The sequence below is a fragment of the Staurois parvus genome, unplaced genomic scaffold (assembly GCF_062004578.1).
Source record: "Staurois parvus isolate SC_StPar_1 unplaced genomic scaffold, SC_StPar_1.0 ptg001658l, whole genome shotgun sequence".
NCBI lineage: Eukaryota > Metazoa > Chordata > Amphibia > Anura > Ranidae > Staurois > Staurois parvus.
In genome coordinates, this window is record NW_028319454.1 from 10,894 (window position 1) to 82,982 (window position 72,089).

At 48.2% G+C, this 72,089-nt stretch overlaps 2 protein-coding genes across 2 annotated transcripts in view; one reads left to right on the forward strand and one right to left on the reverse strand.

Annotated features, from left to right (window-relative positions):
- The first annotated feature begins 6,520 nt into the window (after positions 1-6,520).
- On the forward strand, positions 6,521-35,567 carry LOC149434842 (von Willebrand factor C domain-containing protein 2-like). Its single transcript, XM_089663314.1, has 3 exons — positions 6,521-8,546; positions 30,546-30,675; positions 31,797-35,567. Exons 1-3 carry the CDS (start codon positions 8,202-8,204, stop codon positions 31,982-31,984), a joined length of 663 nt encoding a protein of 220 aa, XP_089519440.1. The 5' UTR covers positions 6,521-8,201; the 3' UTR covers positions 31,985-35,567.
- A 9,374-nt stretch (positions 35,568-44,941) lies between these two features.
- The window catches only part of LOC149434843 (beta-1,4-galactosyltransferase 2-like), a 73,091-nt gene continuing 45,943 nt past the window's right edge, over positions 44,942-72,089 (reverse strand). The window contains exons 3-5 of the mRNA XM_089663315.1: positions 61,895-62,017; positions 56,730-56,834; positions 44,942-49,199 (exon numbers count right to left, since the gene is read on the reverse strand). Coding sequence (XP_089519441.1) covers positions 49,049-49,199; positions 56,730-56,834; positions 61,895-62,017 — 379 coding nt within the window. The 3' untranslated portion in view covers positions 44,942-49,048. The remainder of the gene's footprint in view (positions 49,200-56,729; positions 56,835-61,894; positions 62,018-72,089) is intronic.

A 72,089-nucleotide genomic window follows, 5' to 3' on the forward strand; every position in this document is an offset into this window, starting at 1 on the left:
CACGTGTATAAATCTACTTTAAGTGTGTCAAATAAAAGTCTCTTCAGACCAAATCCATCAAAAGTGAATTGTAACTGCGGGGGGATTTACTAAAAAAACCCGGAGAGTGCAAAATCTGGTGCGGCTGCACGGCGGCCAATCAGCTTCTCACTTCAGTTTGTTCAATTAAACTTGGACAATAAAACCTGGAAGCTGATTGGTTTGTCTGCAGAGCTGCACCTGATTTTGTACTCTCCAGTTTTAAAAAAAATCATCCCTGTGTGTCGTCATATCTTCCGAAACATGACACTATAAGAATGCAAAACTCACTTGAAGCAGGTCAGAAGAAGGATAGACATGGGAGAAGCAGGTCAGAAGAAGGATAGACATGGGAGAAGCAGGTCAGAAGAAGGATAGACATGGGAGAAGCAGGTCAGAAGAAGGATAGACATGGGAGAAGCAGGTCAGAAGAAGGATAGACATGGGAGAAGCAGGTCTGAAGAAGGATAGACGTGGGAGAAGCAGGTCAGAAGAAGGATAGACGTGGGAGAAGCAGGTCAGAAGAAGGATAGACATGGGAGAAGCAGGTCAGAAGAAGGATAGACATGGGAGAAGCAGGTCTGAAGAAGGATAGACATGGGAGAAGCAGGTCAGAAGAAGGATAGACATGGGAGAAGCAGGTCTGAAGAAGGATAGACATGGGAGAAGCAGGTCTGAAGAAGGATAGACATGGGAGAAGCAGGTCTGAAGAAGGATAGACATGGGAGAAGCAGGTCTGAAGAAGGATAGACATGGGAGAAGCAGGTCAGAAGAAGGATAGACATGGGAGAAGCAGGTCAGAGGAAGGATAGACATGGGAGAAGCAGGTCAGAAGAAGGATAGACATGGGAGAAGCAGGTCAGAAGAAGGATAGACATGGGAGAAGCAGGTCTGAAGAAGGATAGACATGGGAGAAGCAGGTCTGAAGAAGGATAGACATGGGAGAAGCAGGTCTGAAGAAGGATAGACATGGGAGAAGCAGGTCTGAAGAAGGATAGACATGGGAGAAGCAGGTCTGAAGAAGGATAGACATGGGAGAAGCAGGTCAGAAGAAGGATAGACATGGGAGAAGCAGGTCAGAAGAAGGATAGACATGGAAGAAGCAGGTCAGAAGAAGGATAGACATGGGAGAAGCAGGTCTGAAGAAGGATAGACTTTGTAGAAGCAGGTCAGAAGAAGGATAGAAGTAGGACAAAAGAAGGATAGACATGGGAGAAGCAGGTCAGAAGAAGGATAGACATGGGAGAAGCAGGTCAGAAGAAGGATAGACATGGGAGAAGCAGGTCAGAAGAAGGATAGAAGTAGGATAGACTGGATAAAAGAAGGCCAGAAGAACAGAAGAAGCAGGTCAGATGTTGGATAGAAGTAGGACAAAAGCAGATCAGAAGAAGGATAGAAATAGGAGAGTAGCAAGTCAGCAAGAAGGATAGAAGCAAGTCCAAAGAAGGACAGAAATAGGAGAAAAGCATGTCAGAAAAAAAGGACAGAAGCAGGTCAGAAGTCAAAGTCAAAAGAAGGATAGAAATAGGACAGAAGCAAGTCAGCAAGAAGGACAGAAGCAAGTCAAAAGAAGATATAAATATTAGATAAGCAATTTATAAAGAACAGAAGCAATTTGGAAGAAGGACAGAAGCAGGTCTGGAAAAGGACAGAAACAGGAGAGAAGTAAGTCAAAAAGAAGGACAGAAGCAAGTTGGAAGCAGGTCAGAAGAAGGATAGACGTAGGACAGAAGCAGGTCTGGAGAGGGATAGAAGCAGGTCAGAAGGATAGAAATAGGAGAGAAGCAGGTCAGAAGGACAGATGCGGGTCAGAAGGACAGATGCAGGTCAGAAGGACAGATGCAGGTCAGAAGGACAGATGCGGGTCAGAAGGACAGATGCGGGTCAGAAGGACAGATGCGGGTCAGAAGGACAGATGCGGGTCAGAAGGACAGATGCAGGTCAGAAGGACAGCAGTAGGATAGAAGCAGGTTGGAAGAAGAAGAGAAGTAAGCCAGAAGCAGGTCTGAAGTCATCAATGAATTCTGATGGCTTGTTAACACCAAGAGGCGTGTCCAAGCACGTGGGTTTTTTGCTCCTCTCTGCCTGTGGCATTTGGGGGCAGCCCATTCATTTCAATGGACTGTTCTATGCATGTGAAATGTAGAAAAAAAAACATGCCGGCACCTTTTTTTTTTTTTTTTGCAATCGCACTGCTCCAAAACGCACGGCACCGCATTAAGAATGAATGGCAGGTGATTTTACATGCATTCCCGCAACGCACCCAGTGTGAACAAGTCGGAATGATCTGAGAAGCATCTCAAACTCAAGAGAATGACACAGCTGAGAGTTCATGGGCACGGGCCCTCGGGATCTGGATGGACACAGGCCCTCGGGATCTTGATGGGCACGGGCCCTCGGGATCTGGATGGACATGGGGTCTGGATGGACACGGGCCCTTGGGGTCTGAATGGGCACGGCCCTCGGGGTCTGAGTGGGCACAGGCCCTCGGGATCTTGATTGGCACAGGCCCTCGGGGTCTGAATGGGCACGGGCCCTCGGGATCTGGATGGACACGGGGTCTGGATGAGCATGGGCCCTCGGGGTCTGGATGGGCACGGGCCCTCGGGATCTGGATGGACACGGGGTCTGGATGGGCACGGGCCCTCGGGGTCTGGATGGGCACGGGCCCTCGGGGTCTGGATGGGCACGGGCCCTCGAGATCTGGATGGACATCAGACCTTCCTGGCAGAAAGCTTCTGCAGAAAAATCAAGACTACGAGGCGTGCATAAAAAAAATCTACTGCTAATATAAGTTACTATTCCGAGGAAGGTGAGATTCCGTGAATTTCCATGTGAAATGCTGACCAATTAGGCGGATTTTCTTTTACTTAACTAAACGCACCTCAAGTTTCTGATATTTACACACCTGTGTGCACAGGCCCATTGAAAGAAATGGGCTGCATTGAGATCAGTACAGAAAAAAAAAACTCCTGAGAACCCAAAAGTGGTATTTTTGACTCCCCTGCGTGCAGGAGCCCATAGAGTGTTGGTGGTCGATTTATAAAAGTTGTCTGTGTGACTCCTCATTTTCAGAGCACTTGATCCAGAAGAAGGAAGCACGATCCAATTTGCTCCTGCAGAGAAAAAAATTCCTTCCTGATCCCCCGAGAGGCAATCGGATATTCCCTGGATCCAGATTCCCTATAAATGTTATATCCAGTTATATTCTGTGTATCCAAGAAAGAATCCAGGACTTTTTTTAAAGCAATCCAATATAATAGAATGGATTAAAGTAGAATGGAATAGAAAATAAAAGAACAGACAAAAAACGGAATAAAAAATAAAAGTATAAAAGAATAGAAAAGAACAGCAATGGGCAAACTACGGCCCGGCGGACCTTTTAATCCGGCCCGTGGAGCGTGATACTGTCAGGATGGCTGTCAGGATGTGTGTAGGCGGGGCAGCGTGACGAACGTGAGGGGAGCTAGGCTCCTCTCACAGTCCGCCCTGAAGACCGGAACGGCGCGGGAACACGGCGAGAGGAACGCGCGGAGCAAAGGTAAGTAAATTGACACAGGGGGGACTTGGGGACTTAATATGGGGGATGAATTACTATGGGGGATGAATTACTATATGGGGGATGAATTACTATGGGGGATGAATTACTATATGGGGGATGAATTACTATGGGGGATGAATTACTATATGGGGGATTAATTACTATAGGGGGGATGAATTTATATGGGGGATGAATTACTATAGGGGGGATGAATTACTATATGGGGGATGAATTACTATAGGGGGGATGAATTACTATGGGGGATGAATTACTATGGGGGATGAATTACTATAGGGGGGATGAATTACTATATGGGGGATGAATTACTATGGGGGATGAATTACTACATGGGGGATGAATTACTATATGGGGGATGAATTACTATAGGGGGGATGAATTACTATATGGGGGATGAATTACTATAGGGGGGATGAATTACTATAGGGGGGATGAATTACTATATGGGGGATTAATTACTATATGGGGGATTAATTACTATATGGGGGATGAATTACTATGGGGGATGAATTACTATAGGGGGGATGAATTACTATAGGGGGGATGAATTGCTATGGGGGATGAATTACTATGGGGGATGAATTACTATATGGGGGATGAATTACTATGGGGGATGAATTACTATAGGGGGGATGAATTACTATAGGGGGGATGAATTACTATAGGGGGGATGAATTACTATATGGGGGATGAATTACTATAGGGGGATTAATTACTATATGGGGGATTAATTACTATAGGGGGGATGAATTACTATATGGGGGATGAATTACTATGGGGGATGAATTACTATATGGGGGATGAATTACTATGAAGGATGAATTACTATATGGGGGATGAATTACTATATGGGGGATGAATTACTATGGGGGATGAATTACTATGGGGGATGAATTACTATATGGGGGATGAATTACTATGGGGGATGAATTACTATAGGGGGGATGAATTACTATATGGGGGATGAATTACTATGAAGGATGAATTACTATATGGGGGATGAATTACTATGAAGGATGAATTACTATATGGGGGATGAATTACTATAGGGGGGATGAATTACTATGGGGGATCAATTACTATGGGGGATGAATTACTATAGGGGGGATGAATTACTATGGGGGATGAATTACTATGAAGGATGAATTACTATATGGGGGATGAATTACTATATGGGGGATTAATTACTATAGGGGGGATGAATTACTATAGGGGGGATGAATTATTATGGGGGATGAATTACTATATGGGGGATGAATTACTATACTTACTATGGATGACACATACACATCATTCATCTACTCTTGGTCCGGCCCCCGGGTCCAATATATGAACCCATTGCGGCCCTCAAGTCAAAAAGTTTGCCCACCCCTGGGCTAGAAAATAAAAGAATAGGAAAGAACAGAATAGAGGAGAACATAGAATAGAAAAGAACAGAATAGATGAGAAAATAAAAAAAAGAACAGAAGAGAATAGAATAGAAAAGAACAGAATAGAAGAAAAAATAAAAAAATAGAAGAGAAAATAAAAGAATAGAAAAAAACAGAATAGAAAATGAAAAAAATAGAAGAGAAAATAAAAGAATAGAAAAAAACAGAAAAGCACAGGATAGAAAATAAAAGAATATAGAAGAAGAGAAAATAAAAACGAATAGAAGAGAAAATAAAAGAACAGTAAAAAAACGAATAGAAAAGAACAGGATAGAAAATATAAGAATAGAAAAGAAGAGAAGAGAAAATAGAAAAGAAGAGAAAATTAAAGAATAGAAAAAAAAATGAATAGAATAGAACAGGATAGAAAATAAAAGAACAGAATAGAAGAGAAAATAGAATAGAAGAGAAAATTAAAGAATAGAAAAAAAAAACAGGATAGAAAATAAATGAATATAGGAGAAGAGAAAATAAAAGAATAGAAAATAACAGAATGAATAGAATAGAACATTTTTTTTTAGAAAATAATAGTCTAGAATAGAATAAAATAGAGCAAATATAGTCGTCGTCCAAAATCTGAATGTCCAAATTTGCATCGATTTGAAAATAATATACGAAACAAATACGAAAACGAAGTTCTGAAAACGAATCATTCCAACATCGCGAATATAACAGAATTAAATGATTACCTTAACAAATGAATCCGAAACAGAACAAAACAAATTTTTCTCTAGTTGTCCCCTAAGGACAGGACTACGGGACACCCACCCTTCTTCTCCATAACATAGGGGGAGGGGGTTTGTAGTCCTCAAAGATAACTGGAAACAATGTAACTGATGTGATCCCAGGAAGTTCTCGGCTCACAAGACTTCAGGCAGGATCAACGGGTATATTTTTTGCACTTATTGAAGAGATATAAGAAAACCCTTTTAATGGGATATTTAACAGAAGAAGTAGGAGAAGATCGCTGTTGGGGTGTCCACACCCTATAAAGACTACCCGACACACGCCGCCTCCAGGAAGCTGATTGTGTGTGTACTGATCCATCCAGATCTACGCGCCTTATCTGACCCCAGCATCAGAACGCTCTTGCCAAATATCATATTTTACATTTTTGTGTACTTGGATCAGAAAAGAAACAGCCGGAGGAGATCAGACGTTTGGAGGAGATCAGACGTTTGGAAGCGGAGGAGATCAGACGTTTGGAAGCCGGTCAGAGGACTAAGCAGATTATCTCCGACATCAAAGTGGTCGCTCCCTTAAATTGACCCTTTCCTTGCTGGGAGCGCCGGGCTCTATGGCTGGACAGTCACATCAAAGTTGTCTAAGCTCCACCAGTGACAGGAGCTGTCAGACAGCCAAGGGAGGGGAGGGTATTGGGCCCTCTGGGGGGGATGGAGTCTGGCATCCCTTTAGACCCTGGAGGGGGGGGCATGGTCTGTGCCCTGTATACAGTAGAGGGGAGGTGGGCTGTCATCCCATTATGGGTAGTAGGAGGGGAGAGGAGGTATCGCATCACATGCTGGATCCAGCCCAGAGACACAGAGCTGAGAAGAATGAGTCTGTAATGGGAGCTTCATCCACCCAGAGATCCAGCAGCCCCCCCTCCCATCACACGCCGAAATTATAAAAGAGGAGCAGAGTGGGGGCCACTCAGACGCTGCAGTCTGACACAGCAAACTTCCAGCCAGCCTGACTGCCAGGATCTACCCAACCAGGGGGGGGGGGGAATCCATTGTGAGCCACTGAGTTTTACCAAACCACAGGATTCACTGGGATTCACCAGACCATGGGATTCACTGGTATCAACTGAACGTCAGGGTTTACTGGGATCCACCAAACCGCAGGATTCACTGGGATCCACCAAACGTCATTATTCACTGGGATCCACCAAACGTAAGGGTTCACTGGGATCCACCAAACCGCAGGATTCACTGAGATCCACCAAAACGTCAGAGATTACTGGGATCTACCAAACCGCAAGCATCACTGAGATCCACCAAGACATCAGGGTTCACTAGGATCCTCCAAACCACAGGATTTACTGAAATCCACCAACCGTCAGGGTTCACAGATCCACCAACCGTCAGGGTTCACTGGGATCCACTAAACCACAGGATTCACTGAGATCCACTAAACGTCAGCGCTTACTGGGATCCACCAAACCACAGGATTCACTGGGATCCACCAACCGTCAGGGTTCACTGAGATACACCAACGGTCAGGGTTTGCTGGGATACACCAAACCAAAGGATTCACCAAAACATCAGGGTTCACCGGGTTCCAATAAACCACAGGATTCACTGGGATCTACCAAACATCTGGGTTCACTGGGATCCACCTAAACCGCACAATTCACTGTGAGCCACCAAACATCAGGGTTCACTGAGGTCTGACAAACCGCAGGGTTCTTTTGGGACCCATCAAACCACAGGATTTAGTGAGAACCAGCAAACCACAGGATTCACTGTGTGCAACCAGACCCAGAATTCACTGATATCAACCGAACATCGGGGTTTATTTATTTATTCGGGGTTCACTAAGATTTACCAAACCGCAGAATTTGCAGCGAGAAACTAGAATCCACCAAACCACAGTACTGCTTGAACCTTAGAAGGATAGGGTAGACATCCCTATACCATTTCTGGTCTGGAAAATTTGACTGCAAATAAAAAGTATTGCGGCCAGTACTCAACTGTATCGTACTAAACCACAGGATTCGCTGTGACCTACAGGAATCGACTCCACAGAGATCGAACCATCTACTGGATACTCCTCAAGCCTTCTGCCTCTACCCAACAGATGGACCGACTCTGATCTAAAAGAGTCCACTGTGAGCCTCTGGAACCCTACAAGGTTTATTCTAGAACTTTTTCTTGGATGCTCCTCTCCTGGTAGACCAGGATCTTCTCACCAATACAGGAACTGGTCCTGCACACTTGTCATCTTCATTTCCTAATTCTGAGGCTGAACCTGTCTGCAAACTTTCCCTACTAATAACACGCAGACCACTCCTGTGAGGAGAGGACCATGCGTCCTACAGGCATCATGGCAGACTAATAGCTGGTCCTGACTTCCAGTATTCTGGTACTTGTCCTGGAAGACCTCTTTACAGAACGACGACCTTCAAGGGGGAAGATTATTGGAAGGACTCTCTGGATTTACTGTCTCCTCCTGAACCTGTGTCACCAAACATGGCATCTACTGATGGTGTCACCAGGCTGGAGAGGTGGGCACCCACCACACTGCTCTGCCTGCTCCTTATTAGTCAGGTGGGACTGTCTGTGGCTCACCAGGTGAACACATGTGAAGCGAATGGTAGTGTGTACTATGTTGGCGAGTGGTATTTTCTGGACTCGGACCATTGCACACAGTGTGAGTGTACCTCAGAGGGGCCAGCCTGTGCCAGGACAGAGTGCACCGCTCTACCACCGGCCTGCATGCATGTCAGTCACTACCCCACCGACTGCTGCCCCCGCTGCGAGAAGATTGGCTGTGAGTACAGAGGAGAGGTCTACGAGCTGGGCGAACACTTCCAGGTACCTACATTCCACTCCACCCTACACTGAACATATCAGTCTATTGGATGCAAATCTCTGCTGCTTCTACCCCCAGCATGCATTGTCCCCGTTTCCTCTGCCCCTCTATACACTGCTCATTGCATGCCAGTCTCAGCCCTTGCTCAAGGTGGGTTATGTGCCCCCTATACCTCACCTCTGCCACCTCCTCATACTGGTCATTGTGCCCCCTACATCGAACCTCTGCCACCTCCTCATACTGGTCATTGTACCCCCTACACCGAACCTCTGCCACCTCCTCATACCGGTCATTGTGCCCCCTATACCTCACCTCTGCCACCTCCTCATACTGGTCATTGTGCCCCCTACACCGAACCTCTGCCACCTCCTCATACTGGTCATTGTACCCCCTACACCGAACCTCTGCCACCTCCTCATACCGGTCATTGTGCCCCCTATACCTCATCTCTGCCACCTCCTCATACCGGTCATTGTGCCCCCTATACTTCATCTCTGCCACCTCCTCATACTGGTCATTGTGCCCCCTATACCTCCCCTCTGCCACCTCATACCGGTCATTGTGCCCCCTACACTGAACCTCTGCCACCTCATCATACCGGTCATTGTGTCCCCTATACCTCATCTCTGCCACCTCCTCATACCGGTCATTGTGCCCCCTATACCTCCCCTCTGCCACCTCATACCGGTCATTTTGCCCCCTATACCTCCCCTCTGCCACCTCCTTATGCCGGTCATTGTGCCCCTACACCTAACCTCTGCCACCTCCTTATACTGGTCATTGTGCCCCCTACACCGAACCTCTGCCACCTTATACCGGTCATTGTGCCCCTATACCTCCCCTCTGCCACCTCTTACCGGTCATTGTGCCCCCTATACCTCCCCTCTGCCACCTCCTCATGCCGGTCATTGTGCCCCTACACCTAACCTCTGCCACCTCCTTATACTGGTCATTGTGCCCCCTACACCGAACCTCTGCCACCTTATACCGGTCATTGTGCCCCTATACCTCCCCTCTGCCACCTCTTACCGATCATTGTGCCCCCTATACCTAACCTCTGCCACCTCCTCATATTGGTCATTGTGCCCCCTATACCTCACCTCTGCCACCTCCTCATACTGGTCACTGTGCCCCCTATACTTCATCTCTGCCACCTCCTCATACCGATCATTGTGCCCCCTACACTTCACCTCTGCCACCTCCTCATACTGGCCATTGTGTCCCCTATACCTCACCTCTGCCACCTCCTCATACCAGTCATTGTGCCCCCTATACCTCCCCTCTGCCACCTCCTCATACCGGTCATTGTGCCCCCTATACCTCCCCTCTGCCACCTCCTCATACCGGTCATTGTGCCCCCTATACCTCACCTCTGCCACCTCCTCATACCGGTCATTGTGCCCCCTTTACCTCACCTCTGCCACCTCCTCATACCGGTCATTGTGCCCCCTATACCTCCCCTCTGCCACCTCCTCATACTGGTCATTGTGCCCCCTGTACCTCACCTCTGCCACCTCCTCATACCGGTCATTGTGCCCCCTATACCTCCCCTCTGCCACCTCCTCATACTGGTCATTGTGCCCCCTGTACCTCACCTCTGCCACCTCCTCATACTGGTCATTGTGCCCCCTATACCTCACCTCTGCCACCACTTCCCCCAGTGATCAGACTGTACATTGTAACTTTGTAGAAGGAGGAGGAAGCATTTCCTCAGTCTCCCCTCCCCCAGTGATCAGACAGTACATTGTAACTTTGTAGAAGGAGGAGTAGTTATTTTCGCAGTCTCCCCTCCCCCAGTAATCAGACTGTACATTGTAACTTTGTAGAAGGAGGAGGAAGCATTTCCTCAGTCTCCCCTCCCCCAGTGATCAGCATGTACATTGTAACTTTGTAGAAGGAGGAGGAAGCATTTCCTCAGTCTCCCCTCCCCCAGTGATCAGACTGTACATTGTAACTTTGTAGAAGGAGGAGGAAGCATTTCCTCAGTCTCCCCTCCCCCAGTGATCAGACTGTATATTGTAACTTGTAGCCAGTCACAAGGTGAGAGTTATCAGCAGGGGCTGATTTGTGTCAGACAATTGTTAATAAGTAAATTACATTGTAGGGTGGAACCACATATCCCAGAATGCAATATGGTACCCCACCGTTTACACTGGGTGGTCAGTTTCCCATACAGAGGACACAGTATCATGTTGTATTGCGGTGTTGTTGGTTCCCGAAATGCGGGCACAATGTAGTCTTGGGGGGGGCGGGGATTTGCCTTGTCCTGATTGAGCTCATTTGTTCAGTATATATTCCTCCCAATGGAGTCAATCAACACCGCCACACTCTATGAGGGAGATATAGAGAGGCCCCGTATGTATGTAGCCAGGATGGTAGATTTGTATTCTGGAGGTAACAGGCTTCTTCTCCTGATTTCTGGACACTATGTACAGGCTCTTGAAGTGTTTGCTATAACGCAGGGGTGTCCAACTGGCGACCCTCCAGCTGTTGCGAAACTACAAGTCCCATCATGCCTCTGGGAGTCATGCTTGTAACTGTCAATCTTGCAATGCCTCATGGGACTTGTAGTTTGGCAGCAGCTGGAGGGCCGCCTGTACAAAACGGGAGAGTGCAGAGTGATTTACTAATATATATAAGTCCCTGAATGTGACCCAGCCTCAGTCCCTGTACAGCAGGGCTGGAATGTGAGAGGAAGAAGCAGCACAAGGAGCCAGTTCATGTTCTGACAAGAAGCACGCTGATAGGAGGAGAGAGCAGCGTGATAGAAAGATGAGCTCGTCACTGTGCTGCTTCTCCTTTCACGGCCCAATCACAAGCTGGGGGCGGGTCAAGGATGACCTGGGCTCAGAGGAAGTCGGTTGAATAATGCTGGCCATCAGACTGTGGCAGGATAAAGTACAGCAGGAGAAATCTCTGCACTGAAGGTGAATTTTGCAGCAAAAACTGATTTAGTTTTTTGGGGGGTTTTTATCCGATTCCTGACCGCCTTATAAAAGAAGTACAGCTGCCGGGCTGCGCAAAATCACACATATATACGTGATCTTGTGTCTCCAGGGGCCCGCGCACCGTCATTGGCGGCTACAGCTGTCGATCACCAGGTCCCGGACAGAGATTCCCCGCCGGCACCCGGCGATCGCCAAGGAACACTGACAGGGGAGAGGTCTGTATGTAAACAATACAGATCTCTCCCCTGTCAGCTCCAGCACGCTGCTTTGTATGGTTCTGCATAGCAGCATGTGTACAGTGAAACACACCCAGCACACAGTTAACCCTTTGATTGTCCCGCATACTAACCCCTTTCTGCCCAGTGTCATTAGTACAGTGTCAGTGCTTTTTATTAGCACTGATCACTGTATTGGTGTCACTGGGGATGACCGTGGCAGTTAGTCAGTCCCCCCCCCCAGTGTCAGAATGCCCGCCGCAGTCCCGCTATAAGTCGCTGATCGCCGCCATTACTAGTAAAAAAAAAATCCCATTATCTATGCCGCCATTTATAGACGCTATAACTTTCACGTAAGCCAATGAATTTACACGTATTGGGAAATTTATGATGACTTTTTTTTTTTTTTTTTTACTGGACGTGTTTATTAGCAAAAAGTAAAAAATATTGGGGGGTTTTTTCTTCAAAATTGTCGGTCTTTTTTGATTATAACGCAAAAAAAAATGCACTGGCGTTCGAATACCGCCGAAAGAAAGCTCTATTCGTGGGGAAAAAAAGGACGTCAATTTCATTTGGGTGCAGCGTTGCATGACCGCGCAATTGTCAGTCAAAGTAACGCAGCGCCGTAATGCAAAAAATGACCTGGTCAGGAAGGGGGGGGGGGAATCCTCAGGAGGGGCGAGTGGTGAATAGCAAAAAGCCCAAAATATAGTTTTCTTTATCAAAATTGTCGGTCTGTTTATAGCGCGAAAAATAAAAACGCACAAGCGGAAGAAAGCTCTATTTGTGGGGAAAAAAGGACGCAAATTTCATTTGGGTGCAGCGTTGCATGACTGCGCAACTGTCAGTTAAAGTAACACAGCACCGTAAGGCAAAAAATGGCCCGGTCAGGAAGGGGGGTAAATCCTCAGGAGGGGGAGGGGTTAATAGACCAAAAATTTTGAGAAAGAAAACTATATTTTTGACTTTTTGCTATTAACCCCTCCCCCCCCCCCCCCCCCAGAGGCTTTACCCACCTTCTTGACCGGGCCATTTGGTGCAATACGGCACTGCGTTACTTCAACTGACAATTGCGCGGTCATGCAACGCTGCACCCAAATGAAATTTACGTCCTTTTTCCCCACAAATTGAGCTTTCATTTGGTGGTATTCTATCGCCTCTGCGCTTTTTATTTTTTGCGCTATAAACAGATTAAAAATTTTGAAAAGAAAACTATATTTTTGACGTTTTGCTGTTTATAGCGCAAAAAATAAAAAGCGCAGAGGCGATAGAATACCACCAAATGAAAGCTCAATTTGTGGGGAAAAAAAGGACGTAAATTTAATTTGGGTGCAGCGTTGCATGACCGCGCAATTGTCAGTTAAAGTAATGCAGCGCCGTATCGCACCAAATTTCCCGGTCAGGAAGGGAGGGAAATCCTCTGGAGGGGGAGGGGTTAATAGCAAAAATTAAAAAATACAGTTTTCTTTCTCAAAATTGTCGGTCTGTTTATAGCGTGAAAAATAAAACCGCACGGGCGAAAGAAAGGACGTAAATTTAATTTGGGTGAGGCGTTGCATGACCGCGCAATTGTCAGTTGAAGTAACGTAGCGCCCTACCACAAAAAATGGCCCGGTCAGGAAGGCGGGTAAATCCTCAGGAGGGGGGAAGGGGTTAATAGACCAAAAATATTGAGAAAGAAAACTATATTTTTGACTTTTTGCTATTAACCCCTCCCCCTCCAGAGGATTCCTTCCCCTTCCTGCCATTTTTTGCGGTAGGGCGCTGCGTTACTTCAACTGACAATTGCGCGATCGTGCAACGCCGCACCCAAATGAAATTTACGTCCTTTTTTCCCCCACAAATTGAGCTTTCGTTTGGTGGTATTTGATCACCTCTGCGGTTTTTATTTTTTGCGCTATAAACACGCAAAAAATATAGCACAGAAAATAAAAATCGCACAGGCGAAAGAAAGCTTGATTTGTGAGGAAAAAAAAGGACGTAAATTTAATTTGGGTGCGGCGTTGCATGACCGCGCATTTGTCAGTTAATGTAACATAGAAAAAAATGGCCCCGTCGGGGGGGGGGGGGATCCTCAGGAGGGCGAGTGGATAATATATGGTTTTAAAAGGAAAATTGTACAATATGATTGTATAACGTATGGGCAAAGTCTGGCAGAACCGATCTTTTGGCCGATAAATCGATGTATTTAGCGGTTCGCCTGCGGCAGGTTTCTCCGGCCGCAGCTGGTGGTTGTCCGCTCTCCTCCTGCACGGCTCCGGTCCTTCCTGGAGGCCGGGAACAGTCCTCACATCTGCGCATCGCTGCCCGTCCTAAATTTAGTCTGCGAGATCCCTGGGGTCACATTCCCAGCCGGAGGCTTCGGGTTTCCGGCCCAGACACGGGGAGCGCGGTGCGCAGCGCTGGATACGCCGTCTGAACATTCCACTTACAAGTTCCTGAACAGCAGCTGTAAAGGCGAAGAGGCGCGGCGGCGGGGCGGTGAGGGGCGGTGAGCGCCTCGTAGGTGGAAAATACATCCCGACTTTAACCCTTGAGTGGATGGAACAAAACGCTTCTGACGGATCACAAGGGACCCCGTCATACCGCGAGGACTCCTCGGGCGGCAAACTGGACGAATTTCATCCCTGAAATGCCCAATACCGGCCTGGCACAATCCCAACGTTCAGGGACAAGAAGCGCCTATATTTTCGGTTCATTGGAGGTCGTGTCCCCCTGTGTGTGATCTTCAGATTAGAAGTCCCAACCTCCTGAACCTCATTCACCCCCTGATGGAGATCCCCGAAACCCTAACTACCCCCTTCATGTATTTAAAGGTTTCAGTCATGTCCATCCTTTCCCTTCTTTCCTCCAGACTGTACATATGAAGTTCCTAAAGTCTCTCTTGATATGTTTTATCCCTCAGAACTCCTCATCATTTCTGTGGTCCATCTCTGGACTCGTTATATCTTTATGTAGGTGAGATCTCCAGAACTGGGCAATGTATTCTGAAAGGGGTCCAACTAAAGATCTATATAGAGAAATCGGGACCTCCTTCCTCCCGCCGGTGACCCCTCTAGTGATAGGATCTATATAGAGGAATCGGGACCTCCTTCCTCCTGCCGGTGACCCCTCTAGTGATAGGATCTATATAGAGGAATCAGGACCTCCTTCCTCCTGCCGGTGATCCCTCCAGTGATAGGATCTACAGTTGTGGCCAAAATTATTCAACCCCCACTGAAATTGAGTGTTTTGGCCAGTTTGACATTGCTTTTGATCATTCAGTCATCTTGCTTACATTTACATTAAAGAGGCACTTGTAGGTCAGACAAATATAACATAACAGTTATAATGAAATAACCACAAATGTCTTTTCTGTGCTCACAGCATTATCAGTTTTATTCAACCCCCAAGTGACATTCAATCTTAGTACTTAGTACAGCATCCTTTTACAGTTATAACAGCTTTTAAACGTGAAGCATAGCTTGACACAAGTGTCTTGCAGCGATCTACGGGTATCTTCGCCCATTCTTCATGGGCAAAGGCCTCCAGTTCAGTCACATTCTTAGGCTTGCGCACTGCAACTGCTTTCTTTAAGTCCCACCAGAGGTTCTCAATCGGATTTAAGTCTGGTGACTGCGATGGCCACTCCAAAATGTTCCAGCCTTTCCTCTGCAACCATGCTCTAGTGGACTTGGAGGTATGCTTGGGATCATTGTCCTGTTGAAAGGTCCAACGTCTCCCAAGCCTCAGGTGTGTGACGGACTGCATCACGTTTCCATCCAATATCTCCTGGTACTGAAGAGAATTCATGGTACCTTGCACACGCTGAAGCTTCCCTGTACCTGCAGAAGCAAAACAGCCCCAAAGCATGATTGACCCTCCACCATGCTTCACAGTAGGCAAGGTGTTCTTTTCATCATAGGCCTTGTTCTTCCTCCTCCAAACATAGCGTTGATCCATGGGCCCAAACAGTTCTAATTTTGTTTCATCAGTCCACAGAACACTATCCCACAACTTTTGTGGTTTGTCCACATGGCTTTTGGCATACTGCAGTCGACTCTTCTTATTCTTTGGAGACAGCAAGGGGGTACGCCTGGGAGTTCTGGCACGGAGGCCTTCATTACGCAGTGTGCGTCTTATTGTCTGGGCTGAAACTTCTGTACCCACATCTGACAAATCTTTTCTCAGTTCCTCAGCAGTCACACGGGGACTTCTCTCCACTCTACGCTTCAGGTAGCGCACAGCAGTCGAAGTCAGCATCTTCTTTCTGCCACGACCAGGTAGCGTTTCAACAGTGCCCTTTGCCTTGAATTTGCGAATGATGCTTCCTAAGGTGTCTCTTGGTATGTTTAACATCTTTGCAATCTTCTTATAGCCATTGCCCTTCCTGTGAAGAGAAATCACCTCTTCTCTTGTCTTCCTGGACCATTCTCTTGCCTTCACCATGTTTGTAACCACACCAGTAAATGTCTAGAAGGAGCTGAGTATCACAGTCATTTTAAAGCTGCCTAATTGGTGCTTATTATGCTTGATTGCTGCTCGGTGACATCCACAGGTGTTTTCAATACCTGATGGAAAGCACCTGTATGAACCTCTGTTCTTCAGAGTGGTAGTCTTTAAGGGGTTGAATAATTGTGGCAATGAAGAAACCACATAAGAACCATTTACTACTGTATTACATAAACAATTGATGTCATTTTAGTTGCATTTGGGTAGTTACAACGTCCTTGTAGGATTTGATTCTGAATACAATTCCAAATGTACACTATAGTCCCTAAACCCCTTTACAGCATTGGGGGTTGAATAATTTTGGCCACAACTGTATATAGAGGAATCAGGACCTCCTTCCTCCTGCCGGTGACCCCTCTAGTGATATAAAGATCTATATAGAGGAATCAGGACCTCCTTCCTCCTGCCGGTGACCCCTCTAGTGATATAAAGATCTATATAGAGGAATCAGGACCTCCTTCCTCCTGCCGGTGACCCCTCTAGTGATATAAAGATCTATATAGAGGAATCAGGACCTCCTTCCTCCTGCCGGTGACCCATCCAGTGATATACAGATCTATATAGAGGAATCAGGACCTCCTTCCTCCCGCCGGTGACCCCTCTAGTGATAGGATCTATATAGAGGAATCGGGACCTCCTTCCTCCTGCCGGTGACCCCTCTAGTGATAGGATCTATATAGAGGAATCAGGACCTCCTTCCTCCGGCTGGTGACCCCTCTAGTGATATAAAGGTCTATATAGAGGAATTGGGACCTCCTTCCTCCTGCCGGTGACCCATCCAGTGATATACAGATCTATATAGAGGAATCAGGACCTCCTTCCTCCTTCTGGTGACCCCTCTAGTGATAGGATCTATATAGAGGAATCAGGACCTCCTTCCTCCTGCCGGTGACCCCTCTAGTGATATAAAGATCTATATAGAGGAATCAGGACCTCCTTCCTCCTGCCGGTGACCCCTCTAGTGATATAAAGATCTATATAGAGGGATCGGGACCTCCTTCCTCCTGCCGGTGACCCCTCTAGTGATAGGATCTATATACAGGAATCAGGATCTCCTTCCTCCTGCCGGTGACCCCTCTAGTGATAGGATCTATATACAGGAATCGGGACCTTCCTCCCTGTAGCCCCAAATGTGGTATTATAGGTACCACAAATACACCATCTATCAATACAATGTCAGATCCGTGCTGGAACTGACTGATGGATCGCATTGCTGTGACTCGGCTGTCACAATGAATTGAATGATGACTGCGGGAGTAAAATATAAATAACGCCCCCCCCCCGTGAATTCTCATACAAGCGTTAACATGTTCAAGTGATTTCAAAAGTTATCCTCCACCTTTGCAAATCTGCCACTTTCATTAACATAGATCCTGGTGATTCTGCCATGGAGGTCCTTGTTCAGGCACTTCCTGTTATAGGGTGACAACACCCTGTGCCTGTGTCTCAGTAGTGCTCTTGAGTTGTCACCCTGTCACATGCTCCCCCTGGTGGAGACTACACGCTGACACATTTCACATGCATGGCCAGCATGCAGCTGATACTGGAGCGGGTGCATGTACACACTCACGACTCAGGTGCAGATTTCAGAAAGGCTCCTGCACCTTTTTGGTGCGGATGCGACGTGATTTGAGCCATACAAAATGTATGACCCAAATCGCACCTCACAGACGCTTGCATGTAATTTGCACAGGAATGCGGTGAGGTTCCCGTGCAAATCACATGCGATGTGCTGCACTGCAGAGTGTAAACCCGGGCTTAAAGTGAACCTGTCACCGTGTATTCCAACTGATCCGTCATCCCAGATCTCCCGCACTGACACCCATCCGCAGATCCGAAGTGTCCACAGAAGATGATCTATGCTAATACCGACTTTTCCTGTAAAGTCATCACTGCCCCTCTAGATCTGTGATGATTATTGGGTGATTGATCTGTGATGATTGTTGGTTTTGATCTGTGATGATTGTTGGTGATAGATCTGTGATGATTATTGGGTGATTGATCTGTGATGATTGTTGGTGATAGATCTGTGATGATTATCAGGTGATTGATCTGTGATGATTGTTGGTGATAGATCTGTGATGATTATCAGGTGATTGAGCTGTGATGATTGTTGGTGATAGATCTGTGATGATTGTTGGTTTTGATCTGTGATGATTGTTGGTGATAGATCTGTGATGATTATCAGGTGATTGATCTGTGATCATTGTTGGTGATAGATCTGTGATGATTATCAGGTGATTGATCTGTGATGATTGTTGGTGATAGATCTGTGATGATTATCAGGTGATTGATCTGTGATGATTGTTGGTGATAGATCTGTGATGATTATCAGGTGATTGAGCTGTGATGATTGTTGGTGATAGATCTGTGATGATTGTTGGTTTTGATCTGTGATGATTGTTGGTGATAGATCTGTGATGATTATTGGTGATTGATCTGTAATAATTATTGGGTGATTGATCTGTGATGATTGTTGGTGATAGATCTGTGATGATTGTTGGTGATAGATCTGTGATGATTATCAGGTGATTGATCTGTGATGATTGTTGGTGATAGATCTGTGATGATTGTTGGTTTTGATCTGTGATGATTGTTGGTGATAGATCTGTAATAATTATTGGGTGATTGATCTGTGATGATTGTTGGTGATAGATCTGTGATGATTATCAGGTGATTGATCTGTGATGATTGTTGGTGATTGATCTGTGATAATTATAGGGTGATTGACCAGTAATGATTATTGGTGATAGATTTGTGATGATTGTTGGTGATTTATCTGTAATGATTATTGGTAATAGATTTGTGATGATTATTGATGATAGATCTGTGATGATTATTGCTGATAGATCTGTAATAATTATCGGGTGATTGATCTGTGATGATTATTGGGTGATAGATTTGTGATGATAATTGGTGATAGATCTGTGATAATTATCGGGTGATTGATCTGTGATGATTATTGGTGATAGATTTGGAATTATTAGTGATTGATCATGATTAGTGTTAGTGATAGATTTGTGATGACTATTGGTGATTGATCTGTGAGGATTATTGGTGATAGATCTGTGAAGATTGTTGGTGGTTGATTTGTGATTACGAGTGGTGATAGATCTGTAATGAGTATTAGTGATAGATTTGTGATAATAGATCTGTGATGATTAGTGGTGATAGATTTGTGATGATGATTATTGATGATAGATTTGTGATGATTATTGGTAATAGATCTGTGGTGATTGATCTGTGCTGATTGATGATTGATGTGTGATTACGAGTGGTGATAGCTCTGTAATGAGTATTGGTGATAGATCTGTAATGACTATTGGTGATAGATTTGTGATGAGTATTAGTGATAGATTTGTGATTGTAGAACTTTGAGAATTATTATCAGATGATTTGTGTTGATTTTTGGGTGATAGATCTGTGATGACTATTGGATGATAGATTGGTGATGATTATCAGGTGACAGATCTGTGATTATTATCGGGTAAAAGATCTGTGATGATAGAACTTTGATGATTATTGGGTGATAGATCTGTGATGAATTTTATTTTATTTATTTCAGGTACTTATATAGCTCCATCAATTTACGCAGCACTTTACATATATATTGTACATTCACATCAGTCCCCTCCCCCGAGGAGCGTACAATCTAAGTTCCCTAACTCACATTCTTACATACACATACTAGGGCAATTTAGGCAGGAGCCAATTCACCTAGAGGAGTGTGGGAGGAAACTGGGGTACCCGGAGGAAACCCACGCAGGCACAGGGAGCACATGCAAACTCCAGGCAGGTGGTGCCGTGGTTGGGATTCAAACCAACAACCCGAGTGCTGCCAGGTGGAAGTGCTAACCATTTAGCCATTGTGCTGCCCAATTTCTGGTGATTGATCCATATTTACTAGTGGTGATAGATCTGTGATGATTACTGGATGATCAATCAATGATTGACCTGTGATGTTTATCAGGTTAAAGATCTGTGATGGTTATTAGGTGATAGATCTGTGATGATTATTAGGTGATAGATCTGTGATGATTACTGGATGATCGATTGGTGAATGATCTGTGATGATTATCAGGTGATTGATCTGTGATGATTATTAGGTGATAGATCTGTGATGATTACTGGATGATCAATCAGTGATGACTTTCAGGTGATTGATCTGTGATGATTACTGGATGATCGATTGGTGAATGATCTGTGATGATTACTGGATGATCGATTGGTGAATGATCTGTGATGATTATCAGGTGATTGATCTGTGATGATTATTAGGTGATAGATCTGTGATGATTACTGGATGATCAATCAGTGATGACTTTCAGGTGATTGATCTGTGATGATTACTGGATGATCGATTGGTGAATGATCTGTGATGATTACTGGATGATCGATTGGTGAATGATCTGTGATGATTATCAGGTGATTGATCTGTGATGATTATTAGGTGATAGATCTGTGATGATTACTGGATGATCAATCAGTGATGACTTTCAGGTGATTGATCTGTGATGATTACTGGATGATCGATTGGTGAATGATCTGTGATGATTATCAGGTGATTGATCTGCGATTTTTAGTGGTGATAGATCTGTGATGCTTACTGGATGATCAATCAGTGATGATTATCAGGTGATTGATCTGTGATGATTATTGGTGGTTGTCGGTCTCTTCTGTGTCAGGGAAATCTTGTATTCAGCATCCACCATTTTTCCACCATGAAATGCGATTTATAGGTCTCCGGAGAGGACGCAGTCTTCGGGTCATCGCAGCAGTAAATGCTTCGCGTGTAATGACTGAGGGAGCCAATAAAAGAAGAAAGATTCCGGGAAAGTTTTACACTTTTTACAGCCTTTCTGGTCCTGAACTTGGAACACACTGGAATAATCCTGGTGTTCCCAGCACATGGGGCGCAAGACGGATAACGCCATTACTGCAACCCCTCCCCCAATGTGCTGCATGCTCTTCCTTTCATATGTTCATCACACTGATTGGTGGAGGTGTTATGGGGTCTTGGTGCTGCTTGTTGCAGCATACCCAGTGGAGCATCACTGTACAGGTTCTATGATTGGCCACCCAGAGCAGATCCAACAATCAGTCGTAAGAAATAGGTTCTGTGTGTGTCCACAGCACTGATCCCCCCCATCACACAGAACAAATTCACATGGAGTCACAATTGTTGTCAGCTGTTTCTGCAAACGAAGTTTCGGAGGATCCGGCTCTGATTTTGCCTTTAGTTAGATTTCTGGCATGTTTGGAACATCCGGGAGGTGGTGACGGTTAACCAGTCCCAGCTGTGAAGAGCGTGCAGGATGGAGCAATGGGGGGATCCAGGACCTGATATGTCCTGTACAAGGCTAGGGGCCCCCGTGGGGAACACATGAGAAGGGCCCTGACTGAACCCAAACAAAGCAGGGGGACCCTGGTGGTATCCCATAAGAAGGGCCCTGTCTCCCCTATACAAGGCTGGGGGCCCCAGGAATTGTTGGATGAGAAGAGTTTCTGTCTCTGCAGTACAAGGCTAGGAGGATGTAGAGTCAGTGTTGGGGTCGGATGGAGGATGTACAGTCAGTGTTGGGGTTTGATGGAGGGTGTATGGTCCGTGTTTGAGTCAGATGGAGGATGTACGGTCAGTGTTTGGGTTGGATGGAGGATATATGGTCAGTGTTGGGGTCGGATGGAGGATGTATGGTCAGTGTTGGGGTTGGATGGAGGATGTATGGTCAGTGTTGGGGTTGGATGGAGGATATATGGTCAGTGTTGGGGTTGGATGGAGGATGTATGGTCAGTGTTGGGGTTGGATGGAGGATATATGGTCAGTGTTGGGGTCGGATGGAGGATGTATGGTCAGTGTTGGGGTTGGATGGAGGATATATGGTCAATGTTGGGGTCGGATTGGAGGATGTAGAGTCAGTGTTGGGGTCGGATGGAGGATGTAGAGTCAGTGTTGGGGTCGGATGGAGGATGTACGGTCAGTGTTGGGGTTGGATGGAGAATGTAAAGCCAGTGTTGGGGTTGGATGGAGGATGTAAGGCCAGTGTTGGGGTTAGATGGAGGATGTATGATCAGTGTTGGGATTGGATGGAGGATGTAAGGCCAGTGTTGGGGTTGGATGGAGGATGTACGGTTAGTGTTGGGATTGGATGGAGGATGTAAGGCCAGTGTTGGGATTGGATGGAGGATGTAAGGTCAGTGTTTGGTTTGGATGGAGGATGTAAGGTTAGTGTTGGGGTTGGATGGAGGATGTAAGGTCAGTGTTGGGGTCGGATGGAGGATGTACGGTCAGTGTTGGGGTCGGATAGAGGATGTATGGTTAGTGTTGGGGTCGGATAGAGGATGTATAGTCAGTGTTTGTGTCGGGAGATCCATCACCCCTCCCCCCAGACATCACCCAGACTGATTTACATACTGGACCATGAAATATCAATGATGATGTCACAGGTCACATGATCACTGCCAGGCGCACGGTAGATTTGTGTGTTCTTTATGGGATGTTTGTGACACTTTTTCTGCATTTTCAGGACCCGCCAGTCTGTAGGAATGAATGGCCCCATATACAGGAGAGGATCATTGGTCAGAAAAGATCCACCTTTTATCATTCGAAAGTAATACTTCAGCTCCAGTCAGTGACATTGCCCAGGCTAAGATGATGTCATCAGTCTGCTGCAGGCAGGAGGAAGCATTTCCTCAGTCTCCCTTCCCCCAGTGATCAGACTGTACATTGTAACTTTGTAGAAGGAGGAGGGGGCATTTCCTCAGTCTCCCCTCCCCCAGTGATCGGACTGTACATTGTAACTCTGTAGAAGGAGGAGGAAGCATTTCCTCAGCATCCCCTCCCCCAGAGATCAGACTGTACATTGTAACTCTGTAGAAGGAGGAGGAAGCATTTCCTCAGTCTCCCCTCCCCCAGTGATCGGACTGTACATTGTAACTTTGTAGAAGGAGGAGACGTTTCCTCATTCTCCCCTCCCCCAGTGATCAGACTGTACATTGTAACTTTGTAGAAGGAGGAGGCGTTTCCTCAGTCTCCCCTCCCCCAGTGATCAGACTGTACATTGTAACCTTGTAGCCAGTCAGAAGGGGAGAGGCTGCAGCAGGGGCTGATCTGTGCCAGACATTTGTGAACACAGCCAATAACGGCACAGGCACCAGGATTTCCATGGTTGTGTCATCTCTGAGCCGCCATCTCAGTCCAGGAAGTAGACGGTGACCCCGGATGATGTCTGAACATAGATGGTGCCGTCCTTCCGGGGAGAAAGCCAGATGAAGGCGTCGGGGGGGAGTCGTGTGATGAAGTCGGGGGGATGGGAAGGGACACATCGCTCAGCACTCATTATGGAGAATGTATCTGAAGAATCTTCCCCTCCCCCTCCACCTGCGCGGACCCCTCGGAGATCTCCAGGTGGAAGGAATATCGGATGTTTTCCTGCTCTGAGCCGCAGCCAAGTGGATGAAAAGCGCTGATTGTGGTGGAGGCGGAGTCTCCGTATACAAGGCTCATCTGTTTTCCAGGCCGCCTTTTATCCGCGTCCGCAAAACCGTTCCCACCTGGCTCGCCATACGGGGGATGGAAATATTTCTGTCTGGTCAGGAAGTGATGACCCCCCCCGGGGTGGGGGGGATGGGGGGGTCTCCTGTACTGCATGGAATGTCTGCGCTCAGGAAATTCTTCCCTAATAATCTGATTCTATAGACAGGCCAGCTGTAGACCAATCACAGCGATCCGATCACACGCCATAAAGAGGACCAGTCTGTGTGGGACAATGAGACTTCCATGTGGGGGCCACACTGAGGATGGGAGAGCCCCAGGGCCCATTTTTGGGGTTACATTCCACCCTCTACAACCCTGCTACCCAAACTGTGGTTCCAGGGCTGCCTTGGGCTCTTTGACAGTTACTGTGTGGCCCCTCAGAGCCCCAGCAGAGAGTAGGCTGCATGTTGGTGATTACTGTATACCGTCTCCTGTACTATGTCCGCAGTCTGCGGTCCTCTCCTGTACCGTGTCCGCAGTCTCTGGTCATCTCCTGTACCGCGTCCGCCGTCTCTGGTCATCTCCTGTACTATGTCCGCAGTCTCCGGTCGTCTCCTGTACCGCGTCCGCCGTCTCCGGTCGTCTCCTGTACCGCGTCCGCGGTCTCCGGTCCTCTCCTGTACCGCGTCCGCCGTCTCTGACCATCTCCTGTACCGCGTCCGCCGTCTCCGGTCCTCTCCTGTACCGTCTCCGGTCGTCTCCCGTACCGCGTCCGCCGTCTCCGGTCGTCTCCTGTACCGCGTCCGCCGTCTCCGACCATCTCCTGTACCGCGTCCGCAGTCTCCGGTCATCTCCTGTTCCGCGTCCGCAGTCTCCGGTCATCTCCTGTACCGCGTCCGCAGTCTCCGGTCATCCCCTGTACCGCGTCCGCAGTCTCCGGTCATCCCCTGTACCGCGTCCGCAGTCTCCGGTCCTCTCCTGTACCGTGTCCGGAGTCTCTGGTCATCTCCTGTACTGTGTCCGCAGTCTCTAGTCATCTTCTGTACTATGTCTGCAGTCTCCTGTCATCTCCTGTACTATGTCTGCAGTCTCTGGTCATCTCCTGTAGACTGCAGACATAGTACAGGAGACGGTGAGAGACTGCGGACACAGTACAGGAGAGGACCAGAGACTGCGGACATAGTACAGGAGACGGTCAGAGACTGCGGACACAGTACAGGAGACGGTCAGAGACTGCGGACACAGTACAGGAGACGGTCAGAGACTGCGGCCACTGTACAGGAGACGGTCAGAGACTGCGGCCACTGTACAGGAGACGGTCAGAGACTGCGGCCACTGTACAGGAGACGGTCAGAGACTGCGGCCACTGTACAGGAGACGGTCAGAGACTGCGGACACAGTACAGGAGACGACCAGAGACTGCGGACACAGTACAGGAGACGACCAGAGACTGCGGACACAGTACAGGAGACGACCAGAGACTGCGGACACAGTACAGGAGACGGTCAGAGACTGCGGACACAGTACAGGAGACGACCAGAGACAGCGGACACAGTACAGGAGACGGTCAGAGACTGCGGACACAGTACAGGAGACGACCAGAGACTGTGGACACATTACAGGAGACGTCAGAGACTGCGGACACAGTACAGGAGACGACCAAAGACAGCGGACACAGTACAGGAGACGGTCAGAGACTGCGGACACAGTACAGGAGACGACCAGAGACAGCGGACACAGTACAGGAGACGGTCAGAGACTGCGGACACATTACAGGAGACGACCAGAGACTGCGGACACATTACAGGAGACGACCAGAGACTGCGGACATAGTACAGGAGATGACCAGAGACTGCGGACATAGTACAGGAGACGGTCAGAGACTGCGGACACAGTACAGGAGACGACCAGAGACAGCGGACACAGTACAGGAGACGGTCAGAGACTGCGGACACAGTACAGGAGACGACCAGAGACAGCGGACACAGTACAGGAGACGGTCAGAGACTGCGGACACATTACAGGGGACGACCAGAGACTGTGGACACATTACAGGAGACGTCAGAGACTGCGGACACAGTACAGGAGACGACCAAAGACAGCGGACACAGTACAGGAGACGGTCAGAGACTGCGGACACGTTACAGGAGACGGTCAGAGACTGCGGACACGTTACAGGAGACGGTCAGAGACTGCGGCCACTGTACAGGAGACGGTCAGAGACTGCGGACACAGTACAGGAGACGGTCAGAGACTGCGGACACAGTACAGGAGACGACCAGAGACTGCGGACACATTACAGGAGACGGTCAGAGACTGCGGACACATTACAGGAGACGGTCAGAGACTGCGGACACAGTACAGGAGACGGTCAGAGACTGCGGACACATTACAGGAGATGACCAGAGACTGCGGACACATTACAGGAGATGACCAGAGACTGCGGACACAGTACAGGAGACGGTCAGAGACTGCGGACACATTACAGGAGATGACCAGAGACTGCGGACACATTACAGGAGACGGTCAGAGACTGCGGACACATTACAGGAGACGGTCAGAGACTGCGGACACATTACAGGAGACTGCTCTTCTACAATCTTCTCATTGGGAAACTTTTCCAGCAACTTCCACTTTGGTCGCAGTAATCTGCAGCCATGAAAAGCTCTTTGCTGATATCGCCACCTACAGACCAATCAGGAGATTGCAGGGAAGGAATGGCTGGAAATATTGATACAACTGTTGCACTTCTTACAGTTTTGGAGCTTTTATTTTTCTCTGGTTCCCGGGGCCACCGCCGATGACATGTGAGGACCCCAGTGTGGGTTCCAGGTGACTAGCTGCGGGAGGAAGACCCCGCGTCCAGTGCCGGTCATTCGCAGGAAATCGCTCCTTGTGCAATTCCATGCGCCTGGCTGCGATCAGCTGCGGGAGCTGCCAGCCTCCCTCTGCTTTCAATGCAGCTTCCTCCAGCAGCTAATTGCCGGGAACCTCCCCCCCCCATGTGATTGCACAGGGCCCCCCTCACAAGTGGTTATGGGGCCCTTAACCCTTTCTTACTCTATCCAAAGCAAAAAGAAGTTTTCTCCAGGAAAAGGAAAAATCCTCCATTGCATTTGGGCTAACCCTGCACTACAAGGGTTAAATGTTCCTTAGAGTATGAGGGGGGGGCCTGAAAGCAGTCTTCTTTAGTTACTCCACTTTTTATGCAGGTGGCGCTCCCTCCTACTCCCCAACCCCCTGCCTGTTCCTTGTGCCCAATGAAGGCTATGGGCCCCGCATTGGGCTTGATGGCATATGAGAACCTGCAACTGCTGGAAGAGGGTGCAGGGGCCAGTCTTGCTGGGGGGGGGGGGGGCTCGGGTAAGTGAAATCACTTTTCATGGTCCCCTAGACCAAAATGAGCATTTAACCCCTTGCAGTATGGGGGGGGGGGTGTTAGCCCCACTGCATGGGAGCAATTGCTCTTTCCCCAGAGTTCAGCTTTAACATCACTGGAAGGTAATTCTCAGATGTTAGATACGGATAGATGGGGGGGGGGGGGGGTCATATCTCCGTTTGGTGAGACTGGAATGGTGGTCCCAATCCTGTCAGTACAATCTTGCTGTGAGAAAATGGCGCCTCTGGGTGGCCACTTCTGTTCTGACACCATGCACTGAGATCTGTGGAAGGCTCACTTCACTTACTGATCACATCCGGTTAATCTTCGAGAATGCAGAACGGCTGCTCATGGGTGGGACGGGGGAAGGTTTTTGTCCAATGCAGTTAGGTAATGACAGGCGTGCACAATACGGGGTTTATTTTATGTAGAAAGAAAATTGCAGAATGACGGATGTCAAACAGTTCATGAGAGTGAAGGATGGAGATCTATTCTTGGCCGATCAATCCTATTGAGGGATATCTGCGTAGGATCTGCCACATCATAACATACAATTCAAACTTCTGACCCCTGCACTCTGCATTACATATGGTATACTGATCTCTGCACAATGCATTCCATACTGCTGACCCCTGCACTCTGCATTACATATGGTATACTGATCTCTGCACAATGCATTCCATACTGCTGACCCCTGCACTCTTCATTATATACTATTGATCCCTGCACTCTATGCTACATACTTCTGACTCCTTCACACTGCATTACACACAGTATACTAATCCATGCACACTGCATTACATACAGTATACTAATCCCTGCACACTGCATTACATACAGTATACTAACCCCTGCACTCTGCATTACATACCATTGATCTCTGCATTCTATGCTGCATCCTTCTAACCCCTGCACTCTGCATTATATACTATTGATCCCTGCACTCTATGCTACATACTTCTGACCCCTGCACACTGCATTACATATGGTATACTGATCTCTGCACAATGCATTCCATACTGCTGACCCCTGCACTCTTCATTATATACTATTGATCCCTGCACTCTATGCTACATACTTCTGACCCCTTCACACTGCATTACATACAGTATACTAATCCCTTCACACTGCATTACATACAGTATACTAATCCCTGCACACTGCATTACATACAGTATACTAATCCCTGCACTCTGCATTACATACAGTATACTAACCCCTACACTCTGCATTACTCACTACTGACCCCTGCACTCTGCATTACATATAGTATACTGACCCCTGCAGTCTGCATTACCTACTACTGACCCCTGCAGTCTGCATTACCTACTACTGACCCCTGCACTCTGCATTACCTACTACTGACCCCTGCACTCTGCATTACCTACTACTGACCCCTGCACTCTGCATTACCTACTACTGACCCCTGCACTCTGCATTACCTACTACTTACCCCTGCACTCTGCATTACCTACTACTTACCCCTGCACTCTGCATTACCTACTACTGACCCCTGCTCTCTCTAGTACTTACTACTGACCCTAAACTTGACATCACTTACAGCTGACCTCTGAAACACTACTGACCTCTAAACTCTGCATTAATTATTACTGACCTTTGAACTCTGTATTACTTACAACTGACCCCTGAAGTCACCTTGATTACTTTTTGAGACCACATTCACACTTGTGAATGGGCCCCGACACCGATTACATGTGAGTGGCTATGATTAGGTGCAGGATCTGGCAGCCTCCCATTGCTTTCATTAGGTCTGCCTCCCACCGCTGAACACTGAGAACCTCTGCTGGACTTCCCACAACTAATCAGAGCGCAGATGTGTTCACAAGGGTGAATGTGGCCTAATGGGCCCATGCTAGGTTATCTGCTAAACAATGCCGAAATTCAGGTAGATCTCCACCTCTCTATGGTTGCCTACTCCGATCTACATTGCATTGGTTCAGTAATATCAGATTAAACAAACATTTCTTCAATCTATGAGCAGCTGAACCTAGATTTACCAATCAGAAGTCTTCAATGATATGGCGGATGAAACATTAAGTCTAATTGGTTGCTCTCACTGGGCCCTATGACCTTCCATCACCATGGGCCCTAAGACTTTCCTCCTACATGGGCCCTAAGACTTGCCGTCACCATGGGTCCTAAGACTTCCTTCCTGCATAGGCCTCTAAGACTTCCCTCCTGCATGGGCCCCTAAGACTTCCCTCCTGCATGGGCCCCTAAGACTTCCCTCCTGCATGGGCCCCTAAGACTTCCCTCCTGCATGGGCCCCTGAGACTTCCCATCTACATGAGTCTTGAGACTGCCCTTCTACATGGGCCCTAAAACTTCCCGTCTACATGAGCCCTAAGACTTCCCATCTACATAGGGACCATGTAGAAGGGCAGTCTCAGGACCCATGTAGACGGAAAGTCTCAGGGCCCATGTAGATGGGAAATCCTAGGACCCACAGACAGGAAGTCCTAGGATCCACGTCAACGGGAAGTCCTAGAGTCCACGTAGACGGGAAGTCCTAGGGTCCACGTAGACGGGAAGTCTTAGGATCCACGTAGACGGGAAGTCTTAGGGTCCACGTAGACGGGAAGTCCTAGAATCCATGTAGACGGGAAGTCCTAGGATCGATGTAGATGGGAAGTCTCAGGACCCAAGCCTTTCCGTCTACATGGATCGTAGGACTTCCCATCTACATGGGCCCTAAGACTTTCCTCCTATATGAATCCTGAGACTTTCCTCCTACATGGACCCTGAAACTTTCCTCCTACATGGGTCCTAAGACTTCCCTTCTACATGGGTCCTATGACTACCCATCTACATGGGCCCTAAGACCTTCCGTCACCATGGGCCCTAAGACCTTCCGTCACCATGGGCCCTAAGACTTTCCTCCTACATGGGTCATAAGACTTTCTGTCTACATGGACCCTAAGACTTCCTGTCTACATGGGCCCCAAGATTTCCCTCTTACACGGGCCCTAAGACTTCCCTCCTACACGTGCCCTAAGACTTCCCTCCTACACGTGCCCTAAGACTTCCCTCCTACACGGGCCCTAAGACTTCCCTCCTACACGGGCCCTAAGACTTCCCTCCTACACGGGCCCTAAGACTTCCCTCCTACACGGGCCCTAAGACTTCCCTCCTACACGGGCCCTAAGACTTCCCTCCTACACGGGCCCTAAGACTTCCCTCCTACACGGGCCCTAAGACTTCCCTCCTACACGGGCCCTAAGACTTCCCTCCTACACGGGCCCTAAGACTTCCCTTCTACACGGGCTCTAAGACTTCCCTCCTACACGGACCCTAAGACTTCCCTCCTACACGGGCCCTAAGACTTCCCTCCTACACGGGCCCTAAGACTTCCCTCCTACACGGGCCCTAAGACTTCCCTCCTACACGGGCCCTAAGACTTCCCTTCTACACGGGCCCTAAGATTGCTCCCTGTTCCCTGCATGGAGTCATTACTTATGTTTGATCTGTTACAGCCCTCGGAGTGTGAGCAGTGCACCTGTGACATCGATGGCATCGCCCGCTGCCTTGTGGCCGACTGCGCCCCCCCACCATGTGTGAACCCCGTCTACGAGAAGGGGGAGTGCTGTCCTCGCTGCAAAGATGGTGAGTGACTCTGCAGCCGTTAGTGTCTGAACTAAGAACTGTCTGTGTTGCAGGGAAGTACCCAGGGCGTGGCGGGAGGGGGGCTCGGCCTGCACAAAGAAACATTCTAAATGTCCCGGCAACACATGACAACACACATCCCACCCTCCACCATGAGGTGTCACTCATTTTGAAAAGTACACCCTAATACGGTAGCAGGCAACACATCCCCACTGCTGCGGACAATGTGGTGCACTGCATTCACAGCCCAGTCACACCAAGTGCGACTTGCTGTTCCATGCGAGTTGCCACTCCATGCGAGTTGCAAATCGCAACTTGAAATCATGCGACTTCACTGGAATCCACGTTCAGATTACTCTTCAGAGGGCATTGTATTGCTACCTCACCCCCTGCTTTAACCCCTTGATCCCTGCACTAGCACGACGCAACATGCATTGCGCGTAGTTGCACTTGCAATTTCCTGCCGCGGCTGCAAAGCATCCTAGCTGCATGCCCCCTTCCCTACTGCCACTGCAACTGAAGAGGGTAGCGGTTGGGATGCAGTAAAAAGTACAGCCCAAACAAAGGGTTTTACCGCCCGCCTCAACCTCATGTCTCAACAAGCCCTACATGGACTATTTGCTTGAAACAAGTCAGTTTGATTCCTTCAATTGCATTTTTTACAAAACTGCTGTACAGAATGTAGAAGATGGAAACCAGAGGGGGGCGCTGTGAATTTCTGTGTTGGGGGTGGGGTACCCCACCTAGATGAGCCTCTTATGTATTGCTACATATCAGAGTTCATATCAGCCCAGGAAAATGGCGGACGATGTATGGCGGGTTCTGTCTCCTGAGGATGACGTAAAAAACATTCCCAACACTCATACAAGGAGGTCACCTGTGCAGGTCATGCTGCTAAACACCGGGGTCACCAGTTCAAATCCTGCCCAGGACACTATCTGCATGGAGTTTGCATGTTCTCCCTGTCCAGGCATGGGTCTTCTCCAAAGAAGGTCTATTGGCCCGGTGGGATTGTAACTCCTTGAGGGCAGGCACTGATATCTGTAATAATTGCTGTGTAGTCATTCGTGAACAGGAGATGAAAATGATATGAACTCGTCTTCCTTTCCACCCCCCCACAGGTCCGAACTGCTATGCGGACGCCACCCAAAGGCGGGTCATCCCGGCGGGGCAGTACATCTGGGTGGACTCCTGCACCAAGTGCCGCTGCCACGACGGGCAGGATGTGGGCTACTGGGAAGGGAACCGCCTGGCCAAGTGTGAGAAGACCAAGAACTGCCACACACAGGAGGGCCAGGAGAACTCATAGAGGGGGCAAAGGTACCAGACTCTCTCTCTCTGATCCCCTCGTAACGCCAACGTCTCACCAAGTGTACAACACGGCGGACGTGGGGTGATTAGTATTCCTATCTGTCTCATATCTTATTCAAAGTCTACAGATCGCTTGTTGACAGTTCAGAGCCTAAATATAGAATCAGCCCTCGGTGGTCTTCTTGTTTTATACTTGGTGGCCTAGCGTCACTCTCAAAATATGGAGTAACTCCTGTTCAATTATACTCATATCTCTTCACAGGATATCTCTAAGGGTCACTGGGTGCTCCAGACTCCCAACAGCTTGAACCATTCCCGCAGGCAGTGCTACAGCCGGGTCAAAAAGCAGCATTTTGTAGTGTAGAGATGACCCCAAGGAAGCTGCTGGAACTTTATGGGCTGTCCTGTCTTTTCTAACAGTGACCCTCCCTTTACGGAACCCAGCAATGCTCTGATCCACCAATGGCAGCATAGAGGCTTCAGTCGCCTTAGTTTTAAAGCTTTCATTTGCTTAATAACTTGTAGAGAAAGAGGTAGGGCACAGGATACAAAAAAAGCAGCAAGTATACCTTAGGCCATCTATTCACAGCAAACCTGGCAATGGTTCTGTACAAGTAGCCTTCTCAATAATAGCAGTTGCTGGTGGTCCTAATAATAGCCACCTACCAACAGGATTATGTTCCTCTGACCTTATACAACCAGTCTCTTATACCTTGAATATTTAAGTGGTAAGGTCTCCATGGAATTTCCATCCAGCAGCTTCCCCCAAGCTCTTGTGGGCATTCTTCAAACTCCTCTAAAGATGTTCCAGGTGGGCCACCATCTTCCTATTTATTAGGCCTCTGCCACATGCAAGCTTAGATTGCTTGGGCCTATGCCACAGGCCAGTTTAGATTCCCTAGGCTTAAGTTTGGGTCCTCTCAGAGAACAAAATCCCTTCTTTACTTTAGCTTCCTCCCCATACCAAGCCTAAGAGGCAAAGTCCTCAACACTGGCATTCGCACCAAATTGTAGGGAGCAAAGACCTCTACACTGACATCCTGTCCATCTCAAGCCTAAGAGGCAAAGTCCTCAACACTGGCATTTTTACCACACCAGCCCTAAGAGGCAAAAACTTCTATCCTGACATCCTCTCTACACCAAGCCTAGGAGGCAAAGACCTCTACATTGACATCCTCTCCACGTCTAGTCTAGGAGGCAAAGACCTCTAAACTGGAACCTTATCACACCAGCCCTAAGGTGCAAAGACTTCTACACAGACATCCTCTCCACGCCAAACCTAGGAGGCAAAGACCTCTATGCTGGCACCCTCACCACACCTGCCCTAGGAGGCAAACATCTCCGCACTGGCATCCTTATCACACCAGCCCTAGGGGGCAAAGATTTCTATACTGACATCCTCTCTACACCAAGCCTAGGAGGCAAAGACCTCTACATTGACATCCTCTCCACGTCTAGCCTTGGAGGCAAAGACCTCTAAACTGGCATCCTTATCACAGCAGCCCTAAGGTGCAAAGACCTTTACACAGACGTCCTCTCCATGCCAAACCTAGGAGGCAAAGACCTCTATGCTGGCACCCTCACCACACCTGCCCTAGGAGACAAAGATCTCCACAATGGCATCCTTATCACACCAGCCCTAGGAGTCAAAGACTTCTACACTGACATCCTCTCCATGCCAAACCTAGGAGGCAAGATCTCCACACTGGCATCCTTATCACACCAGCCCTAGGAGGCACAGACTTCTAAATTGACATCCTCTCAATGCTAAACCTAGGAGGCAAAGACCTCTATGCTGGCATCCTTATCAGACCAGCCATAGGAGGCACAGACTTCTACACTGACATCCTCTCAATGCCAAGCCTAGGAGGCAAAGACCTCTAAAATGGCATCCTTATCACACCAGTCGTAAGAGGCAAAGACTTCTACACTGACATCCTCACCATGCCAAGCCTAGGAGGTAAAGATCTCTACACTGACATCCTCCCCACTCCAGCCCTAGGGGATGAGGACTTCTACAATAACATCCTTTCCATGCCAACCCTTGGAGGCAAAGTCATCAACATTGGCATGTTCTCCACACCAACCTTAGGAGGCAAACACCTCTACATTGATATGCTCTCCACGCCAACCCTACGTGGCAAAGACCTCTACATTGACATACTCTCCACGCCAACCCTAGGAGGCAAAGACCTCTTCATTGATATATTCTCCATGCCAAGCCTAGGAGAAAAAGACCTCTACACTGGCATCCTTATCACATCATCCCTAGGAGGCAAAGGCTTCTACACTGACATCCTCTCTACACCAAACCTAGGAGACAAAGACCTCTATACTGGCACCCTCACCACACCAGCCCTAAGAGGCAAAGACCTCCACACTGGCATCCTTATCACACCAGCCCTAGGAGGCAAAGACTTCTACACTGACATCCTCTCCATGCTAAACCTGGAAGGCAAAGACCTCTACGCTGGCATCCTCACCACACCAGCCTTAGGAGACAAAGACCTCTATATTGACATCATCGCCACTTCAGCCCTAGGAGGCAAAGACTTCTACACTGACATAATCCTTCCTATTCCAAACCTAGTAGGCAAAGACCTCTATGCTGGCACCCTCACCTCACCAGCCCTAGGAGGCAGACCTCTACATTGACATCATCACCACACCAGCCTTGGGAGGCAAAGACCTCTACATTGACATCATCACCACACTAGTCTTAAGAGGCAAAGTCCTCTACACTGGCATCCTCTCCACATCAACCCTAGGAGGCAAAGACCTCTACACCAACATCCTCACCAAGCCAAGCCTGGGAGGCAAGGCCCCTTCTAGGTTGCTCCAAAGACTTATCCTCTTCCCACAGCTCACATCAATGGAATAACGCCCTTGGTGATTGGTCAAGGCTAACAAATATTCACAGGCAATACACTGTATCTTCTCATTGACCACTGGAGACAACTTAACAGTAGTCAATTAATCAATTAACTTAGGACTAACCCTAACTAGCACAGGTAACATAATCAAAGCATGGACAGGCTAGAGTCTTCGCTACACACACCTTCCATTCCCCTTTAGGGACTCTCCAGTTTTAGGCCAGGTCCCTATAGTAGTTTTACCACAAAGCTGAATAAGTATAACATTATATTCACGAAGTAGGAAATCTGAAGAGTTTCTGGGGTCATTCTATCGACCTTTTATTTAGTTTAGTAAGACGCAGGTCACGGTACGAGATCAGGTACGAGGACTGTGGAGACTTGATACAGTTCTTTCTAGAGTTCCTCTTTATAACAACGGACAGGCTGCCCCATTCGGCGGAGCCGTGTACAACGACGCACAGTCAGGTGTGTTGAAGGTCACCCAGAGAATTGAATTACCGTTTTCCGCTCGCAAGTTTGACGTGAAACACAAAGGTCGGAAAATGTGGTGGAAATGCAATGGAAGAATCTCTGGAAAATGTATCAATGTGTTTTATGACTTGTATGAGCCGATTCTAGAACGTCCGTCTCTGGAGCACGGGACGAGGAACGGCGGCGGGAGGACGCAGGAAATTTCTAACAATAAAATGAGTCTTTTATAGCCAATTCCGAGTCATTATTTCTTTTCTGTTCCACCTTGAACTGTAACTTCATCTCTCTGAGTCTCCACTTTCCATCCCTGTGATGACCCTCTATGGGGAATCCAAACAGACGTTCCCACAAGAATACGTCCAAGGATGGGGCTGGGGAAGGAAGGGGGGGGGGTCTGGGGTTGTTTCTGAGACTTTGGCCAGAGATGTACAATTACTATTATATTCTTCCAAAATTTCCTGTATATGGGTCTCCTTCTGAACCATCCTGGTAGGTTAAAGCTGAACTACAGTCAATATATTATATTATTATAAATTATATGTATTCCTCTTTAGCTCCAAAGTATATCAATGCACTTTCTGTGCACCAAATGCCTTTGCAAACCCAGATATTTACCTTGTAAAAGTAGCCGTGACATCATCACCGCGCTGTACATAGCCTGTGCAGAGAGCAGAGCTGTGGGAGGGGCCCAGCAGGTTCCACCCACTACAGAAATCTACAGGAGGGGGCGGAGACAAGACCAGTCATCCTGCACAAGGAGAGAGAGCAGCAGTGAGCGGTCTTTATTCCAGGACGTCTCACACTGGCTTGCTGCACAGATCTGGAAGGAATACACAAAGATCTCCGAGATTCCAGGAGACACATGATGATTCCGGGAACATTTACTTTTCTGGGAGTCCAGCTTTAACTAGTTCCCGCCCAATGCCTGTATGTGCCCCGAGGTCAACATTTTCCTGTGCTGAGAGCGCGCATCTATCTATAATATCTATCTACGGTGAAGGAAATGTGTATTTGCTCCCCGGCTGATGCTGAATGTTCGCCCCTCACACAGAAATGATCGGTCTAACAATGGAATGTTCGGTGTAACACTGAGAGACAGAATACAACAACAAATTCAGCAGAAATGCGTCTAACAAATGATGACTGATCTGCATGTTCATGATGCCAAAGAGCTGGATTTTGGTCTCATCTGACCACAACACTTTCCACCAATCCTCCTCTGCATCATTCAGATGTTCAGTGGCAGACTTCAGACGGGCCTGGACATGGACAGAATACAACAACAAATTCAGCAGAAATGCGTCTAACAAATGATGACTGATCTGCATGTTCATGAGGGAAAGAAGGATTTGACCCCCTTCACAAAACATGACTTAGTACTTGGTGACAAATCCCTTGTTGGCAATCACAGAGGTCAGACATTTCCTGGAGTTGGCCCCCAGGTTCGTACACATCTCAGGAGGGATTTTGGCCCACTCCTCTTGGCAGATCCTCTCCAAATCATTAAGGTTTGGTGGCTGACGTTTGGCAACTCGAACTTTCAGTTCCCTCCACAGATTGTCAATTGGATGAAGGTCTGGAGACTGGCTAGGCCACTCCAGGACCTTAATGTGCTTCTTCTTGAGCCGCTCCTTTGTTGCCTTGGCCGTGTGTTTTGGGTCATTGTCATGCTGGAACACCCATCCACCACCCATTTTCAATGCCCTGGCTGAGGGAAGAAGGTTCTCACCCAAGATTTGAGGGTACATTGCCCCGTCCATCGTCCCTTTGATGTGGTGCAGTTGTCCTGTCCCCTTAGCAGAAAAACACTCCCAAAGCAGAATGTTTCCGCCACCATGTTTCACAGTTGGGATGGTGTTCTTGGGGTCATAAGCAGCATTCCTCTTCCTCAAAACACGGCGAGTTGAGTTGATGACAAAGAGCTGGATTTTGGTCTCATCTGACCACAACACTTCCCACCAGTCGTCCTCTCATCATTCAGATGTTCATTGGCAGACTTCAGACGGGCCTGGACATGGGCTTTCTTGAGCAGAGGGACCTTGCGGGCACTGCAGGATTTCATTCCTTGTCGGCGTAGTGTGTTACCAATTGGGCCTGGTCTGTGCACATTTCGGCACGGTACCATTTTTATTATTTTTTTACTTTATCTTTTACTTTATTTATTATGCACTCCCACGTTTGTCACTTTTTCTTTGCCTTATGTGTGTGTTTTCACGGATGGAGGGTGTGGGTCCTCGGGCCTACCCTGAAGTCTAGGGGGAGGATGTGTGGCCATACGGTTCCTTCCTCCCCTGATCCCTAGAGGACTCTTCTTCGGGAGAGTCCCCTTGCCTAGTACTGAATGTCCGGCTTCGGCTGGGCATAGGGAACGGTGGTCCACCCGGCCTTTTGATCAGGAGGACCAAGTGGGAACCTAGTCCCCGTCAGGAGCTTCGTGCCCCGGGGGATCAGGGACAGCGGTCCAAGCCCCTTTCGGGGTAGGACACAGCACACCCCTAAGTGCACGTTTTTCGTGTGGTGTTTTGCACTTGCACTTTTTTGCGGACACTTACGGGTTTTTTCGATATAGTTGCACGTTTGCGGACTTAAAAAAAAAAAAAAAAAAAGTTGTCCTGTCCCCTTGGCAGAAAAACACCCCCAAAGCAGAATGTTTCCACCTCCATGTTTCACAGTTGGGATGATGTTCTTGGGATCATAGGCAGCATTCCTCCTCCTCCAAACACGGCGAGTTGATTTGATGCCAAAGAGCTGGATTTTGGTCTCCTCTGACCACAACACTTCCCACCAGTCCTCCTCTGCATCATTCAGATGTTCAGTGGCAGACTTCAGACGGGCCTGGACATGGGCTTTCTTGAGCAGAGGGACCTTGCGGGCACTGCAGGATTTCAGTCCTTGTCGGCGTAGTGTGTTACCAATTGTTTTCTTGGTGACTGTGGTCCCAGCTGCCTGGAGATCATTGACAAGATCCTCACGTGTAGTTCTGGGATGATTCCTCACTGTTCTCATGATTGACACTCCACGAGGTGAGATCTTGCATGGTGCACCAGACCTAGGGAGACTGACACTTGTTTTGTGTTTCTTCCATTTGTGAATGATTGCACCAACTGTTGTCACCTTCTCACCAAGCTGCTTGGCCATAGTTTGGTAGCCCAGTCCAGCCTTGTGTAGGTCTACAATCTTGTCCCTGACATCCTTGGACAGCTCTTTGGTCTTTGCCATGGTGGAGAGTTTGGAATCTGATGGTTTGATTGCTCCTGTGGACAGGTGTCTTTTATACAGGTAACACAATGAGATTAGCAGCACTCCCTTTAAGAGACTGCTTCTAATCTCAGCTTGTTACCTGTATGAGAGACACCTGGGAGCCAGAAATCCTGCTCAATGATAGGGGATCAAATCCTTCTTTCCCTCATGAACATGCAGATCAGTCATCATTTGTTAGACGCATTTCTGCTGAATTTGTTGTATTCTGTCTCTCAGTGTTACAATACTCCAAACATTCGATTTTTAGACCGATCATTTCTTTGTGAGGGGCGAACATTCACCATCAGCCGGGGAGCAAATACACATTTCCTTCTCTCTCTCTCTCTATCTATCTATCATGCCCACTGTGCACAGAACGAATGTACATACAGATTTGCTGGACGAATGGTCACACAAATTGTTATTAAACACACATCTCCTAAGTGTAAAAACAATGCCAAGTCTAATAAATGACTATGAGAGGTGAGCTCCTCGGGGGCGGAGACTTATGTCAACGTCAAAGTGCTTTATAAATACCTGTCATTATACAACAATCCTAAAAGTACATAAATATAAATCATCCTCCAAAGAAAGTCCACAAATCCTGGAAATCCTCTTGTGAAGAAAGATGACCCCGGCCTTCTTCTGAGTGTGCGTCTTCCTACACGTGTGATGTCATCCTGTCACTTTGCTCCGCCCAAATCAGTGTGACATCATCACAGGACGTAAATAAAGCGTTTGTTTTTTTGAGGACCAGCGCTGATTTGATGAGAAGTGAATCATTTTGCACTCAGGAGGAGACGGAAGGCGATTTCTGGACTGGATTCATATCGGAGCGATACATCACAGATGTGATTTATGTACTTTTGGGAATCATTTCCACATTTCAGTTCTTTATTGGACTTTCGTTGTTTTCACACCTGAAAGCACATTACGGTCATGGCTAGTTTTATTGATGGATTTAGTTGTGTTGATATATCTTTTTAATATTTATACTGCTAAAGAGGGGAGGGGGAGTGTTGGGGGGGGGGGGGGGGCAATACTATTTAGAGTGTAGAATAGAACTAGAAAACCTTTGAATATCTGTTTGTCTGTGGAAACGGCGTGGGAATTTGTTTTGTTCAAAGTCAAATGTTCTCAGGCTACATCCTCTGCAGATCGTGTGTGAATGGGGAATATACATTATGGACAATGGATGGAGCAGAGGAGCATACTTATTTCCTATACTTGTCAGCGCCATCTAGTGGTCATAATCCGGTATTTTCCCCATTTAAAAATCCAATCTGCTGAAAAATTAGCTCTAGAACATTCAATCTGTTGCCATTTGCACAGAATTGCTTTACATTCGATATTGGTGGATAAACCATGTTATGACCACTGGATGGAGAGAACACTTATTTCCCATCATAGTCAGCGCCATCTACTGGCCATAATCCAGTATTTTACCCATTCACAAATTCAGTCTGCTGATAAACTAGCTGGAGAACATTCGATCTGTCCCCATTTGCATAGAATTGCTTTACATTCGATATTGGTGAATAAACAATGTTATGGCCACTAGGTGGAGCAGAGGAGCATACTTATTTCCCATCATAGTCAGCACCGTCTAGTGGTCATAACCGGTATTTTCCCCATTCACAAATCCAATCCCCTGATAAATTAGCTCGAGTCTAGACCATTCGATCTGTCCTTATTTGCACAGAATAGCTTTACATTCGTTATTGGTGGATAAACCATTTTATGGCCACTAGGTGGAGGAGAGAAGAATACTTATTTCCTATCATAGTCAGCACCATCTAGTGGCCGTAATCTGGTATTTTCCCCATTCACAAATCCAGTCTGCTGATAAACTTGCTGGAGAACAATCGATCTGTCCCCATTTGTACAGAATTGCTTTACATTCGATATTGGTGGATAAACCATGTTATGACCACCAGGTGGAGCAGAGGAGAATACTTATTTCCCATCATAGTCAGCACCATCTAGTGACCACCATCAGGTATTTTCCCTATTTAAAACCGAACTGCTGAAAAATTAGCTCAAGAACGTTCGATCTGTCCTTATTTGCACAGAATCGCTTTACATTCGATATTGGTGGATAAACCATGTTATGGCCACTAGATGGAGCAGAGGAGCATACCTATTTCCTATACTAGTCAGCGCCATCTACTGGCCATAATCTGGTATTTTACCCATTCACAAATCCAGTCTGCTGATAAACTAGCTGGAGAACATTTGATCTGTCACCATTTGCACAGAATTGCTTTACATTCAATATTGTTGGATAAATCATGTTATGACCACTGGATGGAGGAAAGAAGAATACTTATTTCCCATCATAGTCAGCACCATCTACTGGCCATAATCCGGTATTTTTTCCATTCACAAATCAACTCTTGATAAAATAGCTCAAGAACGTTCGATCTGTCCCCATTTGCACAGAATTGCTTTACATTCGATATTGGTGGATAAACCATGTGATGGCCACTAGATGGAGCTGAGGAGGATACTTATTTCCTATCATAATCAGCACCATCTAGTGGCCATAATCCGGTATTTTCCCTATTTAAAACCGAACTGCTGAAAATTTAGCTCAAGAACATTCGATCTGTCACCATTTGCTCAGAATTGCTTTACATTCAATATTTATTTATTTATTTATTTCAGGTACTTATATAGCACCCTCAATTTTACGCAGTGCTTTACATATATATTGTACATTCACATCAGTCCCCACCCCTGAGGGGTGTACAATCTAAGGTCCCTAACCCTCAAGGGGCGTACAATCTAAGGTCCCTAACCCTCAAGGGGCGTACAATCTAAGGTCCCTAACTCACATTCATACATACACATTCTAGGGCCAATTTAGACAGGAGCCAATTCACACCTACCAGCATGTCTTTGGAGTGTGGGAGGAAACTGGAGTACCCAGAGGAAACCCACACAGGCACAGGGAGAACATGCAAACTCCAGGCAGGTGATGCCATGATTGGAATTCGAACCAACGACGCTAGTACTGCCAGGCGGAAGTGCTAACCACTAAGCCACTGTGCCGCCCATTGGTGGATAAATCATGTTATGACCACTGGATGGAGGAGAGAAGAATACTTATTTCCTATTATAGTCAGCACCATCTACTGGCCATAATCCGGTATTTTTTCCATTCACAAATCGACTCGGCTGATAAACTAGCTCAAGAACATTCGATCTGTCCCCATTTGCACAGAATTAATTTACATTCAATATTGGTGAACAAACTGCTGAGGCGGTGTAATAAAATAAGGATGTAATTATAAACATTTTAATTATAAAAAATATTTAAAAAATTGCATCCATGGAACATAAATCAATTCTGTGCAAATGGGGTAAAATTGAATGTTCTCGGGCTATATTCTCTGCAGACAGTGTGAACGGGGAAATTGCAGCCACTAGATGGCTCTGACTATCACAGGAAATAAGTATCCTCCTCAGCACTATATTGCGGTATATTCCCCTTTGACACCTTCGATCTGCAGAGATGATGGCCTGTGAACATTCGATTTTGCCTTCGATGATTGCCGTATTTTATTATACCACCTCATTTGAATGCAGATGGTGTCTCCGTGTATGAAGGTGTCTGATGCTTGAATAGATCCTATGGGTCATGTAGCTGCCTCGGAATCATTTTTCATTCTGCAAACAAAATTGGCAGGATCTCATTGATTTCTATGGACAGAAACCTTGAATGTATGTCACAAAGAAGACCGCAATGAATATTTAACCACATTCAGCTTCAGGCAGCTAGTCTGTCTCTGAAAACAGAAGCAGTTTGCCCTTGACAGCCATTGCTGGGGTTAATTATTCCATTATAATTTGGTCATTAAAAATACCACACAATGGCCACTAGATGGTGGTGACTACCATAGGAAATAAATATTCTCCTCAGTTCCATCTAGTGGCCATAACACGGTACTATATATTCCCTCTTCACACATTCGATCTGCAAGAGCATTAAGTCTGAGAACATTCGATTTTGCCCCATTTGCGCATAAGGAATTTCCATGCAGTTTAAATGGACTAACAGGGGTGGGCAACTGTGGCCCTCCAGCTGTTGGTGAACTACAAGTTCCATGCCTCTGCCTTTGGGAGTCATGCTTGTAACTGTCAGTTTTGCAATGCCTCATGGGACTTGTAGTTCTACAACAGCTGGAGGGCCACAGTTGCCCACCCCTGGACTAACAGATATGCAAATGCTTTATAGGTATGTTCTTCGCTCGAAGGCTGGCCATACATTATACAATTTTCTTGAGAATTTTGCTTTAGATTTACCAAAACCCATATAATAGGAGGTCCAACCTAAACAACACTTTCAATTGTATCCAATTAGGCCGGCCCTTGTACTACATAGTTCAAGTAAAACTGAAGGAAATTGGGCAGAAATTGGACAGAAAATTGTAGAGTGTATGGCCTTAACCCCTTCCTGTCCGGACACTTCCCCCCCTTCCAGTCCGGACACTTTCACTCCCCTTCCAGTCCGGACACTTTCCCCCCCCTTCCAGTCCGGACACTTTCCCCCCCTTCCAGTCTGGACACTTTCCCCCCCCTTCCAGTCCGGACACTTTCCCCCCCCTTCCAGTCCGGACACTTTCCCCCCCCTTCCAGTCTGGACACTTTCCCCCCCCTTCCAGTCGGGACACTTTCCCCCCCCTTCCAGTCCGGACACTTTCACTCCCCTTCCAGTCCGGACACTTTCCCCCCCTTCCAGTCCGGACACTTTCCCCCCCCTTCCAGTCCGGACACTTTCCGCCCCTTCCAGTCCGGACACTTTCACCCCCTTCCAGTCCGGACACTTTCCCCCCCTTCCTGTCCAGGAAATTTTTCAGCTTTCAACGCTGTCACACTTTGAATGACAATTGCGCGGTTATGCAATACTGGACCCATATAAATTTTTTAGCTTTTTTTGAGAGAGATAAAACTTTATTTTGGTGGTATTTATTCACCGTTGGGATTTTTTTTTTTGCTATATAAATGAAAAAGTCCAAAATTTTGAAAAAAAGTGTTTTTCTTATAAAATTCTGCAAATAATCTTTCTTCATAAATCTTGACCAAAATGTATTCATCTATCTTTTTAGTAAAAAAAAAATAACCCAAATTAGTTTATAACCAAAAATTATAATTTTTCAAACTATTTTTTACATTATTATTTATGTTTTTATTTAACACACTATCACCCTAGCACAGGGGTAGGCAACCTGTGGCTCTCTCTAGCTGTTGTGGAACTACATTTCCCATGAGGCATTGCAAAGATTACAAAACTGACAGTTACAGCTATGACTTGCAGAGGCATGATGGAACTTGTAGTCCTGCGGCTGTCAGGTTGCCTACCCCTGCCCTAGCAGTACAGTGTCACCATAGTGACACTGTACTACTTGTGGGGGGTAAAGATTTTTTTTTTTTTATTACACTGATTGCTTTTACACCCATAAAAGCTGTAGAGGCAATCATTTCTCCTTCTCTCTGGCTGCATTCTTGCAGCCATTGAGAAATACTGTGTGAGCTGTGATTGGTCACAGCTTGTCACATGGTACAAGGCTGTTGTGAATAGCCCTGTACCATGTGACCTCGGTGATCATTCACAGATTTCACACGTAGTAAGCAATGATGTCAGGAAGTGACTTCTTGCTTACTACTATTCACATGATTGGGACCTCGCACAGAGGTCCCGTACAACGATCGGTGTTCTGCTGTGTTTGGAGGAAACAGCGGGCACCAGAGCGCGGTGCTGCGCACTCCCAGGGAGCGCACACAGGCTAAAAAGGCGGGCGCCGTTTATGAACGGCAACCCGCCCCTGCACTGCCACCGTCCACCCGTTTATATACATGGACCGGACGGGAAGTGGTTAATAATGCTTTTCTTCCTAGGGACTCAAAGCACTTTATCTGCTGTTGGGACAGACATGTTGAGTGTGCTTGGTAGAATGGTATGCTAGGTCCAAGTTAGACAGGAGCCAATGAATCTACCTGCATGTCTCTGGAGGGTGGGAGGAAACTGGCATACCCAGAGGAAACCCGCACAAGCATGGGGAGAACATGAAAGTTCCATATAGATGGTGTCCTGGTTGGAATTTGAACCGGGAGTACTGAGCGACTGTGTGGCTTTCCAAACCCCTCCACCCAAAATGCAACAAATTTCACCATTTGCTCAGCAAGCACACAATCTTTTATGAAAATGGATCTCAGGACGATCCTCCAGAGTCTTGGTACCTTTACAAGCCGAGTCAGCCATGGCTGTCTCCCACGTTCCCATCACCGCCCCTCTAATTGGAAGAGGAAGTATGAAGGACACTTTGGGGACATTCCGGTGCCGATGGAACAGAAGACACGACAGGTTCTCTTTTTCAGGATTATTTTATAAAAACTGTAAAGGCAATAATTACAATGTTTTCCCTTCAAACCCCCGATCACGCAATTATAGAAAAACAATTATAATAAGCATCCAAAGTATAGAGACCCTCCACCCGCTCCCTCATCCCGCCAGTCACGGAGCAGCCGCCGCTCGCCACTTCTACCGGCGGGGGGCGCTGCTCGCTACTAACCTGCCCAGACTCACGGCGGCAACTCTAGGGCGGCATTTATAGCAAGGGGTGTTATGTGGGGAATATTCGGCTCTTCCTCCAAAGTGCACCTCCCTAACAATTAGATATCCCAGTGATCAACCTGCATCGACCCCGCCTGATTCCTGGGCCCTCGGGGGACGGGTGACAGCAGAGAAATGTGAAATGCGTCAGCCAGTCAAAAAACGGTCCTACGGCGCGATGGGTCCGCTCTGCGTTCAGCCTAAAGCTCTGGGGGGGGGGGGGGGGGGGATATTCTATACACTGACGAAGGAAAATATGGGGATAGGCAGATTGATCGAAGAACTTATGAATGGGTTTAGTTACACCCATGTCCAAATTCGATACATTGCCACGTATTCATTGGTTCCTTTCACATTTTCATACCCGACTTGCCAACCGGCTGCGATATTACCATGTGACTTCAAGCTGCCAATAGGAAGCCTTCTGACAAATTTATTTAACGGACGCATTTCTCACCGCTGCGTTTAGGCAAAAAAATGTGCTTGGGGCTTATCAGCGCCTTCCATAGGGCTGAATGATGCTGCAAGTAGAACGCTGAGGTGTGAACGAGCCGCGATGGAGGGCGCCAACAGGAATCGGGCGGTTACTTTTCTACATTTTTAACTTTATATAACTGGCCCCAGAATTGCCGCGTTGAATCTTCAGGTGCAAGAAAAGTCATTCACCCAACCAAAACAACCCCCCAAATAGCATTGCACAGCAACACTTTACATCCTCGTGTACAGAGCAAGTAGTCTCCATCCCACCGCTGCAAAGGAAGTGCCTTCTGTGCCTGCCGTACAGTGTACGATTTCCATTGCGCACTCCACTACTGCAGCCTATGGTGCCCTACACCCGCCATCTTCCCAGGCCTCAGCTCTTCACCCACTATCTTCGCAGGCTTCAGTCGTTCACCCACCGACTTCCCAGGCCTCTGCCCTTCATCTTTCCAGTCCTCGGCCTTTCTCCCGCCATCTTCCCAAGCCTCAGTGCTTTGCTTGCCATCCTCCCAAGCCTCAGTCCTACAGCCGCCATGTTTCTAGGCCTCAACCCTCTGTCCTTCTTCACAGGCTTTAGCCCCTCGCTAACCATCTTCCCAGGCCTCAGCCCACCAGATGCCATCTTCTCAGGCCTCAGTCCCTCACCCACCATCTTCTCAGGCCTCAGTCCCTCACCCACTATCTTCTCAGGCCTCAGTTCTCCATCCATCATCTTCCCAGACCTCAGACCTTCTCTAACCATCTTTCCAGGCATCAGACCTCCACCCTCCATCTTCTCAGGCCTCAGCCCTTCATCTTCCCAGGCCTCAGCCTTTCTCCAACCATCTTCCCAAGCCTCGTCCCTTTGCTTGCCATCCTCCCAAGCCTCTGTCTTCCAGCCACCATGTTCCTAGGCTTCAACCCTTCTCTAACCATCTTCACAGGTTTCAGCCCTTCATCTTCCCAGGCCTTGGCCTTTCTCCAACCATCTTCCCAAGCCTCATCCCTTTGCTTGCCATCCTCCCAAGCCTCAGTCCTCCAGCCACCATGTTCCTAGGCCTCAACCCTCTGTCCATCTTCACAGGCTTCAGCCCTTCTCTAGCCATCTTCCCAGGCCTCAGCCCTCCACCTGCCATATTTTCAGGTCTCAGGCCTCAGTCCCTCACCCACCATCTTCCCAGGCCTCAGCTCTTCTCTAACCATCTTCCCTGGCATCAGACCTTCACCTACCATCTTCACAGGCTTCAGCCCTTCATCTTCCCAGGCCTCAGCCTTTATCCAACCATCTTCCCAAGCCTCGTCCCTTTGCTTGCCATCCTCCCAAGCCTCAGTCTTCCAGCCACCATGTTCCTAGGCTTCAACCCTTCTCTAACCATCTTCACAGGCTTCAGCCCTTCATCTTCCCAGGCCTTGGCCTTTCTCCAACCATCTTCCCAAGCCTCATCCCTTTGCTTGCCATCCTCCCAAGCCTCAGTCCTCCAGCCACCATGTTCCTAGGCCTCAACCCTCTGTCCATCTTCACAGGCTTCAGCCCTTCTCTAGCCATCTTCCCAGGCCTCAGCCCTCCACCTGCCATATTTTCAGGTCTCAGGCCTCAGTCCCTCACCCACCATCTTCCCAGGCCTCAGCCCTTCTCTAACCATCTTCCCAGGCATCAGACCTTCACCTACCATCTTCTCAGGCCTCAGCCCTTTATCTTCCCAGGCCTCGGCCTTTCTCCCACCATCTTCCCAAGCCTAAGTTCTTTTCTTGCCATCCTCCAAAGCCTCAGTCCTCCAGCCGCCATGTTCCTAGGCCTCAACCTTCTGCCCATCTTTACAGTCCTCAGCCCTCTACCCACCATCTTCCCAGGCCTTAGCCCTCCACCTGCCATCTTCCTAGACCTCATCCCTCATCTTGCCCTCTTCCCTTGAACTCACATCTTCTCCGGCCTCAGGACTTCACCTGCCATCTTCTCAGGCCTCAGCCCTTCACCTGCCATCTTCTCAGGCCTCAACTCTCCACTCAGCATTTTTGGCACCAAATCTGGCAGCACCTGACACAAAGTTCCCATACAGCTCCAACTCTCCTTCCCCAGGGAGATAAGGCAGCGAGTTCTCATATGTTGGATCCTTGTATCTCTCGCTCAAACACTGTCCACATGCTGATATTCTGAAATAAGGCCCATTTCACACCTGCCCAATATATGTGTATAAACTACATGCATGGCCTGTGTATATCTGTAAGGGGTTCTCATGCATGTCCTGGTTAAGGTTCATTTATAGAAAACCATCTCCACCAGCTGAAACACGTGAAACCGATAAGACCGGGACAGAACGTAAAGACCGCAAACCTCCGCCCTGACCGCGAAGGGGTGCCATGACATAATTTGGAGGTATGGGAGGGGAATGTCATGTGCTTTTAAATCATTAAATGAGTAATAATACAATACCTATCAATAGTTAATACTCAAGAAAAAAAATGCATGTGGGGGGAGGGGAAAAGCGAAATCACCTGCAGATTGTGTAGCAGGACTTGGACATGATGGCTTTGTGCATAAATTACAGAAATGGGTGAAGCCACATACAGGCAGAGACAGTGCTATGAGCATTCAGACTCCATAGGAAACCCCAATTGACCACCTCCTCCACCATAAATGGTGCGATTAGAAGCTTTGGACACAGCAGTGTGTGGTTCCCCCTGGACTGTGGGACAATAATCGGGAAATCTGGGACTCCAAATTGTAAATCTGCAACAGAACGGGCACTAAACTCATCGCCGTCCATTCAAAGTAACTTTTTCAAAGTTGGGGAGCGGTATTTCTAGGGGTCGGCTCCGGAGGGCGGAGGATGGGTGCGATTTCTGCGTTTTCTGCTCCAGTTCAATGCTCCCTTACAGAAAGACTGGTGGGAAGCTGACTAAACATTCCACAACATACATTACATCATCGGTGACATCATCAGCGACAGCACGCTCGTCCCCCCCCCCATAGCTGCCCTGAAGTTTCCCGGTGAAACCTTCACCCAACAACGCGTCCAAAGATGAAAACAACACAAAAAGAAGAAGACTCAGCTTATAAAAAGACAATTATACATTGTGAGAAACGAGAAAGTGACAAAATGCTTCCAGCATATTGTCTGCGCACGGCGAGCGTTCGGGGCAGATCACAGTAGATCAGCTTTTGTGGTGCACCTCCCAACCATCTTCTGAGGAACCACCTAAATGCACCACAGGAATAGCAGATCATGGGTTGGTGAGAGTAACCAGACGGAGCTCCGCTGTCCAGCCGGAAGATCCCAGAGCGAGGGCCCCGCTGGGGGGGGGTCAGAGTCCGCGTCAGTTCATCTGCTCAGAAGACCCCCCAGTGGGCCTCCGAGGAGGTTGAGAAGACAGAGTGCCGTGGAGCGGCCATTGAAGTCCATCACCCCCGAGCCGGTCGCGGAGGCGGTTTACCAATATCCACTGTGATGTTCGTGTACATGGCGTATTTGGCGAAGTGGACGACACGGTAGTGCAAGGAGTTGATGCCGTCCTTTTTCATGGTCACTTTTGTGTTCTGGATCTTCGTGAACCTGGAAAAAAAAAAGGTGGTGTCAAGGATCCGTTAACGATCACCCTGTCACGTGTCCACCACACGCCACGCCCGCAGCGACTAGCTAACCGTGACGCACGCGTGCGGGTGGTAAATAGGGGATAATAAAGGGATTTACACTTAAATATCTCAAACCGTATATAAGATCAGCCGTGATACCTTTTCACAGCCCGCACTACCTCTGGCCACCACCAGATGGAGACTCCACTCCAATCCAGCTGGTCGACCACACACTGGCAGATATGATCTTACATACAACCTGGTGCCCTGATTAGAGTTGAGGACCAGCTTAGTAATCACACACCCTTCTAAAGGTCCCTTCAGCTATCCTAGCTTGAACCCCGGTGTTGATAACCCTTCCACTGTCCACACACCCCCACACCAGATGCACCACAAAGGTAGCCTGCCACCATCCAACAGTTTATCCGCAGAACGGTCTGTTGAGACACCCCACACACACAGATCTCCGTCTGGCAGATCTGTTAGCTTTGCAATCTGCGTGCAATCTGCCCACTCACAGTGCAGTTGCATACAGATTGGCAATGAGCTTAACCGAGCGTTTTAAAGGCACTAAAATACAATACAATATACCCCAATCTAATCTCTCCGATCTAGTCTCTCCGAAGATATGAGCACGTGCTTAAATACACAGAAGTTCACTAATTAATTTTAAGATTTAATTTCCCAAAGTGGGCAGTGCATAAAATATGTACAAATATAAAAAGTTACAGAAATGCAAAAGATATAAGAAGACACACAAAAGACTAATTACTATAAAATAAAACGGGAATAAAAAGACAGAATAACACTTTACCCTGCAGCTGGAGCAAGCCAGAAACTTAGCAATCCATTGGTCGATCGAGCCAGCTCCGTACGGATCACCCTGTCCAAATGTCCGTGCGTTCAATTTATGGCGATTTGGACATGAGCGGGACATTAGTCTTCGGCCAATTGACTCTGGGGGAGGTGGTCCTGACCTGCCCACAAGAGGTACTGTGTATGGACCTGCCCAAGTTCAATTGGGCCGAGACTGGCCTGAACACCAAGTCGGGGATTGGATTTCTGACACCAGCGCGTCAGCCCGATCACAACAGTACCAAACACCATCCGACTGTCGCACCCCCGCGTCATCTAATCATTCCATGCATTTTCCTGGCTTTCTCCCCAAGCCACAAATATGATTTTCATATGCAAATGCAGCGTACAGAATGGCCTACAAGAAGGAAGCATGTTCATATCTCTGCAACTAATATTTTGGCTTTTATAAGAGATTAAACATCCTCCTTTTATGTGAATATTACCTATAGAGCTTTCCACGTAAGGCAGACAGTCTGTCTGCTGTCACTGGTTTTCCCAGAAGGTGATAACCTGATTGACACACAAAAGGTGTCACCTCCAGGAGGACTAATTAATGCTAAATGATGATTGGGTCTGTAAGGCCTATGGAGTAATTGTGTATACATACATATCTGACCCCAGACCATTTGTTTGTACCTTCTATTCATTTCCCTACTGCCCAGGGGCTCAATGTACATCCTTAATGACCAGACTGTTCCTGCACACACCTTTGCAATGAAAGGGCCTGACATAATCTAATCTACTCACCTGTCATGGCTATGATTCCATATTTCCACTCAAATCTTACATGTCCGTTACAGGTGGGCTTTAAATTACCATTGAGGATGAGCCAGACTGGGAATCTGGCTTTGCCAAAGTAAGTGTTGGGACATTTCGTGGAAATTTGGCTATTTCAGCAAAATGCATCGCAGTCAGTTGATAAATGGAGATGATGGTGGTGTTTGGTGAAGGGTGCAATGGGATTTAAATGGCTTCTAAAGGTTGTAAAGCTCTTTTTACTTATTCTGGACCTGTTCTTGTGGCAAAAAAACTTACCCTAACTCCTTCGCTGATCCGAACCCCATCGCTGATCCGAACCCCATCGCTGATCCGAACCCCTTCGCTGATCCGAACCCCTTCGCTGATCCGAACCCCATCGCTGATCCAGAACCCCATCGCTGATTCGAACCCCATCGCTGATCCAGAACCTCATCTCTGACCCTCACACCATCGCTGATCCTTACCCCTTCATTCATCCTAATCCCTTCGCTGATCCTCACCCCTTCACTCATCCAAACCCCATCGCTGATCCAAACCCCATCGCTGATCTGAACCCCACCACTGATCCTCACCCCTTCATTGATCCTAATCCCTTTGCTGATCCTAACTCCTTACATTGCGGGTCAGTGGGAAGAATGTCCCTTACATTGGGGGTCAGTGGGAAGAATGTCCCTTACATTGGTGGTCAGTGGGAAGAATGTCCCTTACATTGGAGGTCAGTGGGAAGAATGTCCCTTACATTGGTGATCAGTGGGAAGAATGTCCCTTACATTGGTGATCAGTGGGAAGAATGTCCCTTACATTGGTGATCAGTGGGAAGAATGTCCCTTACATTGGTGATCAGTGGGAAGAATGTCCCTTACATTGGTGATCAGTGGGAAGAATGTCCCTTACATTGGTGATCAGTGGTAAGAATGTCCCTTACATTGGGGGTCAGTGGGAAGAATGTCCTTACATTGGGGGTCAGTGGGAAGAATGTCCCTTACATTGGGGGTCAGTGGGAAGAATGTCCCTTACATTGGGGGTCAGTGGGAAGAATGTCCCTTACATTGGGGGTCAGTGAGAAGAATGTCCCTTACATTACGGGTCACTGGGAAGAATGTCCCTTACATTGGGGGTCAGTGGGAAGAATGTCCCTTACATTGGTGGTCAGTGGGAAGAATGTCCCTTACATTGGTGATCAGTGGGAAGAATGTCCCTTACATTACGGGTCAGTGGGAAAAATGTCCCTTACATTGGTGGTCAGTGGGAAGAATGTCCCTTACATTGGTGGTCAGTGGGAAGAATGTCCCTTACATTGGGGGTCAGTGGGAAGAATGAGCCTTACATTGGTGATCAGTGGGAAGAATGTCCCTTACATTGCGGGTCAGTGGGAAAAATGTCCCTTACATTGGTGGTCAGTGAGAAGAATGTCCCTTACATTGTGGGTCAGTGGGAAGAATGTCCCTTACATTGGAGGTCAGTGGGAAGAATGGTCCTTACATTGGAGGTCAGTGGGAAGAATGTCCCTTACATTGGGGGTCAGTGGGAAGAATGTCCCTTACATTGCGGGTCAGTGAGAACGTCCCTTACATTGGGGGTCAGTGGGAAGAATGTCCCTTACATTGGAGGTCAGTGGGAAGAATGGTCCTTACATTGGGGGTCAGTGGGAAGAATGTCCCTTACATTGGGGGTCAGTAGGAAGAATGTCCCTTACATTGGAGGTCAGTGGGAAGAATGGTCCTTACATTGCGGGTCAGTGGGAAGAATGTCCCTTACATTGGGGGTCAGTGGGAAAAATGTCCCTTACATTGGGGGTCTGTGGGAAGAATGTCCCTTACATTGGTGGTCAGTGGGAAAAATGTCCCTTACATTGGAGGTCAGTGGGAAGAATGTCCCTTACATTGGTGGTCAGTGGGAAGAATGTCCCTTACATTGGGAGTCAGTGGGAAGAATGTCCCTTACATTGGGGGTCAGTGGGAAAAATGTCCCTTACATTGGGGGTCTGTGGGAAGAATGTCCCTTACATTGGTGGTCAGTGGGAAAAATGTCCCTTACATTGGAGGTCAGTGGGAAGAATGTCCCTTACATTGGTGATCAGTGGGAAGAATGTCCCTTACATTGGGGGTCAGTGGGAAGAATGTCCCTTACATTGGTGGTCAGTGGGAAGAATGCTCCTTACATTGGGGGTCAGTGGGAAGAATGTCCCTTACATTGGGGGTCAGTGGGAAGAATGTCCCTTACATTGGGAGTCAGTGGGAAGGATGTCCCTTAAATTGGGGGTCAGTGGGAAGAATGTCCCTTACATTGGGGGTCAGTGGGAAGAATGCCCCTTACATTGGGGGTCAGTGGGAAGAATGTCCCTTACATTGGGGGTCAGTGGGAAGAATGTCCCTTACAATGGGGGTCAGTGGGAAGAATGTCCCTTACATTGGGGGTCAGTGGGAAGAATGTCCCTTACATTGGTGGTCAGTGGAAAGAATGTCCCTTACATTGGGGGGTCAGTGGGAAGAATGTCCCTTACATTGGAGGTCAGTGGGAAGAACGTCCCTTACATTGGAGGTCAGTGGGAAGAATGTCCCTTACATTGGTAGTCAGTGGGAAGGATGTCCCTTAAATTGGGGGTCAGTGGGAAGAATGTCCCTTACATTGGAGGTCAGTGGGAAGAATGTCCCTTACATTGGAGGTCAGTGGGAAGAATGTCCCTTACATTGGTAGTCAGTGGGAAGGATGTCCCTTAAATTGGGGGTCAGTGGGAAGAATGTCCCTTACATTGGTGGTCAGTGGGAAGAATGTCCCTTACATTGGGGGTCAGTGGGAAGAATGTTCCTTACATTGGTGGTCAGTGGGAAGAATGTTCCTTACATTGGTGGTCAGTGGGAAGAATGTCCCTTACATTGGTGGTCAGTGGGATGAATGTCCCTTACATTGGTGGTCAGTGGGAAGAATGTCCCTTACATTGGTGGTCAGTGGGAAGAGTTATCTTTTTACAGACAGCTTAGCAAGATTATTGGTGTCATGCAGCTGTTTCTGCCAAATGGTGTTGCCCTGGAACTATGCAGCCGCCATCAGATGGGAGGTCAATCATCCACAGCTCAAGGAACCCCAAGTAACCTCTGGAGGAACTGTGGTTGAGAATGGTTGTGGTGTTATAGGGAAAGTTTATCCAGGGAATATCCGATTGCCTCTCAGGGGGATCAGGAAGGATTTTTTTTCCCAGCAGTAGATTGTATCGTGCTTTGCTGTTTTTTTTTTGCCTTCCTCTGGATCAATGGTGGGTGTAGGAATAAAACTTTTTTTTTCTATGGTTGAACTGGGTGGACTTTTGTCTTTTTTCAGCCAGACTAACTATGTAACTCTGAAACTATGTTACTAAGTTCTATAAAGAATCTTTGTTATTTAATAAACTGGACAATAAATCTGAAGGAATGAAGTATACAAACCTAGACGCTCAATGAGAGGGGATTTATCTCAGAATATTTAGCAGGGGCCGCCATTAACTGGATGTTTTAGCATTGTATACATAAATCTTTGCGGCTGATCCCGGAATCCGTCTGAATGAAGTGCAGATACAATGTAGCCATATTCCTTCGGAAGTAATGATTGCCGGGAACGTTACCTATGTATGTGATGTCCTTGAATCATGTAACGGGGTGACTTGGTGTTGAACTCTGAAGACATACAATCTTCAATTCCCATAGAAATGGTTTCTTTTTGTGCGTTAATGAACAAGTGAAGCTTCTCGGCACATATATGTAGATCTCCGGGGGTAGGGGGGTGTCACCTAACAAGGTTTCTGTCTACAGATCATCCTGTCAGGTGCTGATTGGGGATTACGTCTTTCCGTGGGGGAATATTGCGAGCCGGCCTTATTTCCGGAGGAATCCCTCTCTGAACTAATAAAGGGGGCCTCTGCTGCACAATCGCTCCACTAGGGGGCACTGCCATCTCTATAAATGCATTGGCTGATTTATTGCAAACCCGGAGCCATGCCAGACACTGGAAATGTCGCTTATGGCGAATAGAAACGCTTTAATGTCTGTTCAGATTCCTCTACAGATCTCCACAGAAACCTCAAATATTGAGACCCTCTGATATGCAAATCGCTACCCCCCCCCCAATTGTCTGAACATCAGAAAAGGTTTTATAATTCCATGTAAATGTGATTCCCCCCAGGAATGCCTCAATGAGCGGAGCCTGCGGGTACCTCATAGACATGATCACCCAATCGGGCATCTTACATCTATAGACCGGGACGGGGGTACACCATACATAGATCTGTGAAGGTGACCCTGAGAACAGACAGACCATTCCAGCCTTCGTGAAATAGCCCGGGGGAGGGGTGGGGAAATCGGGGGGGGGTGCAGAGAACGAGGGGATCTAGCCTAGAGAGGAAAACTGGTGAGAGACTGGTGGGGGAGGGGTTGTGGAGAGGTGCCGGGACAGTGGGGTGCAGTGGTTGAGCAGAATTTTTTGGGGTACTGTGTAGATACAGGGACTATGGAGTGCAGTGTTTTGGGGGGGGGTGTAAAAATTTGAGGTGGGTGTGCAGGGACAGGGAAGTACAATGTTTGGGGGAGGCTGGGGGGGGGGGGATGCTGTAGCAGGGAAGTACAGAGTGTGAGGGGTGCAGAGGCTGGGGGTGCTGTGTTTGAGGGGCTCTAGAATTTAGGGAGTGCAGGGACAGGAAAGTGCAGAGTTTGGGGATGCATGAACATTGGGGTGCAGTGATTAAAGAGAGGGGTGTAGAATTTGGAGGGGGGTGCAAGGACAATGCAGAGTTAGGGAGAGGTTGAAGGGTGCTGGGACAGGAAGGAGGAGAGATTGGGTGGTGCAGTGCAGAGTCTGGGGTTTGGGGGTGCAGAGAAAGGGGCGTGCAGAGCTTGCACGGGTACAGAGTTTGGGGGTTCAGGGATAGGGAAGTGCAGAATTTGGAGAGGTGCAGGGGCGAGTGAAGGTCAGAGATGCAGGGACAGGGAGTGAAGGTCAGAGGTGCAGGGACAGGGGGGTGTAGAATTTGGAGAGGTACAGGGACAGGGACAGGGACGAGTGAAGGTCAGAGGTGCAGGGACAGGGGAGTGCAGAATTTGGAGAGGTGCAGGGACAGGGACGTGTGGAGGTCAGAGATGCAGGGACAAGGACGAGTGAAGGTCAGAAGTGCAGGGACAGGGATGAGTGAAGGTCAGAGATGCGGGGACAGGGACAAGTGAAGATCAGAGGTGCAGGGACAGGGGGGTGTAGAATTTGGAGAGGTGCAGGGACAGGGATGAGTGAAGGTCAGAGATGCAGGGACAGGGGGTGCAGAATTTGGAGAGGTGCAGGGACAGGGACGTGTGGAGGTCAGAGGTGCAGGGACAGGGACGTGTGGAGGTCAGAGGTGCAGGGACAGGGACGTGTGGAGGTCAGAGGTGCAGGGACAGGGACGTGTGAAGGTCAGAGGTGCAGGGACAGGGACGTGTGGAGGTCAGAGGTGCAGGGACAGGGACGTGTGGAGGTCAGAGCTGCACGGACAGGGGTATGCAGAGACTGATTGTTGGGGGTGCAGGCTTTTGGAGGGGTGCAATGTTGGGGGTGCAGATACAGCACTCCATTATTAAAAAAAACAGAAGGTTAACATTTCTTTATATCTGGTTGATTGGATTAATCATTTTTGTACAGCACATGCCTTCTGTTGTGTTTTTGGATCCATGTACAACACAAAGTATACCACAGTAAGTGTGAGACATGAAGAGAGACTGTCTGCACTTTTTTCTGGTAATATACGAAGCAAAGAAAGGAATTCTGAATGAGCGGGACCTCAGTGGCATCTCTACAGTTCTCAAAGGACAGAAAGAGCAAAGAAAAGGATGCAAGGCCACACCTTGGGGTATACAAGTATACAGATTATATCCAGGTGGGGGCAATCATGAATTACCGTTGAGGATTGGGTTCATTGTGCTTATCTCGCTCGTGTTTGATCATCCGGTACCGTCCAATGCGAATGTCGGGTCGGGACACTTTCATACCGTTCAGTGTTATCCTGGAGAACAGACAGAAACATTTATATCCATTTCATACAATGTGTCGGCTGCAATGTATGTCCATTAATAAATGGCATCTGACACAACCCCCCTCCCTGCCCCCCCATCTATATTATACCCCAAGAGACTTCCACCCCCTGTCTATGTATGAGTATAATACCTCTTCTATAACAGGGAACGGAGGGGAGGTAGGAGGCACGGGACACCGGAGAGGGGGGTATAATACCTCTTCTATTACAGGGAATGGAGGGGAGGTAGGAGACACGGGACACCGGAGAGGGGAGTATAATATCTTGTATTACAGGGAATGGAGGGGAGGTAGGAGACACGGGACACCGGAGAGGGGAGTATAATACCTCTTCTATTACAGGGAACGGAGGGGAGGTAGGAGACACGGGACACCGGGGGGGGGGGGTATAATACCTCTTCTATTACAGGGAACGGAGGAGAGGTAGGAGACACGGGACACCGGAGAGGGGAGTATAATACCTCTTCTATTACAGGGAACGGAGGGGAGGTAGGAGACACGGGACACCGGAGAGGGGGGTATAATATCTCTTCTATTACAGGGAATGGAGGGGAGGTAGTAGACACGGGACACCGGAGAGGGGAGTATAATATCTTCTATTACAGGGAACGGAGGGGAGGTAGGAAACACGGGACACCGGAGAGGGGGGTATAATATCTTCTATTACAGAGAACGGAGGGGAGGTAGGAGGCACGGGACACCGGGGGGGGGGGGGGTATAATACCTCTTCTATTACAGGGAACGGAGGGGAGGTAGGAGACACGGGACACCGGAGAGGGGAGTATAATACCTCTTCTATTACAGGGAATGGAGGGGAGGTAGTAGACACGGGACACCGGAGAGGGGGGTATAATATCTTCTATTACAGGGAACGGAGGGGAGGTAGTAGACACGGAACACCGGAGAGGGGGGTATAATATCTTCTATTACAGGGAACGGAGGGGAGGTAGGAAACACGGGACACCGGAGAGGGGGGTATAATATCTTCTATTACAGGGAACGGAGGGGAGGTAGGAAACACGGGACACCGGAGAGGGGGGTATAATACCTCTTCTATGACAGGGAATGGAGGGGAGGTAGGAGACACGGGACACCGGAGAGGGGGGTATAGTACCTCTTCTATTACAGGAAACGGAGGGTTCAAGCTATGGGACAGGAAGTGAAAGGAAATCTCCCCAGTGGAACACCTGACCGGGGTTGCAATCCCTTGCTCTATCCAAAATGAAAAAAAAACAAAACGTTTTGCCTTTCTTTCTACTTTGACATTTTTGACACTAATGCATTCACAGCGTATAACTAACATCGCTCTAATTCCTGATCCTTTTTGAACCCGGCCGGGTCACTTTAAAAGCGATGATGCCAGTTGCGCTGTGCGTGGTTCATATTTTGCCGTTTTTGGGTTCCTTGGCTCTTTCTTCCACCATTCACCTCCACCAGCTCCTGGATTTTCATTGCTAAGTACATACTGTATATTTTACAGAGTCCATGATTTAATATCAATCTATATTTTCAGATCAGTATATATATATATCGGTATACACGGCGCAGTCACAGGTGGGGTCATAAGGCGCTCGTGATTTCTATGCGGTATCTGTTGCAATGAGCGCTCAGCAATGCGCCTCTAGAGCCCCGGGGCTTTGTATAATAATATTTCTTTCACATCAGTCCAACAAATGCGGTTTATCGTCTTATTCCGGCAGAACACAATGCAATTTCTTCCTTCCGTCCACAATTTTACAAGACGGGAAAATAAATTACATTTTTTTCACTCCAACGTTTGGTTGACTATCAGCTTCAGCAGAGGTCCCACCAGCTGGGCAGAGAATACGGAGGGAAACAAAGTGAAGAAGAAGAGGATCGGTAAGACACAGACTTTGTGCAGCACTACGGAGCAGGAAGCATATCCCGCATATGTAATCGGCATGTGTAGCGCCCCCCCCCCCCCCCCCCCCATGTCCAGACAGAGATGAGGTCTAGAGAACATTAGGACACTTTCATGAGAACCCTACATGAGGTGGACCTCCTTCACATCTATTCTATAAATCAGTTGATGGAAGCCCACTAAAGGGGTAGTTATGAGCACACTACAGACAGTGGGGGTAGCGGTTGGGTTCAACCCGTTGTTCTCCTGCACTGGATCTGAACAGGACAGATCTGAGCAGATAGATATACAAATCTGTCATAATGTGATTCGCCCGACTGGAATTGGAGCAACTGGAAAATCTGTGGGGTGATCCGAAGAGGGCTGTGCACAGGAGATGACACGCAATCTGACAGATCCGGAGTGTTTTTACAAGGAAGAGCGGGAAAATATTGCCAAGTCAGGATGTGCCGTGCTGATAGACTCCTCCTCATAAAGACTGAGTGCTGGAATCACATCAAAAGGGGCTTCACCAAAGGATCAGTGTAAGGGTGTGAACACTTATGCAACCAGATTATTTTAGTTTTTTATTTTTACTTCCCTCCACCTTAACCACTTCATGTCCGGACACTCTCACCCCCTTGCAGTCCGGACACTCTCACCCCCTTGCAGTCCGGACACTCTCACCCCCTTCCGATCCGGACGCTCTCACCCCCTTCCGGTCCGGACGCTCTCACCCCCCTTCCGGTCCGGACGCTTTCCCCCCCCTTCCGGTCCGGACGCTTTCACCCCCTTCCGGTCCGGACGCTTTCCCCCCCTTCCGGTCCGGACGCTCTCACCCCCTTCCGGTCCGGACGCTCTCACCCCCTTCCGGTCCGGACGCTTTCACCCCCTTCCAGTCCGGACGCTTTCACCCCCTTCCAGTCCGGACGCTTTCACCCCCTTCCAGTCCGGACGCTTTCACCCCCTTCCAGTCCGGACGCTTTCACCCCCTTCCAGTCCGGACGCTTTCACCCCCTTCCAGTCCGGGCGCTTTTACCCCCTTCCAGTCCGGACGCTTTCACCCCCTTCCAGTCCGGACACTTTCACCCCCTTCTAGTCCGGGCACTTTTACCCCCTTCCAGTCCGGACACTTTCACCCCCTTCCAGTCCGGACACCTTCACCCCCCTTCCAGTTCGGACACTCTCACCCCCTTCCAGTCCGGACACTTTCCCCCCCCCTTCCAGTCCGGACACTTTCACCCCCCTTCCAGTCCGGACACTTTCACCCCCTTCCAGTCCGGACATTTTCACCTCCTTCCAGTCCGGGCACTTTTACCCCCTTCCAGTCCGGGCACTTTTACCCCCTTCCAGTCCGGACACTTTCACCCCCTTCCAGTCCGGACACTTTCACCCCCTTCTAGTCCGGGCACTTTTACCCCCTTCCAGTCCGGACACTTTCACCCCCTTCCAGTCCGGACACCTTCACCCCCCTTCCAGTTCGGACACTCTCACCCCCTTCCAGTTCGGACACTTTCCCCCCCCTTCCAGTCCGGACACTTTCACCCCCCTTCCAGTCCGGACACTTTCACCCCCTTCCAGTCCGGACATTTTCACCTCCTTCTAGTCCGGGCACTTTTACCCCCTTCCAGTCCGGGCACTTTTACCCCCTTCCAGTCCGGACACTTTCACCCCCTTCCAGTCCGGACACCTTCACCCCCCTTCCAGTTCGGACACTCTCACCCCTTTCCAGTCCGGACACTTTCACCCCCCTTCCAGTCCGGACACTTTCACCCCCTTCCAGTCCGGACATTTTCACCTCCTTCCAGTCCGGACACTCTCACCCCCTTCCAGTCCGGACACTTTCACCCCCTTCCAGTCCGGACACTTTCACCCCCTTCCAGTCCGGACACTTTCACCCCCTTCCAGTCCGGACACTTTCACTCCCTTCCAGTCCGGACACTTTCCCCCCCTTCCAGTCCGGACACTTTCCCCCCCTTCCTGTCCAGGCCAATTTTCAGCTTTCAGCACTGTCACACTTTGAATTACAATTGCGCGGTCATGCAACACTGTACCCATATTAATTTTTTTGCATTTTTTTGAGACAGATTAAGCTTTATTTTGGTGGTATTTATTCACCACTGGGATTTTTTTTTTTTTTTTGCTAAGTGAAAAAGTCCAAAAATGTTGAAAAAAAGTGTTTTTGTTATAAAATTTTGCTAATAAACAATATTACATCATAAATCTCGGCCAAAATGTATTCTGTTATCTTTTTAGTAAAAAAAAAAATAACCCAAATTAGTTTATAACCAAAAACTATAATTTTAAACATTTTTTTTACATTTTTATTTTTTTTTATATTATTATTTTTTTTTTACATGCTGTCACCCTACCAGTACAGTGATGAAGATTTTTTTTTTTTTTACACCCATAAAGGCTGCAAAAGCAACCATTTCTCCTTCTCTCTGGCTGCATTCTTGCAGCCATTGAGGAATACTGTGAGAGCTGTGATTGGCCACAGCTTGTCACATCGTACAAGGCTATTGTGAATAGCCCTGTACCATGTGATCTCTGTGATCATTCACAGATTTCACACATAGTAAGCAATGATGTCAGAAGTGACATCTTGTTTACTATTCTTCATGTGATCACTGATTGGCCGACGATCGGTGTTCCACTGTGTCCGGAGCGGTGCTGTGCGCTCCCGGGCAGCGCGCACAAGCAGGGGGCGGGGAGGCCATTTATAAATGGCCACCCGACTCTGCACTGCCACCGTCCGGCCGTTTATATACAACGGCCGGACGGGAGGAGGTTAAAGATTTCAGTTTGTTGTTCAACTGAGTTGTACAGTTTATAGATCACATTAAAGGAGGAAAAAGTTCTGAAATTATTTATCTTTGTCTCGTTTTTTTACATCACAGAAACTTGACATTTTATCAGGGTGTGTAGACTTTTTATACCCCCTGTGTGTGTATATATATATATATATATATATATATATATATTGAGAAGAAAGTGTGGATGCAGAGGGCACTGTGGTAGGAGACAATCAAGAAATAACATCATGAATCATCATACAAAGAGACACGTCTGTGACATCACCAGCCCTTTCCTGTCTCTCCTTTACAACAATCTGTGTAGATGGCTCAGATATCTATCTCCCAGATACGATTGCGGTAAATCTCACCAACCTGTTGTAAATGTCATCATCTTCTCCCCCCCAGCCCCAGTACTCGTTGGGGAAACCATTTATCTTCAAGAACTGAGCTTTACTCAACCCCGAGACTCCGCCAAAGTACCCCGCGTAGGGCAACCTGTGGGGAACAAGAGATAAGAAGAGACGGATATGTGACAACGGGAGCGAGGTAGACATTCACACACAATCTTCTGATACTACAATGTGTTTTATTCACAGATCTCAACTTTTCTTCATGTGAAGATTAGAATGCCAACCAGGAGGAACCAAAGATCTGAGATATCTGACATTACAACCACCATTGCTGTGCTGGACATTACACCATACTGGCTGCCATTTTGGGTGGAAACAGGTTCAGCCATGGTTGGCGGTGTTCTGGTAGTTGGCAGTGCGATGTAATCTGCAGTATGTAGTTCTCATTAATTGCTAGAAGGTAATCATATCTATCACAGAGCTCCAATGACCAGCAAGGACCGTGGGGATGTACGAAACATTTCTTGGTTATTTCCAAGCCTCCATAAAAGCCATTCACAAGCCATACAGATTAGAAGGATGATGGAACATTTTCTGCATCCTGGTACTTCAATCTGACCATAAACATCCCTATGTTCTCCATTATTATTATTATACAGGATTTATGGCGCCAACAGTTTGCTCAGTGCTTTACAATATAACGGGAGACAATACAGCAACAATACAGTTCAATACAAGAGGGATAGGAGGGCCCTGATCCTGGGAGCTTACAATCTAAGAGGGAGGGGCTGGTGGTACAAAAGGTAATAACTGTGGGGTTTGGACTGGTTGGAAGAGTAGAAGATTCCATTATTAGCTGAGGGCAGGATAGGCTTCCTTCATTATCCTTCCATTTCTCTACTGGATTAGCCCCGCACTGACCGGACATCTACAAAGACACTCAAGTTACCCCAACAGGCCATGTTTTGGAAATTCCCCTTAGGTAAATTAACACTCATGAACACCAAGCCATTGACATTTATTTGAAGCACATGTGCAAGGTGAAGGATGTCCTGAAAACATGATCATGAGGGTACCTGAAGACTGAGGTTGGGAACCACTTCCCTACAGAACCCGATTATTGCTACTGATGATTGGACTGGTGACTCTACAAAAGCAAATAATATAATGTCTACATAAGTAAAACAAAATGGAACACCAACATATCCCACAGCGCTCTACAGGGGACACTAAAACATGGAGTCACGAGTTTGGTATGGGACACCCCTCTGAAGTCCATTTGGATGAAATGCGTGTAGAAGGGTAGAGTTCCCAGTGTGCCAGGATTTCCAGCTTTTAAGAGTCATGGCCTCAATCACTTAAATGATTTGTCTGTGAGGTACTATAGGGAAGAGTTGGAGTGGGTCGAGGTTGGAAGATGGGGCAGCATGATGAGAGGTGTAGGGTACAGAGGGGTGCACTTACTTTTCCCTTCCTTTGGAGGATCGCTAGAACACTGCTGGCCCTCTACATAGGGAAGAAGCTGGGTGGAAGTGGTGGCCTAGTGGAGAGTCCGCCTACTTGGCTGTGGTAGAGAAGGTATCACACCTAGGCAACCTGGTCCCCCATGTCTCATGGCCTCAGGTGTTCAGTGGGATCCCCTTTGCAGTAGGTCAGGAACAACTTATAGGCAAAAAAATGAAAAAATATTTCCTGCCTTGGCTTACGTGCGAACATGGAAAAGTGGTGAACTGGAGGGATGGTTACCAGGTTCTCCAACCCGCCATCGGAATTGGACTGTAGGCTTCAGTGTGGGAATTGGCTTATAAACCTGCAGCAAGGGGCCGCTACATGTGCCAGGTAGATGTGTGGAGTGTTCTCTGGACAGGACCCGCTGTGACGCAAGATTTGAGAAGAGACCAAACTGATCTTCAGGAATGCATTACAATCAGAACTGAATACTGATGGGTGGCATTTTTGATACCATTATGGGATGGATGTTTGTGGAGGTGTCACCTTGGGGTGAACCAGAGACCCTTGACTGGAAGATGTGGGGGTTACGTTGTGCTCCCTGTGTTTCGGTGGTGGAGTCTGGAGTCCATGAAGGAATCCATATTATCAGTGTCCCTATGTGAAGTACAGAGGGAGGATTCATGTATAAGGTGTGCATGCCGAGGTTTTGGGCAGATGTTAGTGCCATAGAAGAAAAACGTTCATTGATTTCTATGAACGGGAACACTACCAGATGTACTCCATGATTTATCTGCACTCTCTCCATACTCTGGACTCCAGTGACTCCATATGAAGACATGATCTGTGCAACTTTCCTTGTATGAGGATTCTTCCTGTGGTTAGAATTATTCGGACATACAGTGAAGGAGATGCGTATTTGATCCCCGGCTGATGCTGAATGTTCGCCCCTCACAAAGAAATGATCGGTCTAACAATGGAATGTTCGCCCCTCACACAGAAATGATCGGTCTAACAATGGAATGTTCGCCCCTCACACAGAAATGATCGGTCTAACAATGGAATGTTCGGTGTAACACTGAGAGACAGAATACAACAACAAATTCAGCAGAAATGCGTCTAACAAATGATGACGGATCTGCATGTTCATGAGGGAAAGAAGGATTTGATCCCCTATCATTCAGCAGGATTTCTGGCTACCAGGTGTCTTTCATACAGGTAACAATCTGAGATTAGAAGCAGTCTCTTAAAGGGAGTGCTGCTAATCTCATTGTGTTACCTGTATAAAAGACACCTGTCCACAGGAGCAATCAAACCATCAGATTCCAAACTCTCCACCATGGCAAAGACCAAAGAGCTGTCCAAGGATGTCAGGGACAAGATGGTAGACCTACACAAGGCTGGACTGGGCTACCAAACTATGGCCAAGCAGCTTGGTGAGAAGGTGACAACAGTTGGTGCAATCATTCACAAATGGAAGAAACACAAAACAAGTGTCAGTCTCCCTAGGTCTGGTGCACCATGCAAGATCTCCCCTCGTGGGGTGTCAATGATCATGAGAACAGTGAGGAATCATCCCAGAACTACACGTGAGGATCTTGTCAATGATCTCCAGGCAGTTGGGACCACAGTCACCAAGAAAACAATTGGTAACACACTACGCCGACAAGGACTGAAATCCTGCAGTGCCCACAAGGTCCCTCTGCTCAAGAAAGCACATGTCCAGGCCCGTCTGAAGTCTGCCACTGAACATCTGAATGATGCAGAGGAGGACTGGTGGGAAGTGTTGTGGTCAGATGAGACCAAAATCCAGCTCTTTGGCATCAACTCAACTCGCTGTGTTTGTAGGAGGAGGAATGCTGCCTATGACCCCAAGAACACCATCCCAACTGTGATACATGGTGGTGGAAACATTCTGCTTTGGGGGTGTTTTTCTGCCAAGGGGACAGGACAACTGCACTGCATCAAAGGGACGATGGACGGGGCAATGTACCATCAAATCTTGGGTGAGAACCTTCTTCCCTCAGCCAGGGCATTGAAAATGAGTGGTGGATGGGTGTTCCAGCATTACAATGACCCAAAACACACGGCCAAGGCAACAAAGGAGCGGCTCAAGAAGAAGCACATTAAGGTCCTGGAGTGGCCTAGCCAGTCTCCAGACCTTCATCCGATTCAAAATCTGTGGAGGGAGCTGAAAGTTTGAGTTGCCAAATGTCAGCCACCAAACCTTAATGACTTGGAGAGGATCTGCCAAGAGGAGTGGGCCAAAATCCCTCCTGAGATGTGTACGAACCTGGGGGCCAACTCCAGGAAACGTCTGACCTCTGTGATTGCCAACAAGGGATTGGCCACCAAGTACTAAGTCATGTTTTGTGAAGGGGATCAAATCCTTCTTTCCCTCATGAACATGCAGATCAGTCATCGTTTGTTAGACGCATTTCTGCTGAATTTGTTGTATTCTGTCTCTCAGTGTTACACCGAACATTCCATTGTTAGACCGATCATTTCTGTGTGAGGGGCGAACATTCCATTGTTAGACCGATCATTTCTGTGTGAGGGGCGAACATTCCATTGTTAGACCGATCATTTCTTTGTGAGGGGCGAACATTCAACATCAGCCGGGGATCAAATACGCATTTCCTTCACTGTAGTTGTCTACGTTTTCTCTGCAGCCTCCCAGATGCTTCCCATACTATAGATCCATACTGGGAGACTGCAGGGTTTGCTGCATTCCCGCTGTCATTACATGGAGGTTTATTTCTTGCAGCTCCGTAACAATAGTGCTGATCTCCATTGAGGAGCCAAATTGCCGGGACTCTTCAAAGGGACGTTTGCCGAGCAGTTAAAGGTTCCCCGAACCCCATTAAAGTCATCAGGGAAGGAATCCCGCTAATAGATTTTGCCCAATTTTAAGGCTAATAGGAAAGAGATCGTCACACACCGCCAGATGGGAAAATGTAAAAATGCAAAAAGGACCTCCCCCCCCCCCCCCCCCCGCATCCCTGGCCTTGTGGATATGGGGGCTTCAGGAGGGTTCATTGAAATCTGGAAGCTGCCTTTAGAATTAGGAGGCTGCCGGAAATCTGGCCCATCGTCTACATCAGAGATCTCCAAACTCCAGATCCGGACCACTGTAATATTTTAATTGGTCCTCTGATGTAGGGGGGACTCTGATGGGGATCCAGATGTAAATGGGGGCTCTGATGTAAAGGGGGACCCTGATGTAAAGGGGACTCTGATGAGGTCACTGGTGTAAGGGGGACTCCAATAGGGATCCTGATGTCAGAAGGGACTCTGATGTAAATGGGGGCTCTCATGTAAGGGAGGACTCTGATGAGGCCACTGATGTAAGGGGGGCTCTGATGGAGACTCTGATGTAAGTGAGGACTCTGATTGGGACCCTGATGTCAGAAAGAACTGTGATGCGGATTCTGATGTGGGGGGGGGGGGGCTTTGATGAGGATCCTGATTTAAAGGGGGGGGTGCTCTGATGAGTATCCTGATGTGGGGGGGGGACGGGACTCTGATGAGGATTCTGATGTGGGAGGGGGGCTCTGATGAGGATCCTGATGTAAGGGGAGACTCTGATATCAGAAGGTGCTCTGATATACATAGGGGCTCTAACGTAAGTGGGGACTCTGATGAGGTCACTGATATAAGAGGGATCCTGATGAGGATCTTGATGTAAGGTGGGACTCTGATAGGGATCCTGATGACAGAAGGGACTCAGATGTAAATGGGAGCTCTCATATAAGGGAGGTCTCTGATGAGGCCACTGATGTAAGGGGGGCTCTGATGGAGACTCTGATGTAAGTGGGGACTCTGATTGGGATCCTGATGTCAGATGGAACTCTGAGGAGGATCCTGATTTAAAGGGAGGGGGCTCTGATGAGGATTCTGATTTAAAGGGGGGGATGGCTCTGATGAGTATCCTGATGTGGGGGGGGGGGGGGATCTGATGAGGATCCTGATGTGGGGGGGGGGGCTCTGATGAGGATCCTGATGTAATGGGGGACTTTGATGAGGATCCTGATGTAAGGGGGGACTCTGATGTCAGAAGATACTCTGATATACATAGGGAGCTCTGAAATAAGTGGGGACTCTGATGAGGTCACTGATATAAGAGGGATCCTGATGAGGATCTTGATGTAAGGTGGAACTCTGATAGGGATACTGATGACAGAAGGGACTCAGATGTAAATGGGGGCTCTCATGTAAGGGAGGTCTCCGATGAGGCCACTGATGTAAGGGGGGCTCTGATGGAGACTCTGATGTAAGTGGGGACTCTGATGAGGATACTGATGCTGAGGATCCCAGAATGCACCTCTCCCACCATTCCTCTCGCTGTCAATGACTGCAATGCCGGCGTCCTAGCAACCAGCGAAGCATCCCCGGCACCATTCACTCCAAGCCGGGGATTCCCCGAACCGACAGCTCAATGTAAACAAATGGGCCGGGGATGCTGGCTGAGATCATGAACAAAAATACGGCCAGATTCCGTCAGTGACACCGGCCAGCGTCCCCGACACCACTGCTGTCATTCAGCTGATCGAGCTGCCGATGCCTCATTGGTTTCCAGGATGCCAACCGGCCCCGGCCGCGGGCTGGACGTAAAGGAGAAGAGAAATCCATTCAATATTTGGGGTGCCCCCCCCCCCTTTGCCTTCTTCTAGGTAGACTTGCACACAGTTTTTGAAGGAACTCAGCAGGTAAGTTGTTCTCTGTACATCTTAGAGAATGAAGCCCAGATCTTCTGTGGATATCAGCTGCCTCCAATCCTTCTGTCTTCTCAATGTCATCCCAGACAGAGTCCAGGATGGTGAGATCAGGGCTCTGTGGGGGCCAAACCATCACATCCAGGACTCCTTTTTCTTCTTTACAATGAAGATACACTATATTGCCCAAAGTATTGGGCCCGCCCTCCATATCATGTGATTCAGGTGTTCCAATCCCCTCCATATCATGTGATTCAGGTGTTCCAATCCCCTCCATGGACACAGGTGTATACAATCAAGCCCCTAGGCATGCAGACTGCTTCTACAAACATTGGGGAAAGAATGGGTCGCTCTCAGGAGCTCAGTGACTCCAAGCGTGGTCCCGTGATAGGTGGTCACCTGGGCAATAAGTCCATCCGTGACATTTCCTGGCTACTAAATATTCCACGCTCAGCTGTTAGTGGGATTATAACAAAGTGGAAGCAACTGGGAACAATAGCCACTCAGCCACCAAGTGGTAGGCCACGTCACATGACAGGGCGGGGTCAGCGCATGCTGAAGCACACAGTGTGCAGAAGTCACCAACTGTCTGCAGAGTCAATAGCTAAAGACCTCCAAACTTGGTGTGGCCTTCAGATGAGCCCAACAACAGTGCGTAGAGAGCTTCATGGAATGGGTTTCCATGGCCAAGCAGCTGCATCCAAGCCTTCCATCACCAAGTGCAATGCAAAGCGTCGGATGCCGTGGTGTAAAGCGCGCCGCCACTGGACTCTAGAGAAGTGGAGGCGTGTTCCCTGGAGGGACCAATCACGCTTCTCTGTCTGGCAATCCAATGGACTTGTCTGGGTTTGGCTGTTGCCAGGAGAACGGTACTTACCTGACTGCATTGTGCCAAGTGTAAAGTTTGGTGGAGGGGGATTAGGGTGTGGGGTTGTTTTTCAGGGGTTGGGCTTGGCCTCCTAGTTCCAGTGAAGGGAACTCATAAGGCATCAGCATACCAAGACACTGTGGAAAACTCCATGCTCCCAACTTTGTGGGAAGAGTTTGGGGATGGCCCCTTCCTGTTCCAACATGACCAGTGCACAAAGCAAGGTCCATAAAGACATGGAGGAGCCAGTTTGGGGTGGAGGAACTTGACTGGCCTGCACAGAGTCCTGACCTCAACCCCATAGAACCCCTTTGGGATGAATTAGAGCGCAGACTGTGAGCCAGGCCTCCTCCCCCGACATCAGTGCCTGACCTGACAAATGTGCTTCTGGAAGAATGGTCCAACCTTCCCATAGACACCCTCCTAAACCTTGAGGACGGCCTTCCCAGAAGAGTTGAAGCTGTTATAGCTGCAAAGGGCGGGGCCAACTCAATATTGAACCCTACGGACTAAGACTGGGAGGCCATTAAAAGTCATGTGTGTGGAAAGGGCGGGGCCAACTCAATATTGAACCCTATGGGCTAAGACTGGGGGGCCATTAAAAGTCATTTGCGTGGAAAGGCAGGCGGTCCAACACTTTTGGAAATATAGAGTAGTTCTTAATGGAATTGGCTGTATGGGGTGGTTTTCCTGATGCAGGACAAATTTGGGGCCAATCACACGTCTCCCATGGTATGGCATGATACCATGGGATCTGCTTGTATTTCTAAGCATTGAGGACACCATTGATCCTGACCAACTCCATTTGCAGAAATGCAGCCCCAAACGTGCTAGGAACCTCGGACCTGCTTCACAGGCTGCAGACACTCATACGGCTCTCCAGCCCTTTCCCCAACAAACTGCCTCCTACAGCCAAATATTTCACATTTTGACTCATCAGTCAAGAGCACCTGCTGCCATCTTGCTGCCCCCCAATTCCTATGTTTTCCTGCATAGTTGAGTCGCTTAGCCTTGTTTGCACTTCGGAGGCTGTTTGGCAGCAATTCTTCCATGAAGACCAAATCTGGCCAGATGTCTTCGGACAGTAGATGGGTGTACCCGGGTCCCACTGGTTTCTGCCAGTTTTGTGCTGACGGCACTGCTGGACCTCTGCTGATGTGGAAGGGAAGGGAGCATGATGTGTCTGTCATCTGTCCCATTAAGTTTCCTTGGCCGACCACTGCATCTACGATCCTCAACATTACCCAACCACTGCATCTACAATCCTCAACATTACCCAACCACTGCATCTACGATCCTCAACATCACTCAACCACTGCGTCTACGGTCAACATTATCTGATCAGTGCGTCTACGCTCCTCAACATTACCCGACTACTGAGTCTACACTCCTCAACTTTACCTGACCACTGCATCTACACTCCTCAAAGTTATCCGACCACTGCGTCTACGCTCAACGTTACCCGACCACTGCGTCTACACTCCTCAATGTTACCCGACCACTGCGTCTACACTCCTCAATGTTACCCGACCACTGCATCTACACTCCTCAATGTTACCCGACCACTGCGTCTACACTCCTCAATGTTACCCGGCCACTGCGTCTACACTCCTCAATGTTACCCGACCACTGCGTCCACACTCCTCAATGTTACCCGACCACTGCGTCTACACTCCTCAATGTTACCCGACCACTGCGTCCACGCTCCTCAATGTTACCCGACCACTGCATCTACGCTCCTCAATGTTACCCGACCACTGCGTCTACACTCCTCAATGTTATCCAACCACTGCGTCTGCACTCCTCAATGTTACCCGACCACTGCGTCTACACTCCTCAATGTTACCCGACCACTGCGTCTACGCTCCTCAATGTTACCCGACCACTGCGTCTACACTCCTCAATGTTACCTGACCACTGCGTCTACACTCCTCAATGTTACCCGACCACTGCGTCTGCACTCCTCAATGTTACCCGACCACTGCGTCTACGCTCCTCAATGTTACCCAACCACTGCGCCTACACTCCTCAATGTTACCCGACCACTGCGTCTACGCTCCTCAATGTTACCCGACCACTGCGTCTACACTCCTCAATGTTACCCGACCACTGCGTCTACACTCCTCAATGTTACCCGACCACTGCGTCTACACTCCTCAATGTTACCCGACCACTGCGTCTACACTCCTCAATGTTACCCGACCACTGCGTCTACACTCCTCAATGTTACCCGACCACTGCGTCTACACTCCTCAATGTTACCCGACCACTGCGCCTACACTCCTCAATGTTACCCGACCACTGCGTCTAGACTCCTCAATGTTACCCGACCACTGCGTCTACACTCCTCAATGTTACCCGACCACTGCGTCTACACTCCTCAATGTTACCCGACCACTGCGCCTACACTCCTCAATGTTACCCGACCACTGCGTCTACACTCCTCAATGTTACCCGACCACTGCGTCTACACTCCTCAATGTTACCCGACCACTGCGTCTGCACTCCTCAATGTTACCCGACCACTGCGTCTACACTCCTCAATGTTACCCGACCACTGCGTCTACACTCCTCAATGTTACCCGACCACTGCGTCTACACTCCTCAATGTTACCCGACCACTGCGTCTAGACTCCTCAATGTTACCCGACCACTGCGTCTAGACTCCTCAATGTTACCCGACCACTGCGTCTAGACTCCTCAATGTTACCCGACCACTGCGTCTAGACTCCTCAATGTTACCCAACCACTGCGCCTACACTCCTCAATGTTACCCGACCACTGCGTCTACACTCCTCAATGTTACCCGACCACTGCGTCTACACTCCTCAATGTTACCCGACCACTGCGTCTACACTCCTCAATGTTACCCGACCACTGCGTCTACACTCCTCAATGTTACCCGACCACTGCGTCTACACTCCTCAATGTTACCCGACCACTGCGTCTACACTCCTCAATGTTACCCGACCACTGCGTCTACACTCCTCAATGTTACCCGACCACTGCGTCTACACTCCTCAATGTTACCCGACCACTGCGTCTACACTCCTCAATGTTACCCAACCACTGCGTCTACACTCCTCAATGTTACCCGACCACTGCGTCTACACTCCTCAATGTTACCCGACCACTGCGTCTACACTCCTCAATGTTACCCGACCACTGCGTCTACACTCCTCAAT

What these genes read in the sequence shown, in the direction of transcription:
- LOC149434842 (XM_089663314.1), top strand. Translation starts at nt 8,202, where the DNA reads ATGGCATCTACTGATGGTGTCACCAGGCTGGAGAGGTGGGCACCCACC. An exon ending in AGCTGGGCGAACACTTCCAG is followed by an intron (nt 8,547 to 30,545) that starts GTACCTACATTC and finishes GATCTGTTACAG; the next exon opens with CCCTCGGAGTGTGAGCAGTG. An exon ending in CTGTCCTCGCTGCAAAGATG is followed by an intron (nt 30,676 to 31,796) that starts GTGAGTGACTCT and finishes ACCCCCCCACAG; the next exon opens with GTCCGAACTGCTATGCGGAC.